The sequence below is a fragment of the Salvelinus alpinus genome, chromosome 4, assembly GCF_045679555.1.
Source record: "Salvelinus alpinus chromosome 4, SLU_Salpinus.1, whole genome shotgun sequence".
Lineage (NCBI taxonomy): Eukaryota > Metazoa > Chordata > Actinopteri > Salmoniformes > Salmonidae > Salvelinus > Salvelinus alpinus.
This window is the reverse complement of record NC_092089.1, coordinates 52,112,408-52,184,496: the sequence shown is the minus strand read 5'-3', so window position 1 is coordinate 52,184,496 and position 72,089 is coordinate 52,112,408. Positions and strand designations below refer to the sequence as shown.

Sequence of the window (72,089 nt, the reverse complement as noted above, 5' to 3'; positions counted from 1 at the left end):
GCCTACGTCATTGCGCCAAATTATTGTAATCTGTGTTTCAGAACCAATACTTTTTTTTTTTTTCAGAACCAAGAAGTTGCGTCTCTTGACTGTTGATCAAATGACCAGTCATCAGCATTGGCGCGCACATATCCAGATTAGTGACCAGAAAGCACTTGTTTAATTTTCTGCCTGGCAAAAACAGAGTAGCCTACCGACGTTATTATTAACGTCCATATAAAATTCAGTTTAGCAATCTGCTACAGACGCATATTTGCCAGAACAATAGGCTACTTGGGGATTTAATTGATCATTTTCATATTTCAGATAGGCCTAGTTTGGTTGGGTAATAATTACATACCTCAGTGGTGGTACTGGCTACATGTCTAAAGATAGCTGTAACATTGAACTACCTTCAATACTTATGGGATGAAGTTGTAACATATTCTGGCGAATTAATTACGATTTTTGCCGAACTACATTGGACACCTTTCTCTAAATATATCTGGTTAACGTCAGCTCTATTCAGTCTGGGGGTGCGTGTGATTTATCAAAAGTGTAGTGGAAAATCCTCCCTGCTTTTGTTATCCTTATTAGTCCATTAAATGAATTAATCAACAGCAGGCACAGACTGATATTTTTCCCTGCAGGATATTCATGTTATGTTTTATTTTCTTCAGATTGTGTGGTTAGTTTGCTAGCATTGTTCAGGGCGATGGTCGTGGCATTTTCCACGTGAGTTAAATTTTCCTCGTGCTTTGCTAGTCTTTCAGAAGTTATCCTTATCCAACCATTAATTAGGCAATGCAAAATTAATGATATCTGAAACACCAGGCACGGACTGATATTTTATTTAGCCTTGTAGTCAATTTTTTTAAAAATTGAGATTGTGTGGTTGGCATGAGTTGCATGGTAACGTATAGCTTGATAGCTCTTTTGGTGTGTGCATGCAATTTGGTGGCTGGGGTAGTGTCATTTTCATATTGCAGGCTGGCTGGTAGCTGGGAGTAGCTTTATTGGGAATGTACAGGTGTAAATCCTGCAATTTCTGTTTCCTAAATCCTAAAGCATTAATTACTCTGCAAAAAAACATAGAAATGTGGCGAACTACACTTTTGCTTGTGGGGTAGAGTGCCCTTGCACCAAAGCATCACTACTTGTTACACTACCCCGACCTCATCCTGCAATTTGGGCGACTCATTCGTTTGTGGACACTGAGGTTTGAGAGCAAGCACTCCTACTTGCCTGAGAGGCACCAGTTACTCCAATCTTACTTATGCAGCGGCCAATTGTTTCCACATAGCATTGAAGTTGTTGGTGTCATGAATGAATTTGAGAAGCAATTATATAACAACGCCATTCGGGGAGTTGTACAGTCAAACGGTTTCACAAAGCAAAGCATTGCAGAGGTGTTTAAAATTGTATACAAAGTAAAAGCATACACTAAAGGCCTTGTTGTAATGGGAGAAAATGATGACGATACACATTTGGAAAGATCTCACTGATTCTGGTTACAGAATCACAGGTCCATTTGATTGTTGGGGTGTATCAGTCTGTGTCACTGGTCGATCTCGGGTTCGTTTTATACCATATTCTCTGATTAATTATGTGTATGTTAATGCAGATAGTCTGAGTGATTATTACATGTTGTTTCCCTGCGTCACTCAGTGTGTTCTCCGTAAAACCAGTGTAGGCATGGAGGGTCTTCAAGATGCAATTAAACACCAATTGCCCACCTTGGAGGCCGAGACGATGAGATCTTTGTCAGAGCATCTGAGGGCAAATGTTGGAGTGAATATTAAAGACCTTGATAACATTCAGCCCGAGGCTATAAAATACAATTTGATGCCAATATAGTGCCGGGAATTGCTTCAGTCCTTCATCCAAAGAGGGGAGATCTTCATTGATAAATGTAACATATTTCTGTAATTGTTATGAATGGATATTTGGCTGTCCCCATAGGAGAACCCTTTGAATATCCATTTTTGATTCCAGGTACATGTATAACCCTTTTGGTCCCAGGTAGAACTCTTCTGGGTTCCATGTAGAACCCTTTCCACAGAGGGTTCTACATGGAACCAAAAGGGTTAACCTATGGGGACAGCCAAAGAACCCTTTCGGAACCCTTTTTTCTAAGAGTGTACACACACACAAGGTTAAAAAGGTTCTGTAAATAGTTACTTTTTTTGCCCTCATAAATAGTTTATGCTATGAGGGAGCGAGGCACATGCAATAAAAGGGACAGAAATAACAAAAATACATGAAAGTACAAAAATATACAAATGTTTCTGTAAATTGTTTGTCCTCTTGTGCTGGTATGGAGTGCAGCGCATAGCCTAGCCGTTTTTTTTCTTTGTATTTTTTTTAAAAGAAAAATGAAGAATGGATAGTTTCTGTAACAATGGATAGGACACTTGTCCTCCTCCAAGCATCAGTGACCTTCAGGAAGAGTGGCCTTTCCTTTTCACCAAGTTATGGCTCTGCGACCACTTCAATACCCTCACTGGCATCGTGATTGACATTTGCCTGACTCAAGCTTTCCTGAACAAGGGTAAGAGAATTGAATAGAAAGCCAAAAGACCAAGTTGAGGAGAGAGATCCAGTGCCTGAAGAATGAAATCGACGGTTACATCAGAGGCAATGACGATCTAACAGCCACTGCTTCCATTCTTTTGTTGATGACCCACTTCAAAGAGAAGGACGAATCTCTGTTCCTCTTGGCAGATGTAAGAAATAGTGCTTTTATACTTCTAAAGTTCATATGATTAATGGTGTTTATACTGTACTATTACACATGATTTGAATATTTTTTATATGTACAGTTGAAGTCGGAAGTTTACATACACATAGGTTGGAGTCAATAAAACTCGTTTTTCAACCACTCCACAAATTTCTTGTAAACAAACTATAGATTTGGCAAGTCGGTTAGGACATCTACTTCATGCATGACACAAGTCATTTTTCCAACAATTGTTTACAGACAGATTATTTTACTTATAATTCACTGTATCACAATTCCAGTGCCTTTGACTGTGCCTTTAAACAGCTTGGAAAATTCCAGAAAATGATGTCATGGCTTTAGAAGCTTCTGATAGGCTAATTGACATCATCTGAGTCAATTGGAGGTGTACCTGTGGATGTATTTCAAGGCCTACCTTCAAACTCAGTGCCTCTTCGCTTGACATCATGGGAAAATCAAAAGAAATCAGCCACAAATCTGGTTCATCCTTGGGAGCAATTTCCAAATGGCTGAAGGTACCACGTTCATCTGTACAAACAATAGTATGCAAGTATAAACACCATGGGACCACGCAGCCATCATACCGCTGAGGAAGGAGACGCGTTCTGTCTCCTAGAGATGAAGGCACTTTGGTGCGAAAAGTGCAAATCAATTCCAGAACAACAGCAAAGGACCCTGTGAAGATGCTGGAGGAAACAGGTACAAAAGTATCTATATCCACAGTAAAACAAGTCCTATATCGACATAACCTGAAAGGTTGCTCAGCAAAGATGAAGCCACTGCTCCAAAACTTTCATAAAAAAGCCAGACTACGGTTTGCAACTGCACATGGGGACAAAGATCATACCTTTTGGAGAAATGTCCTCTGGTCTGATGAAACAAAAATAGAACTGCTTGGCCATAATGACCATCGTTATGTTTGGGGAGGCTTGCAAGCTGAAGAACACTATCCCAATTGTGAAGTACAGGGTGGCAGCATCATGTTGTGGGGGTGCTTTGCTGCAGGAGGGACTGGTGCACTTCACAAAATAGATGGCATCATGAGGTAGGAAAATTATGTGGATATATTGAAGCAACATCTCAAGACATCAGTCAGGAAGTTAAAACTTGGTTGCAAATGGGTCTTACAAATGGACAATGACCCCAAGCATACTTCCAAAGTTGTGGCACAATGGCTTAAGGACAACAAAGTCAAGGTTTTGGAGTGGCCATCACAAAGCCCTGACCTCAATCCAATAGAAAATTTGTGGGCAGAACTGAAAAAGCATGTGCGAACAAGGAGGCCTACAAACCTCAGTTACACCAGCTCTGTCAGGAGGAATGGGCCAAAATTCACCCAACTTATTGTGGGAAGCTTGTGGAAGGCTACCCAAAACGTTTGACCCAAGTTAAACAATTTAAAGGCAATGCTATCAAATACTAATTGAGTATGTAAACTTCTGACCCACTGGGAATGTGAAAGCAATAAAAGCTGACTAAATAATTCTCTCTACTATTATTCTGACATTTCACATTCTTAAAATAAAGTGGTGATCCTGACTGACCTAAGACAGGGAATTTTTACTAGGATTAAATGTCAGGAATTGTGAAAAACTGAGTTTAAATGTATTTGGCTAAGGTGTATTTAAACTTCTGACTTCAACTGTATGTTTTGTGATTTTAGGTCACTGGAACTTAAGGCGCAAATTCCTTTGCCAGACACATCAAGGCTGATCATGCTTGGTAATACATTTATTTGATTTAAGGTGGAACAGAAATATATAGTATTGTGGTACCTATCTAGAGATGTCTAGTAAGTATACACTAACACTTACTTTTTTGTATTTCAGGAAATACTCTATTGGGTTCCTCAAAATGGATGGTGTCGATCGAGGTGTTGGGGGTTACCCTGGGGGTCGGGTGTGGGGCTACACCAATGCCATGATTACTGTATATATGTGATAACCTTTGTATGCTTTCAATGTGCAATGATGGAAAAGTACTGGGTAATGGAGATGTACTGCTTTAGTTCTCAGGCTGAGAACTCCCTGCACCTGCTGATAGTCACGCAGCCTCAAGGCCGAGATAGTAGAGTGAGAAACCACAGTCTAGACATGTTTTTCTCATCTTAGATACTTTGTATCTAATCAAATGCAACAATGTTAAGGTATGATTGACGGTAGGTTGTCCACACCAACTAAGTATAAAGAGTGTCTCATGTTTCGCTACAGAGATCTTTACTATAGACTACTGAGGTATTCTGTATGTGAATCTCTATCTACAATTGCATTTTATTACTAAATAGTTTTATACTAAGGTTCCTGTGTCTGTGTCATCTATCTGGAAGAGTGATTGTTGAGGGAAACTTGCTGTAAATGTACAGCAATGAGGCTGTAATATGTTTTACATTAAGGAAAATCATACTGTAAACTATATTACAGCATCACTGCTGTAAAGCAAAATTACAGTATTAAACTGGCAACTGTGGTGTCAGTATAATGCTGTACATTTACAGGGAAAAGTTTTACAGTGTTTTGGGGGGGAGGCACACGGGGAGGTTGGCAGAGTCAGGCGATAGACCAGTTTTACCCATTGTTAGTTTAAGATTTTGAAGAAAATAAAACAGATCCGATTATTTAAAGTGACGCTAGAAACAACCTGTAAAATACCCTGGAAAGACATGACTCCGACGCACATGCGATATCATTGTTTAGTTTCTTTGACATTGAGGCTGAGATAAAACCTATAGACTAGGAGACTGCTTGGTAAATAATCTAATTATGTCACTATGAATTGATTAAGCTATTCACTTTCTGTACAATAGATGTTTACATTGGGTTAATCCATAGAAGAAGAGTAGCCAGACTAGCCAGCAGTAGCTGACATTTTTCTGCGTTGGTAGGCCTACTCGTTCTAAGGGTGGAGAGGTAGGCCTAACTTTTTAATGCATCATGCTCAGATTCATAATGATGTCTCACATTTAATTATTTGCAAACAAGACACACTGAATTGGCATTGGAGAAATGTGATAAGATGAACACAATGGCCTATCTCTCTGTCCATTCTTAGCCTGTAATTTCGGTAGTTTGTGTGGTATTAACAAATATTGAGATTCGGACCATTTTGAGACTTGCTTGTGACTCGAACAATAGTGACTTGGTCCCACCCGGCGTCCACTCCACTCCTGTAGGTAGCGACATTGCAGAATGCGTTAAGCCGTGGTGCACTACGCACTACGCATGCTTTTGGCACAGCAGATAAATATCTATCATTGATGAACGGAGTTGTTGTCAAAGAAGAGCGTTGTCACTGATTGTTAGCCAGCTAGCACTAGCATTCTGTAAAAATGTCTAAAATACAGATGTTGAGAGTGTTTCTCAACCAGCGGTTAACTGTGGCTGCTGAGGAGATATTTGGGGCAGTTGAAAAAACGATAGCGGAGTACCAGGAAGAGGTTTCCCGTTCGAAAGAGGAGAACGACCGTCTACAGAATATTCTTGACATCGTTATTAAACCTGAGATAAAGTTACAAAGAGCAGGTTTGTGCCATTTATTATTGAACCTACATGTCATACACATTGACAACGTTAGTTGTTTCATTTTGAGAGTCAGTGTCCACAAAAGTAACATTGTGTCTAGACATTCTTGAAGAAGCAACGCGCATGCTCGCCCTCAGGATTCCTCCCGTTCCAGCTATTATTTCCCTTGTTTTTTGCCCGTTTTAGTTTTTTTTATTGATGTACTATAATTCAGTCAATATTTGATGGATTTGTATATCCAAAAGCGTCGAGTATGTTACTCCATTATGCAGCTGTTAAATTGACCAGAACTGTATTTTTGACCTTTTATCAATTTTGACGTCAGTTGTATTGTAACATTAGCAGACATCTCCCCCTCCAGACCTCCAGCAGCTCACTGTATTGGAAGAGGAGGTTCACCCTGAGCAGCAGCCCTGTGAGCAGGATTGGAGCCCTAGTCTTGGACAGGAGGACAGCGAGCCCATACGGATAAAAAAGGAGCAGGAGGAACTCAAAAAGCAACTTCAGTGGCTGGAGTCTGACACCAGAGAGTTCATATTTGATCCTTTCTGTGTAAGTGATTATGATCAGGACCCAACTCAGTCCTTGCAAATCCAAAGTGAGGAAAATAGGGAGAGAGACTCTCAACCAAACATTGTAACTGGACAGATAAAAACAGAATCTGATGGAGAGGACTACAGAATATCAGAACCAACCTGTTCTTCAGCTCAGAGTAAAAATAGTGAACTAGTCAATGGGATGGAAAGCAAAGGAGCGCAGTCTGTTTTAAAGTCACACAAACCAAAGAGCACAAGAAAACTAAAAAGAAAACAATCTTATATCAGTGCAAATGGCATGAAATGTACTCCATGTTCTTGTAAGGTTTGTGGGAGGTCTTTTCGGTACAAGCGTCCCTTTTTTAATCATGTGCAAAGTCATGCACATATAGAGGATAAAGAACATCCCTGTGGTGTGTGTGGAAAGCACCTAGATTCTAAAGAGAGTATGAAAGATCACCTCCAAACTCACGTCGTAGCTGAGCCTGAGTTTTGTCATGTTTGTGGTAAAACGTTCACCACGAAGCTTAGGCTGAAAAAGCACATGAGGGTTCACACAGGAGAGAAACCATACCGCTGCGATGATTGTGACAGGTGTTTCAGCGATGCCGCCAATTTGATCGGACACAAAAGGACTCACACCGGTGAGAAACCATATTGCTGCCAGGAATGTGGCCAAGGATTCACTCAAAGTGGACATCTGGTTTTGCACAGGAGAAGACATACTGGGGAGAAGCCATATCTCTGTTCTGTTTGTGGCAAAAGTTTCAGCACCAGATCAAATTATACAGGACACATGAGAGTTCACACAGGGGAGAAATCATACAGCTGCCATGTTTGTAGAAAATGTTTCAGCAATACTGCGAATCTGAGTGCGCACAGGAGGATTCATACAGGGGAGAAACCATATTGTTGTGATTATTGTGGCAAAGGATTTGCTCAGAATGGAAATCTTAAAATGCACATGAAGACACACAGGAAATAAATCTTATAGGTTAATTGCTGTGTTTGTGAGAAATATCTCAGCACTGACACCCACCCAACTTGAGAATCCAAACAGGAGAGAAATACATTTAAGTCATTTAGCAGACGCTCTTATCCAGAGCGACTTACAAATTGGAAAGTTCATACATATTCATCCTGGTCCCCCCATGGGGAATGAACCCACAACCCTGGCGTTGCAAGTGCCATGCTCTACCAACTGAGCCACACGGGACCAAATACATCTCTTTCGTGACTGTGGCAAAGCCTTTGCACAGTGGAAATTTGGCAAGGCATAATGAGAATGCACAAAATGTATAAAATATCAGAATTCAGCGTGCACAACCACATTTCAACAGTTTGTTTACACTGGAGAGAACGGTGATCTGGCTCATCTGACGGTGCTTATGAGGTTTCACACACAGTTGTGAGAGACTATACAAGTGTCCAAAAGAAAATGCTTTATCACAAGTGTATTAACTAAGCTTCAAACAAGTGAAATGGAGGAAAAATTGTAGGCCTACATGCAATCCCTGCTGCAAGTGCTTCAAGTAGACTCACTAGGAAGGCACATTCACAACAGGGAGAAAACATGGCAGGGCCTTCGGGGAAAGGGCATCAGACAGTGGATTGAGAGGCATATTCTCACTTCCACCAGTAAGAGGAGATGGGGTCTAGTACATACCCACAAGAACCTGGCTCTTGGATCAACAAGATATGACTGAACTAGCTTGAACTTACAGAACATTGTTAGAAGTCCACATAAACATTGCACATCAGATTGCGGAGCAGTAGGAGTCCCTGCTCATTAGTATGACACGGGACACACATTTGAGCTGCTGTCCTGTATCTTGAATTTTTTTTGTTGCATTTTTTGTCTTGAAAGAAAAATGCCTTTTTAATGATGTTGTCTTACTTTTCAAAGTATTTGTTACTTCATGCCTTTCATACCAAAACTATTGTCATACCTCTTGAGTTTGATGTCAATTTGCTCGCAAAGAAAATAAATGCTTGTCTATTTCATTGTATATCTATTGACAGGTATAAATAATTAGTATGCTATGTTCCAGGTGAACTATTAAATGTGCATGGGCTACCATCTGAAATGTGTGCTTCTTATTTCAACCAGAAACTTAAATATAATAAAACATCAAAATGTATGATCATTTTTACATCATACATTTTCCAGACATCCAGAAAGTGGCACAGAATAAATATCAGATATGCAGTAATGGGAAATTATTTGGGAAATTCTTTCCCTGTATTTGATTTACTGTTGATACGTAATAAACATAATTGTGTGGGGAGACACAGACAGATGCATTTCCTTGGGTAACCTATCTATATTTAATTAAGTCGCTTTGCGCCTGTTAGTACAAAATGATCTATTGTAACAAACTATATTGATTATACTATGTTTTACCTGGTTAACTGCCAGTATCAAATGTCTGCCAGTGTTGAATGTTATGGTTAAAGTTTGACGCAAGACTGGATTTGAGGACACACTGATAATGTATATTTGACACTGTGTGATTATGTAACAGCTGATGTGACTTCCTACAAGCCTCTGGCTGGTGTTTACAGAACATTCAGTGCTGTGTCATTAATATATAAGGACCGTTAGACATTTTATATGCTTCTGTTCTGTAGGTGTTTCCTGTAGTGCTGTATTAAACCGGATTGATTTTGATTTGACTTCATCAACGACTGCTCTCCTTTTTGTTCACCTGGACATTCCTGTTACATAATGTTCATTGATAACTCTTAATTCATAAATAGCTACTCCAGTTAATTGGATAATATTTTTCCAGTAATAAATGAATAAAAAGACATGGTCTTGATCAAGTTTACATTTAAAAGTATTCTATCCTATTTTTGACTTTTAATTTGAAATTCATTAACTTTTTTTTTTTACCGGAAGTTAGACCCAGCGTTCAATTTCGTCCCACGGCACATCCGCTGAGCAACAGCACCGCAGAAGTACATTTTTGTGTTTTTTTGTATTTCTGAGCACAGCAGTAAACATTTTCAACTACTGTGAGTATGCCTTCAAAAATATGATTTATGTAACTATTTTATATGTAGCAAAAGCTATTCGTTTTCATATGCAATGATAGAATAGTGGCTAAACGTAGCAATAATTGACATGAAGGAATGGTGATGTGGCTGTTGTTAAAGGCTTCTTCGACAGGAATCGTTATTTAGTATTAAAAAAAATGTAAAAAAGGGAGATATTCAAGGTTTCGAGTAATGACAGTAAAAAACGTGTGTGTTAGCTAGTTTCTGTGATTCGGTTATTTATATTCTAACTAACGTTAGCTAGCTAAACGATGTGGCAATTGAACTGTCTGTGGGCAAGCCCATCAATGATGACAAACATTTTCCTTTCCATAACCCCAGACTCTCCCTACAGTCTCTTGGTTTTTCACTGTGCATTATTCATTGGTTACAACAATTGAAAGCATAGTTTTGCATTGTGTGAGAGGATTTGTTATCACTTGTGAAACAGTGCCATTAACCCTTTTATGTCTATTTTCTGTCACTGCCATCTAGTATTTTAGCCTACATCTTTCCCACATCGGCATCAGTTACTCTAATGAAATCTGGTGTCCCAAAGGGTGAGAACTGCCTTGTAGACATGGACTCCAAGGCAGGGGATCTCTTCAGTGCTGAGCCAGCCGACGCTGCTGGATCCGGAGGTGTCATGGGAAAGTGTGTGCTGTTGTTTTTCCAGCTCTGTCTCTATCTGTTAGTTAATCTGTCTAGTACATGGCTTGCCAATCCTGTTCCTGGAGAGCTACCCCCCTGCATGTTTTTGCTCAAACCCCAGTTGTAACTAACCTGATTCAGCTTGTCAACCAGCTAAATATTAGAATCAGGTGAGCTAGATTAGGGTTGGAGTGAACCTACAGGACGGCTCTCCAGGAACAGGTTTGGAGAGCCCTGCTCTGGTGCCAGCGGTCTGTAAACCTCGTCCTGGAGAGCTACAGGGTGTGCAGGCTTTTGTTCCAGCCCAGCACTAACACACCTGAATCAATTTGATGAGTTGTAGCACAATGCATCTCTCTGGGATCATGGTTGGTGACGGGTTCCGGTCCAAATACATTTTATTTACTGTCCTCATGTGTAGTCATTCTTCTGTGGCTATTATTGTGTCTGTAGGACAATTGTGATCTGAATTTGTCTCATATTTTTCTTAATCTAGCCTACCACTAAAGGAACTAGATGGGTCAGTTTGTCCTTTCCTTGTATTATTCCTGGCTATGATGTGTTGTTGTTCATTCTATCCACCATCAGCCTCTTGAATTGATGCTATAAAATTATTCCATCTCCCTATACCTCCTGTTTAGTTTACCACCCTGGCTTTCTGCCTTGCCTCACAGGCTGTGGCTGCCCAAAGGCCTCTCGGCCACTGTGGCCAAGGAGTGGTTTGATCGTCGCCGCGCGTCAATCCGTCCCTGGGCTGGCTTCGTGGATCATAGGAAGTTCACCAAGCCCCGCAACTTTGGTGAACTGTGCCAGAGGGTGGTGCGCAACTTTGACACCTACAACAGCAACTACATCTTCATCTTCCTCGGCCTTATCCTCTACTGCATGTAAGAGCTGCGGGACAGGAGTTTAAGGACACTGTGGTATTCAGTGAATATAAAAACACAGTAATTACATATTGCATCTAGACAGACTGCTGCCAGCAGCCTATTTTATTTTCAAATTCAAAATCTGAGTGGTTCGAATAGGCCGAGATCTATGCAGGATTGAGTTTATTGAGAATCTGTGATTATCAAAGAATAACTCTTTCCCTTTTCCAATCTCCCCCTTGTTACCTCAGTATCAGCTCTCCCATGCTGTTGATTGCTTTGGCAGTGTTTGTTGGTGCCTTCTACATCATCCACCTCAAGTCCCTGGAGTCCAAACTGGTCGTCTTTGGTGAGTAAAGCAGTCATGATCTGTGAGATGATTGATATGGAGCAATTTCAGTGCCAACAGAGATTGTATTTGAATTCCATAATTTTGCATTTGTATTAGGATATTGAGTTTGAATGTAATATTTTTGAATATGTAATGCACAAATGTAATAATTGAATTCTTGTATTTCATGATTTGACACAGAATTGAATGAATATTGCATTGTTTTATTTAATTGAACCTTCAAATTCAATATTTATATATTCAATTTCAATGTGGCAGATATTGCATCATTGTCTATGTATCTAGTTTACAAACTATCAAGTTGATCAAAGTTTCATATATTCAACTTCTTAGATGCATTCAGATTCAGTTTTCAAATTCAGTTGTCTAAATTCAGATTCAAAACCAGAGACCAACATCCTGGTACTTTGCCAGCCAGGAAAGGTAGAGGAAAGAATCAAATGCTCTCTGTGGTAACGGAAGCTTCTGGCGGTTTCTGAAGCCAATGTGGCATGTTGAATTGATTTTCTTCCTATGAATTTGGTTCTAGCATATGAACCGTTTTAGCTGTAACCTATTATGACCCCATTCCTGAAAGGTTAGGCTCTCTGAAACATGGACGTGCCTTCTGTTTCCCTCTATGATGCCGTGTGCAGGACACGTTAGAAGGGAATGTCACAAAAATTTGACCCCCATAAGAATATAGTTGAATAGCCTGGTTAAAGCCCTTCCAAGGAAAGCTTTTCCACTCCCTATTTAATCTTGCTGTTGTGACTGACTGGGTTCGAACCAGGCCTCCTGCATGTAACACGACTGTTAGCTAAAAGCCCATAGGAAGCTATCATGTCTTCAAGTCTCCAGCAAGGTTACTCATCAAAAGAGCCTAGTTCATCGAACCACCCAGTTTACATTGAACCCCACTTTGACCTCATACTGAGAGATCACAGCACCAATATACAGTGCATTTGGAAAGTATTCAGACCCCTCGACCTTTTCCACATTTTGTTACATTACAGCCTTATTCTAAAATGGTAGAATTCCCCCCCCCCCCCAATCTACACACAATACCCCAAAATGACAAAGCGAAAACAGGTTTTTAGAAATTTTTGCTAATTTATTCAAAATAAGCCAGAGACTTTATTTACATAAGTATTCAGACACTTTGCTATGAGACTAAATTGAGCTCAGGTGCATCCTGTTTCCATTTATAATCCTTGATGTTTTTAAAATTGATTGGAGTCCACCTGTGGTGAATTCAATTGATTGGACATGATTTGGAAAGGCACACACCGGTCTCTATAAGGTCCCACAGTTGACAATGCATGTCAGAGGAGAAAAACAAGCCATGAGGTCGAAGGCACAGATCTGGGGAAGGGTACCACAAAACTTCTGCAGCATTGAAGGTCCCCAAGAACACAGTGGCCTCTCACATTCTTAAATGGAAGAAGTTTGGAGCCACCAAGACTCTTCCTAGAGCTGGCAGCCCAGCCAAACTGAGCTATCGGGGGAGAAGGGCCTTGACCAGGGAGGTGACCAAGAACCCGATGGTCACTATGACAGAGCTCCAGAGTTCAACGACCCTAAGCACACAGCCAAGAAAATGCCGGAAAGGCTTCGGGACAAGTCTCTGAATGTCCTTGAGTGACCCGGCCAGGGCCCGGACTTGAACCCGATCGAACATCTCTGGAGAGAATGTATCTGCAGATGAGAATGGGAGAAACTCCAAGCTTGTAGCAAGAAGACTCGAGACTGTAATCACTGCCAAAGGTGCTTCAACAGAGTACTGAGTAAAGGGTCTGAATTCTTATTTCAGTTTTTATTTTTTATGAAAACAGTTTTTGCTTTGTCATTTTGGGGTATTGTGTGTAGATTGATCAGGAACATAAAACAATATTTCAGAATAAGGCTATAACGTAACAAAATGTGTAAAAAGTCAAAGGGTCTGAATACTTTCTGAATGCATTGTAACTGGGTTCAAAATCAGGCCTACTGCGCAACAACAACACGTTCAGTGGCAAACAGAAGCATATAGATCTGTGCAGCCTATTTAATGAGAGTGCAACAGAGGTGGTTTGGTGATCCATGCATGTGATGCGCAACCTTGTCTGAGACCTGAAGACGTGCTTGTTTGACTGATGGGGTTCTAACCCAGGTCTCCTGTGTGCCAGACAATGCAACTCTCGACTCGTTTCGTTCATTTGAGTCACACAGGACCGGCACATTTAGTTTGTTGAGCTGTGTATGTTTTGGTTATACAAAGTCATGTCCATCATAACATTCAATTTGCGCATGTTAGAGTGCCACTATTAGCTAAAATATATGATAATCTATTTTCAGTAAAAATGTAATTAAATGTATTGTCAGCCTGTTGTCATGCAAAAGACTGCCGGTCTCAATGTAACTGACCCTTAATGGACAGAAACATGTTGAGCATCTCCAGGCCTCCATGCATACAAGCCGCTGAGGTGCGCCTTTGGAACATCTACATTTTAAAGTCAAATAAATCTATTTTAATATACACCCTCACAATAAATCCATGATTTATTTCAGTCAGGTCTTAAGAAACAATATAACAGGTTTCTTCTTCTGAACAGAATATGAGTTGGTCTACTGTATGTCATCTGGCCATGCTCCATGCCATAGAAAGAAGAATATAGTTGAACTTAGCTGAATAAAATAGACAGGCTATTTTTCCCATTCCGAAACGAGTGCGTGAACCTTTGAAAAAGGTCCTATACACGCTATGCTTAGAGTTATTTGGCAACTTTAGTTGTGACCGATACAAACCTTGGAATGTCTTAGAAATCAAAACGCATATGGGCTGCATGATGCGACTACAGGCTATTGATGTTTCGAGAAAGTCGCAAAGAAGGCTTGTGCTCTGTTCCTTGCCTCAGGCTGCACAGCTGTTCACTCATCAAGTGATCATATTTTCACCCATCAGTCTATTCTCGATTTAATCTTGTCTTTACTAATATTTAACATTTAGATTTAGAATGGCACATTTATCAAATGGGTAGGGGCAAAAAAACATGTAATATGTATGCACTCGAATAGCGAATGGAGGCTACGCGCTTTTCAGACGGTCCGTTTTTCAATGATGCCTGGTAGGCTTCTTCGGTTTTATAGCGGAGCTGTGCTTAATAGGAACTGCTGAGAAATATATATAAGAACACCATTTACGCGTCAACCACTGTTTTGAGAAGCATGCTCTCCTTGCGCGACAGATGATGTTCCTCCCGAACTCTGTGTCATGGGCTCTCCAACCTTGTTACTGCAGCTACCCAGTGCTTAATTTGGGAAACCAAGTGGAATCTGTTTGGGAACATCGGTAATAACATGTTTTCGCAATGAAACCTATATTTCACTAAACTATTGACAGCTCCTCTAAACGCTCAATAAATAAATGAGAGAGAGGAGGAGACGGAAACGCATGGTGGTGAGATATTATGTAGCTAAAGGTAATGTTTTATGAAAATATTAAATACATTCCTATTACTAGGCTATTCAAAATCCAATACAAATTCACTATAATTGCAGTCTACCTGTATGCCGCCCTGCACAGTCAATGAACCAACATCATCGCCTAGGGCTATACGTTCTCTCCCAGACTCACGGATAAAAAAATTGGAGCGTAGCATAAGGTAACCAGTCCATCCAGTATGCATACTATTACAGTCCACACTCAAAGGCTAGACCAATTATGTACCAAAGGCATCTTAAATCAGTTTTGTTTTATGTTTTTCAGCCATGTGTAATATGCGGTAGGCTATGTATTGTATAAGGCACAATCATAATTGTAATTTAAAAAAATTATTTCTTTTTTTACGGGTTTGGGCTCATAAGCCTATGCATAAGCTCTAATATGCATATGGGTGCTTTGAATTAATTATCACTTTAGAAAGCACTGTCCATTTTGTTGTGTTTGTCTTTGAAACATCCACAACGACCATCTTTTACACTCAGTTTCAACCTGCTGTTTAACTTTTTTCCCCCATAGGTCCATGTTCCAGAGTCGAAGCTTTCAGGAATAGGATCATAATAGCTTATAGCCAAAACGGTTCAAACGCTAGTGCCAAATTCATAGGAAGGAAATAAATTCAACATGCCACAATGGCTTCTGTTTACCACAGAGATATACAGACAATGAATGCAATATCTACCATATTGAAACTTAATATTTAAATATTGAATTTCAATATTCAATTAAATTGAAACATAATTTTAAAACCGAATGCAATGTTTATTCAATTCAGTTTAAAATAAACAAATTACAACTTGAAAAATCTCAAATTCAAATTCAGTATCCTAATACAAATTCAACATTTATGGAATTTAAATATCATTTCTGTTGGCACTGAAATCAATCCATCATTTGGGTGTAGGGTGACTAGTGATTTTATTTTGCCCACAGGAAAAGAGGTGACCGGACCTCACCAATTGAGTCTGGCTGGGGCGGTCTCTTTCCCTGTGTTCTGGTTGGCTGGTGCAGGAGCTGCAGTGTTTTGGGTCCTGGGTAAGTTACAACCCCATCTCACTCTTTACTGTACACATCAAACCTGGAATAACTGTAGACCTTAGTTCTAGATATGCAGTATGGAATGTATTTCAAATGAATCTTTCTTTGAAGGAGACAAATTATTAGGGATGTAACATTCACGGATTTGCATGGAAGCCCAAACCGATCCAAATGTAGCTTACACCAGTAACAAAATCAATCCACTTTACGAATTGCAGAGTCACTCACATGTTTTGCTCATATTACAAACTTTTTACCTATTGAAGGTACCTCATATTTTGTGACAAAGGACACATCCTCTCCTTCATTGTCGGACTAAGCATGTAACTGTTTTGACAGCAGTGGAGGCTGCTGAGGGGAGGACGGCTCATAATAATGGCTGCAACGGAGCAAATGGAATGGCATCAAACACATGGACACCACGTGTTTGATGTATTTGATACCATTCCGCTCCAGTCGTCACCATGAATCCGTCCTCCCCAATTAAGGTGCCACTAACCTCCTGTGGTTGACAGTCATTGATTTACAAGTAATTTTGCATGCCAACAAGCCCAATAATTATCAGTAGCCTAGTCAAACTGCGCACCGTGCCCAGCTTTGTTTGCTGACCAACGGGAGGTAGGCGGCCTGTCCCTGATCTTGCTCATCTGCGGGCATCTTCAGTATTCAAATGCTAAAATGGCTTGCACGATATTAGGCTTTATATCAGTTGAGTGACAACCTCTGTAAGTTGCTAGATTGTTATCTTTGCGCTGTTGAAAATGGTGTTTTGCCGGAATAAAAGTAAGCTACCGGAGACGCAACTCTCATCTGTCTTTACCTGCTGAACGGAGCTTACAACAGATTTGACTTTGATTGTTCACGTTCACCATCAGCAATAGTTTCGGTAGTTGTGTTTTAAACGGTCAGTGTATATGGTCATTTAAAAAAAAACATTATATAGGGTAAAGTTGATCATTTCATCACGAGGAATCACTTTTGCGAGGCACACGGCGGAGAAAAGAAGCTCACTTAATAACTTCCAAACGGTCAAAACCATTCGACTTTGAGATGGGGGTGATATCCAAAGTTGTGCGTATACACTGAGTATACAAAACATTAGGAACAGCTGCTCTCTCCATGACTTGGACTGATCAGGGGAATCCAGGTGAAGGCTATGATACCTCATTCGTTAAATCCACTTCAATCAGCGTAGATAGGTTAAAGAAGGATTTTTGAGCCTTGAGACAATTGAGGCATGGATATTACTTTTTACGACACCAATAGGATTTGCGTCCTTTAATCCCCGCCATGAAAATTGTCAAATGATAGCGATATAGTGCTAAGATTAACCGTTGTGTTTGGTTTCTCAAAATGGAGCCCTAAATGTATGACCTAGGCTTTTACTCTCCTTTTCCCCCAGCCTCTCCTATCTCTTCCATTTGATTGACTGTCTCTCATCTCACTCAGGTGCGACGATGTTTGTGATTGGCTCTCACGCTGCCTTCCGAGAGCTGGAGGGAGGATCGGAAATGGAGGAGCTCTTCATGGAGCCTGTGTGAAGGCATAGCGATAGTGGAATCTTTATATCTGTGCCATTCTAGCATCTGTGACAGCATTGGCAGCGCCATTGAGGCTACAACCCATAGGGAATCCCCACATGGGTGACTACTTTAAAATGGCAGAAGCATGTTGGAAGGCCTCAATGGTGCTGCCCATGCTAAAGCAGCCTTTTGGCCACTAGAGGCCTCTATCTTTCTCTGTGTGAACCCTCAACACTCACCTTTGACCTTTCATAATATAACACAGAATGCACCTTCTCTTGCCTCTGAAGTGATTTGCTGTTACTGACCCTCTACAACTCTTTAAAACCATAATAATACTAAATTTAGACAAATATATGGATTGACTGTCATACACATAGAGTGACTGAGATGTTCATATACCTCAGCACATACTTCATACTGTATGTCTTTTCCAAATGTGACTGATACTTCTCATTTGTGTTTAATACACCTTTCTTCCTGTGGAGTATCAGTGTCAGCCCTTTGTTTAATGCCTCTGTACCTTCTGTTTAATGTTACCTTGTGGATATCTAATAATACAAAATGTCACTCGGTCAACTCAAGACCTGACATGTTACAAAGAGCTTTAACATCGCCACAGTAATAATTCAGATTGTTTTTTTATCCTATATAGCTGATGTTGAGTAAGTCCGCAGTGAGCACATGAAAAACCGCATGAGGCAAGTGGTATCAAATCGCCAACGCTTCTCTGACTGGGGAAGAAGTGCCATTTGCAGCTTTACAATGTATTTATCCAACTAGAAGTAATGGTTCTTTTGGACATATTGCATTTACTTTAAAGCAATGCTTAGTGGATATTCCAGATACCTAATGGTGATTTAAGCATTATGTTTAAATCATACTTTTAGGTGTATGCAGGCATGTGGTGCAGTGTTGTTGGGTAACTTTTCATATTTTATTAGCTCTTCTTTATGACTTTGACATTTTAAAAGTCAATATTATTTTTTTTAAATATATTTCATACATGTCACGCTATCTTTATGCTATTTTTTTGTATTTTTAATGTCAATTGGGAAGTGCATTAAACTATCCTACCTGTAAGATATTGTGTTGCGTCCTATTGTGAGTGTGTTTGTGTGAGGACTCAAGTCCAAGCATGAATTCTAAAATATTTGGGTCCCTTTTGCACATATTTATTTGTGGTGATTTAAAACATTACATTAAAGGGTATTAAAGGTTGTGTGTATATTCTGTATATACAGTATATGTGCCAAAATTGCAATACTTTGTAGGCCCTTTTGTGTCCTGGATGTGCCGCCACACAATAGGATGTAGTTTCCCCTACTTTTCCCTTTCCGTGTCCTCCTCCCTGTCCTTCCCTCCCTTTGTGACACTTCAGATACCGCAGTGCTCACCACCTCCCCTTTTCCCCCCTTTATACATGATCCCTGTCCACTGCTCATCAAGACAACCCCATGCACAGGTTGCCATGGAGATGACCTTGGAGGTTCATCCATCCACACACACACTTCACTCACTGGCGTACTGCACACTGCGGCAAAGCCGGGCGATCGATATTCTATTATGCGGAGGGGGAGATAGAGGAGCCACACTGCAGTGAGCTCACTGCATGGACATGTGGGAATTTAGGGGGAGGGCTGTGTGAGAGAGAGCGAGTGTCGGTGATGTAGAGTATCAACACAGTTTATACACCTTTTGTGAATAGCATTTACCATTACGCATACCTCGTCATCTCGATCAATGCTAAGCGTTTACTCACATTTCTCCCACCCTACTACAATCCCTGTTGTGGAAAGCTGCATCAGAAATGGCAACTACTGTATTCCCCGTAGTGCACTATATAGGGAATAGGATGCCATTACGGACAAACACTAAATGTGTGAGGAACAGAGGGAGGAGGAAATGTGTTTAAAACGGTAGGTGCAGGTACAGGCATAGGCTCTGTCATACCCCCATGACAGGTTTATTTGACCTACATTAATATCTATAGCAGATATTTGCCACTGAACACATCTATTTAGCCCAGATTAATCTTACTCCATGATTAAACATGTTTTGGGGAGAACGAAAGTGCTTTTTTAGTCCAGGATTAAGCTTAATCTCAGTCTGGGAAACTGGCCCATACTGTATCTGTACTCCTGTTACCAGTAGGTACCGAACACAAGGCAAGACTAACAAAGCTTCAGAAATGTAAAATGCTGATGACTTGATGATATTCTTTACTCGCAGAAAATTGTATAAATCTGTTTTACTAATGCGGAATATCAGTTGTCTGGGAAGATGGACTACTGCCTTTCTTCTGTTTTTAGGTTTTAACATCAAAGCCAACATATTTACTTGATTTGGTCGTTTGGTGCATTACCCTGGGCTCTTGCCAACTCACAGTCTTCTATCAGCTGTACATTTTGCAGTGTAACCTGATGTGATTCTGATCGTTAGATGGCATCCTAGCGCTCTGCCAAAATGTACCTCAACACTACAGATACAACACGTCAAACACTAGATACAGCAGATCTCGCTGGTCTAAAGAATCCCTTGTAAATCACTTATTCTCTTACAGATATTTCATCGTGTATACACAACCCCAACTGTTGTCCAGGTGAAGACAAAATATATCAATTACTGATCAGTTTTATCCTACAACATTTCACCAATTCAGGCCTACATTTAGCATTTAAGCCATATAGTATCAGACTGACATGAGAAAAGAGGGGGAAAGGAAGCTGAGTGTCAGTGTGGCGAGTGTGTGGCGAGTCGAAGGCAGGGAGAGAGAAAGACACACAGACAGTGCTAGGTTGTAATAAATGTTCGAGATGTTTTATTGGTGTTGGTTTCGTTTTCTTTCACATACACGTTCTACTACTGTTTTTTTGTTGTCTTCTGTAGTCTCAACCCCCTACAGCCCTCTGAGTAAGACCCAGCCTGAAGTGGCTGTTCCTCTGCTGGTCTCCAATGCAGACATTCACACAGAACTCAATACCTGGACTGTGTTACCTAGACTGGACCGGACTCCAGGAACATGGACTCATCATCTCACACCAAATAATCACACCACACTGCACCGGCACGTCAGAAGTGGTAGTAGGAATATGGACGCCATAGTTTCTGTCTCACATGTTTTAATAATAAAACACAACCTTGTCGTTGTTTTTTTGGGGGGTTAAATTTTTGCATCGGCTTTCTGAAAACCTGGCGAAAAAAAGATTGGAAACCACACAACAAAAAGGAAACAGAGTGATCTTTCCTCTTTTTCCATAACACGCTCAACAATGTCGCCGATGTTCTTTTTCATTGAATGTATATCTTGAGATGTTTTATTTTCAACATGTCATTTTTATTTCTTTAAATCGGTATAGAATTATATAGTTTTCCTAGAACACACAGAAAGATTTGAGTTGTATTTTCCAACTGGGGGTGTACTGTAGTATTTAACAAGGACAATGGTTCACACAGTGCACACAAACATAGACAAACAGGGAGTAGAGGGGAGAGGAGGGTGTGAGAGACAGAAGGGGGACTGGGGACGCCATGGCGGGGTGTGCTTTGTTATGCCTAAATGAGGGAAAGCAGCTCTCACACACCCCCCTCCCTTTATATAAATAAAAAAAACAAGTAAAACCATTGAACCCCCACCCCATATTATAAAAAAAACAACAACACTGTCGAAGAAAAAGGAAAACGGTCGGAGTGAGAAAGACATCCGCTCTTCCTCCTGGAGAAAGGAGAGGGCGAGAGGGGACGGCTCGATTGGTGTCAGCTGTGGGATCTCGCTCGTGATCTGTATGTCTGTGTGTGATCGGAGGACAAGCAAAGGGTCGCAGGAGGAGGAAGAGGGGGAGGAACAGAGGTGTGGAGATAGAGGGGGGGGGAGAAAGGGAAGGGAGGAAGGAGTGGTATGGCCCTTTTCTTGCCGAGCGTCGACACTCCCTTTAGATCATAGCTCATTCAAATCTACATACACAATATGCAGCTGCCGTTTGGTAGATATATTGGTTTATGTACACAGCAGTGAGAGAACACATGCAAAGAGTATCATAGGAGATGGAGAGGAGGGGGTGGGGGGGTTGATGTAGAAAGTCGTAAAGGTGCTTTGCTGTTTTTAATCTTTGGGGCAGTTGTGATGAAAATTGCTTTGAAGCGGTTGTTGTCTTTTACGGGGTGGGGCATCTGAAGATGTGTCTTGCCAGGGATGGAATGAAGGGGGGAGAAACAAATGGAAAATGTAGGGGTATGAGTAAAGACGGTTTCCATCGCTCAATAGTATGTCTCCCTTTCCACCCAACCTGTAGGAGGAGAGGGGAGGGGAAGAGAAAGAGAGGCGTTAGAGAGTTTTCTTGTTTTTGTGTCAGTTAAAGATTTGCGTGAAGTTTCAAATGCAAATCTCATGTTAGGATTTGGGCCTAAATGTTATACGTAGAGAAAGAGACAGCCATTTACCTCCTGGGTTCCTACGGATGAGCAGTTTTCGGATCTCATCATACACAAAAATGAGGACACTGTAGGGGACCGCACAGAACCACCAGCTGGGCCTGGAGGAAGGAAGGAAGGAGAGAGAGAAAGAGAGAGAGAGCAGAGGTTAATAAACACACAGCATGGCCGATAGAAGATCAATAAGAGGACCCCACAAGTTGTCAGTGTAGGTGTGTGTACGGTATGTGTGTATGTGTATGTCTATCTGTTTGGTTTGTGTAGGTGTATGTCTATCTGTTTGTGTAGGTGTATGTCTATCTGTTTGGTTTGTGTAGGTGTATGTCTATCTGTTTGTGTAGGTGTATGTCTATGTCTATCTGTTTGGTTTGTGTAGGTGTATGTCTATCTGTTTGTGTAGGTGTATGTCTATCTGTTTGTGTAGGTGTATGTCTATGTCTATCTGTTTGTGTAGGTGTATGTCTATCTGTTTGTGTAGGTGTATGTCTATGTCTATCTGTTTGTGTAGGTGTATGTCTATCTGTTTGTGTAGGTGTATGTCTATCTGTTTGTGTAGGTGTATGTCTATCTGTTTGTGTAGGTGTATGTCTATCTGTTTGTGTAGGTGTATGTCTATGTCTATCTTTTTGTGTAGGTGTATGTCTATGTCTATCTGTTTGTGTAGATGTATGTCTATCTGTTTGTGTAGGTGTATGTCTATGTCTATCTGTTTGTGTAGGTGTATGTCTATCTGTTTGTGTAGGTGTATGTCTATGTCTATCTGTTTGTGTAGGTGTATGTCTAGATGCATGTCTATGTCTATCTGTTTGTGTAGATGTATGTCTATCTGTTTGTGTAGATGTATGTCTATCTGTTTGTGTAGGTGTATGTCTATGTCTATCTGTTTGTGTAGATGTATGTCTATCTGTTTGTGTAGGTGTATGTCTATGTCTATCTTTTTGTGTAGGTGTATGTCTATGTCTATCTGTTTGTGTAGGTGTATGTCTATCTGTTTGTGTAGGTGTATGTCTATGTCTATCTTTTTGTGTAGGTGTATGTCTATGTCTATCTGTTTGTGTAGGTGTATGTCTATCTGTTTGTGTAGGTGTATGTCTATGTCTATCTTTTTGTGTAGGTGTATGTCTATGTCTATCTGTTTGTGTAGGTGTATGTCTATCTGTTTGTGTAGGTGTATGTCTATGTCTATCTTTTTGTGTAGGTGTATGTCTATGTCTATCTGTTTGTGTAGGTGTATGTCTATCTGTTTGTGTAGGTGTATGTCTATGTCTATCTGTTTGTGTAGGTGTATGTCTATCTGTTTGTGTAGGTGTATGTCTATCTGTTTGTGTAGGTGTATGTCTATCTGTTTGTGTAGGTGTATGTCTATGTCTATCTGTTTGTGTAGGTGTATGTCTATCTGTTTGTGTAGGTGTATGTCTATGTCTATCTATTTGTGTAGGTGTATGTCTATCTGTTTGTGTATGTGTATGTCTATGTCGATCTGTTTGTGTAGGTGTATGTCTATCTGTTTGTGTAGGTGTATGTCTATCTGTTTGTGTAGATGTATGTCTATCTGTTTGTGTAGATGTATGTCTATGTCTATCTGTTTGTGTAGGTGTATGTCTATCTGTTTGTGTAGGTGTATGTCTATCTGTTTGTGTATGTGTATGTCTATGTCGATCTGTTTGTGTAGGTGTATGTCTTTCTGTTTGTGTAGGTGTATGTCTATGTCTATCTGTTTGTGTAGGTGTATGTCTATCTGTTTGTGTAGGTGTATGTCTATCTGTTTGTGTAGATGTATGTCTATCTGTTTGTGTAGGTGTATGTCTATGTCTATCTGTTTGTGTAGGTGTATGTCTATCTGTTTGTGTAGGTGTATGTCTATGTCTATCTGTTTGTGTAGGTGTATGTCTATGTCTATCTGTTTGTGTAGATGTATGTCTATCTGTTTGTGTAGGTGTATGTCTATCTGTTTGTGTAGGTGTATGTCTATGTCTATCTGTTTGTGTAGGTGTATGTCTATCTGTTTGTGTAGGTGTATGTCTATGTCTATCTGTTTGTGTAGGTGTATGTCTATCTGTTTGTGTAGATGCATGTCTATGTCTATCTGTTTGTGTAGATGTATGTCTATGTCTATCTGTTTGTGTAGATGCATGTCTATGTCTATCTGTTTGTGTAGGTGTATGTCTATGTCTATCTGTTTGTGTAGGTGTATGTCTATGTCTATCTGTTTGTGTAGATGTATGTCTATCTGTTTGTGTAGGTGTATGTCTATCTGTTTGTGTAGGTGTATGTCTATGTCTATCTGTTTGTGTAGGTGTATGTCTATCTGTTTGTGTAGGTGTATGTCTATGTCTATCTGTTTGTGTAGATGTATGTCTATCTGTTTGTGTAGGTGTATGTCTATCTGTTTGTGTAGGTGTATGTCTATGTCTATCTGTTTGTGTAGGTCTATGTCTATCTGTTTGTGTAGGTGTATGTCTATGTCTATCTGTTTGTGTAGGTGTATGTCTATCTGTTTGTGTAGGTGTATGTCTATGTCTATCTGTTTGTGTAGATGTATGTCTATCTGTTTGTGTAGGTGTATGTCTATCTGTTTGTGTAGGTGTATGTCTATGTCTATCTGTTTGTGTAGGTCTATGTCTATCTGTTTGTGTAGGTGTATGTCTATGTCTATCTGTTTGTGTAGGTGTATGTCTATCTGTTTGTGTAGGTGTATGTCTATCTGTTTGTGTAGGTGTATGTCTATCTGTTTGTGTAGGTGTATGTCTATGTCTATCTTTTTGTGTAGGTGTATGTCTATGTCTATCTGTTTGTGTAGGTGTATGTCTATCTGTTTGTGTAGGTGTATGTATACAGTATGTCTATGTGTATTTCTGTATATTTCTAGGGTTTACTCCACTCACTTTAGGGGGAACATCCTGAGTGCCACATCCATGCCTGGGGTGTAGGATAGGAAGGCAGCCAGAGCTGTCTCCTCAAACAGGCCAAAGATCAGGATCTTGTTCCTAAGAGGAGAGTAGTGCAGAGGAGAGACATGAGAATGAGAATAAATATAACAGGGTGAGAGAGACTAATATACATAGAGACCAAGCATACTGTATATTAACAAACAGACGGACAGACAGACAGACAGGAAAATAAATACAGAAACAGACAGACAGGCAGACAGACAGGAAAAGAGACACAGAAACAAGACAGGCTGACAGACAGAGACAGACAGGAAAAGAGAGACAGAAACAAGACAGGCAGACAGGAAAAGAAATACAGAAACAGACAGGCAGACAGACAGACTTACTTCATGCCCTGCTGGAAGACAGAGTTACGCCTGGTCTTGCAGACAATGACATCAGCCCACTGTACCACCACGATACTGACGAAGAAGGCTGTGTGACACGTGAACTCCACGATCTTCCTCTGTTCATATGTCTACACACAGCGAGGAGAAGGAGTGAGACACAGTATTTGAATCATAGAATGAAATAGAACGATAGAATGGACATTGGCATCCCGGCAGTGTACCTAAAAGGGCAGCCATCTTGGTCAGGGAATATTTATTTATAGAATCTGATCAAATATGGTGAAATAGTGTCAACAATGAATTTGCAGATATACTTGTAATATACTGTATTGCTATATTTTGAATACTTATTTTGGCTGGGAATTGTAGCGTGTACCTACCCATTGCTGGCCATAACTGTCTTCCAGGTCGTTGCAAGCGCGGTCGTCCCAGTTGAGCCTGATACCCACAAGAATTGAGGGTAGGAAGCCATTCTCAGCCAAGATCACAAAGTAGGAGAAGAAACCTCCCAGAGCCTGGATCATACCTTCACACACAGACACAGACACAAAGCGTTAACACATGTTCACTCTGGAAATGATGTTACCGGATCCCACAAGAAGAAGCCATTGACTTTGTCATATAGACCCGTGAACTATGATCCACTAGCCATAGATTTAGGATCTATAAGCATCGATGCACTCATCAGTCTGTCAGATTCTACCACAGGGTGGTCGAAGACTAATCAACCATACTGTCCACAGTGTAATGCTCAAGGACTTCATGGGGAAGTATTGACCATCGATCTGGCTGTGGGCTATAATAACATGTCCAGCTACATATGCACTGTCTTTATGGCCCCGACCAGGTAGAGGAGCTAATGGGGACCCACCGATTTGTCCGTAGGCGATGCTGATGAGCCTCTCGTTCACCAGCTTGTCCCTGGTGGGGTTCCTGGGCTGACGCTTCATGATGTCACTCTCGGCTGCCTCATAGGCCAGGGAGATGGCGGGCACCTGGGGGAGGGGGGGGTCACAGGTCACAGATGTGAGTTTGTATGAGACACTAATAGTTTGATTGATTGCTTCATTGTGAGATAGGGCATATCAAGTTTACGTGTGACATTTTCGTCAACGATGCACAATTTCGTATTTCCGGAGCTCTCTGCCGTATGTCTGTGTGCCGTGTGTGTGTGTGTGTGTGTGTGTGTGTGTGTGTGTGTGTGTGTGTGTGTGTGTGTGTGTGTGTGTGTGTGTGTGTGTGTGTGTGTGTGTGTGTGTGTGTGTGTGTGTGTGTGTGTGTGTGTGTGTGGGTGCCACGTGTGTGTGTTATGTGTGTGTGTGCCTTACCATGTCAGTTCCCAGGTCAATACAGAGGATGGTGATGGTTCCCAGCGGTAGGGGGATGTTGACGATGATGAAGAGGAGGAAGGGTGTGATCTCAGGGATGTTACTTGTCAGGGTGTAGGCAATGGACTTCTTCAGGTTATCAAAGATCAGACGACCTGCAGGGAGACAGGAGGACACACACAGAGGTCACACACTGAACTCTGACCTCTAACCTCTGTAGAATTGAGCAAAGGTCACTCAAGGTTGGATCAGGGTCTGCCCTTATTCATAAAGTGTCTCAGAGTAGGAGGGCTGATCGAGGATCAGGCCCCTCTTGTCCATGTGATCTTATTCACTCTGATCTAAAAAGTCTAAACTGATTCGCGATCAGCACCTACTCTGAGATGCTTTAAAAATACAGGCTCAAAATACAGACCCATCCCTCCTCTCTTCTCCTTTTCTGGCCTCTTTTACCTTTCGTCCACTTCTCCCTCTCACATGCCCTTCTACTCTTTCCATCATTTCTCCTCTCTCTCCCCATTTCTCACCCTCTTCCACTCCGGTGACGATGGAGGCAAAGTTGTCGTCCAGCAGGATCATGTCAGCGGCCTGCTTGGATACGTCAGAGCCAGAGATTCCCATGGCAACGCCGATGTCAGCCTTCTTCAGGGCAGGAGAGTCGTTTACACCGTCACCTGTCACAGCCACGATGGCACCCTGGGAGGGACAGAAGAGTTAGCTTGTGTCCCAAATAGCATCCTATTCCCTTTATAGTGCACTTTAGTAGTGCTTTTGACCATAGCCCATAGAAAGTCAATATTGTACCAAAACTAGGGGGAAGTGATGGGGTCAATTCCCTGTTCAATTCAATCAATTCATTTTCAAATGCATGAATAAAATGTCAACAATCTCCCCAAACTGAAAATGGAATGAAGCCCAACCTTGTTTCCAGACTATATTAGTGTAGTTGTGGAAAGCAAGTTCACTTTTGTTGATCGGGTGATGGATTCAGGTGGTGTGTGTCTTTCTGTTTGAATGTGTGTGTGTGTGTGTGTGTGTGTGTGTGTGTGTGTGTGTGTGTGTGTGTGTGTGTGTGTGTGTGTGTGTGTGTGTGTGTGTGTGTGTGTGTGTGTGTGTGTGTGTGTGTGTGTGTGTGTGTGTCTCACCAGTCGCTGGCAGCCCTCTACGATGATGAGTTTCTGCTGGGGGGAGGTCCTGGCAAACACAATCTCAGTGTGGTTTCTGAGGATGTCATCCATCTGATCCTGAGACAATTCCTTCAGGTCTGTACCATGGATCACACAAGCCTTGGCATCCCTGGAGACACACACACATTATAATAACTAGCTTGGATCCACAGAGACAGGGCGAAAGTGACATGAGAGTGAAAATGAATGAGAGCAATGAATTAGCAGAACAGGATCCCGTGTGGTCTCACCGTCATTGTGAAAGGATGTACTGTGCTTGTGTGTGTGTGTGTGTGTGTGTGTCTCGTGTTTCTCACCTTGGGTTGACCTGGCTGACAGGGATATTGAGGCGAGAGGCGATGTCCTCCACTGTCTCGTTGCCCTCGGAGATGATGCCCACGCCCTTAGCGATGGCCTTGGCAGTGATTGGATGATCACCTGTCACCATGATGACTTTGATGCCAGCCGAACGGCATTTGCCCACAGCGTCGGGCACAGCGGCACGGGGAGGGTCAATCATGGACATGAGGCCCACGAAGCACAGACCCTCTGTGGTGAAGTTGACGTCGTCACAGTCGAAGGCAAAGCCCTTGGGGTACTGGTCCTCTGGCATTAGCAGGTGGCAGAAACCTGGGGAGTGACAGGAGGTGCTAGCTTCATTTACCTGTTCTACTCATTCTCGACTAAATCAGTCAATCCTTCAGCTCTCACTTCTATTCATCATTGGATACGGTACATTTGACCCATTCTCCAAGAACCAAAATCTTGACCTTCCCTCCTGGCGTCTTTCTCTCTCTCCCACTCCCCTCCTTCTAACAACCCTCCCCACTCCTCTTATGCATTTTGGAAGGCCCATTTCTTTCTCTTCCTTCTTCTCATCCTTCCCTCCACATCAACTCTATCTCTCTCACCCACCCCCCTCTTTCTCACTCTCCCTGTCTCACCGAGTACTCTCTCTCCCAGTCCTCCAAGCTCCATGTAGGCGTTCTGGAAGGATTCCTTCATCTCCTCGTCCATGGGCTGCTCCTTGCCCTGGATGATGATGGTGGTGCAGCGGTCCAGGATCCTCTCTGGGGCTCCCTTCATCACCAGCAGGTAGCGGTTGTCATTGGGATCCTCTGTCTCGTGAACTGAGAGCTGTGGGTTTGGTTGAGGATGGAAGGGGGAGAGAGAGAAATAGGTGGCAAGAAGAGGGAGAGGTGAGATCGGACATGGTCACGGTGTTAGAAACCAATCCGTTTGAGTGTTGTGTTGTGTTTGTGCGTGTGTGTGTGTATATGTACACGTGTGTGTTACGTACCTGGTACTTGTTGGTGGAGTTGAATGGGATCTCGGCCACCTTCTTGTTCTTCTCCCTTATTTGTTTGACAGAGCCACAGGACAGCTCGATACACTTGAGCAGGGCAGACTCGGAGGCATCACCAGCGGTGTCCCTCTTCAGGATGGGCAGTTGGTCCTGGCCGGCTTTGAACACGGCGCGGTTGCAGAGAGCTGCGACACGAGCAAGGGCAGCCCATGAGGCTGAGGTCTTGTCGAAGGAGGCACCTGGAGAGAGAGGTGGCCGATTAGAGATGATAAAACAATATCAATTCCTGACCTGTAATTAAACTGTACTTGTCTGTGTAACTTCCATGTGAATACATAGGTTATAGAACTACTGTACTTAAAATCAAGAGGGATTCCTACACTTAAAATGGTCTCTAAACGTGACTGTAACCCAAACTTTAACCCTAACACCAACATCTAACCCAAACTCCAGCTCTAACACTAACTCCAACAGAAACGCAAACTCTAACGCTAACTCTAACATTAACTCTAACATTAACTCTAACTCTAACATTAACTCTAACACTAACTCTAACATTAACGCTAACTCTAACGCTAACTCTAACGCTAACTCTAACGCTAACTCTAACATTAACTCTAACACTAACTCTAACATTAACTCTAACACTAACTCTAACATTAACGCAAACTCTACCGCTAACTCTAACACTAACTCTAACACTAACTCTAACTCTAACATTAACTCTAACATTAACTCTAACACTAACTCTAACATTAACTCTAACATTAACTCTAACACTAACTCTAACTCTAACATTAACTCTAACACTAACTCTAACTCTAACATTAACTCTAACACTAACTCTAACTCTAACATTAACTCTAACACTAACTCTAACATTAACATTAACTCTAACACTAACTCTAACATTAACTCTAACACTAACTCTAACTCTAACATTAACTCTAACACTAACTCTAACATTAACTCTAACTCTAACATTAACTCTAACACTAACTCTAACATTAACTCTAACACTAACTCTAACATTAACTCTAACATTAACAATAACTCTAACAATAACTCTAACACTAACTCTAACTCTAACATTAACTCTAACATTAACTCTAACACTAACTCTAACATTAACGCTAACTCTAACATTAACTCTAACACTAACTCTAACATTAACTCTAACATTAACTCTAACACTAACTCTAACATTAACTCTAACATTAACTCTAACACTAACTCTAACACTAACTCTAACACTAACTCTAACATTAACTCTAACACTAACTCTAACATTAACTCTAACACTAACTCTAACATTAACTCTAACACTAACTCTAACACTAACTCTAACACTAACTCTAACATTAACTCTAACACTAACTCTAACATTAACTCTAACACTAACTCTAACATTAACTCTAACATTAACTCTAACTCTAACATTAACTCTAACACTAACTCTAACTTTAACTCTAACACTAACTCTAACATTAACTCTAACATTAACTCTAACACTAACTCTAACTCTAACATTAACTCTAACACTAACTCTAACTCTAACATTAACTCTAACACTAACTCTAACATTAACATTAACTCTAACATTAACTCTAACACTAACTCTAACATTAACTCTAACACTAACTCTAACTCTAACATTAACTCTAACACTAACTCTAACATTAACTCTAACTCTAACATTAACTCTAACACTAACTCTAACATTAACTCTAACACTAACTCTAACATTAACTCTAACATTAACAATAACTCTAACAATAACTCTAACACTAACTCTAACTAACATTAACTCTAACATTAACTCTAACACTAACTCTAACATTAACGCTAACTCTAACATTAACTCTAACACTAACTCTAACATTAACTCTAACACTAACTCTAACATTAACTCTAACATTAACATTAACTCTAACATTAACTCTAACACTAACTCTAACATTAACTCTAACACTAACTCTAACTCTAACATTAACTCTAACACTAACTCTAACATTAACTCTAACTCTAACATTAACTCTAACACTAACTCTAACATTAACTCTAACACTAACTCTAACATTAACTCTAACATTAACAATAACTCTAACAATAACTCTAACACTAACTCTAACTCTAACATTAACTCTAACATTAACTCTAACACTAACTCTAACATTAACGCTAACTCTAACATTAACTCTAACACTAACTCTAACATTAACTCTAACACTAACTCTAACATTAACTCTAACATTAACTCTAACACTAACTCTAACATTAACTCTAACATTAACTCTAACTCTAACACTAACTCTAACACTAACTCTAACACTAACTCTAACATTAACTCTAACACTAACTCTAACATTAACTCTAACACTAACTCTAACATTAACTCTAACACTAACTCTAACACTAACTCTAACACTAACTCTAACATTAACTCTAACACTAACTCTAACATTAACTCTAACACTAACTCTAACATTAACTCTAACATTAACTCTAACTCTAACATTAACTCTAACACTAACTCTAACTTTAACTCTAACACTAACTCTAACATTAACTCTAACATTAACTCTAACACTAACTCTAACTCTAACATTAACTCTAACACTAACTCTAACTCTAACATTAACTCTAACACTAACTCTAACATTAACATTAACTCTAACATTAACTCTAACACTAACTCTAACATTAACTCTAACACTAACTCTAACTCTAACATTAACTCTAACACTAACTCTAACATTAACTCTAACTCTAACATTAACTCTAACACTAACTCTAACATTAACTCTAACACTAACTCTAACATTAACTCTAACATTAACAATAACTCTAACAATAACTCTAACACTAACTCTAACTCTAACATTAACTCTAACATTAACTCTAACACTAACTCTAACATTAACGCTAACTCTAACATTAACTCTAACACTAACTCTAACATTAACTCTAACACTAACTCTAACATTAACTCTAACATTAACTCTAACACTAACTCTAACATTAACTCTAACATTAACTCTAAATCTAACACTAACTCTAACACTAACTCTAACACTAACTCTAACATTAACTCTAACACTAACTCTAACTTTAACTCTAACACTAACTCTAACATTAACTCTAACATTAACTCTAACACTAACTCTAACTCTAACATTAACTCTAACACTAACTCTAACTCTAACATTAACTCTAACACTAACTCTAACATTAACATTAACTCTAACATTAACTCTAACACTAACTCTAACATTAACTCTAACACTAACTCTAACTCTAACATTAACTCTAACACTAACTCTAACATTAACTCTAACTCTAACATTAACTCTAACACTAACTCTAACATTAACTCTAACACTAACTCTAACATTAACTCTAACATTAACAATAACTCTAACAATAACTCTAACACTAACTCTAACATTAACTCTAACACTAACTCTAACACTAACTCTAACACTAACTCTAACATTAACTCTAACACTAACTCTAACATTAACTCTAACACTAACTCTAACATTAACTCTAACATTAACTCTAACTCTAACATTAACTCTAACACTAACTCTAACTTTAACTCTAACACTAACTCTAACATTAACTCTAACATTAACTCTAACACTAACTCTAACACCAACTCCAACCCAAACTCTAAAGGCTAGCGCACATCACACTGAACGTGGATCTAGCATTCACCAGCCAATCTTTCACCCTCGGTTCTACTTGTAAAATCGGTTCGCAAATTACGTTGAGGTGCTAAGTACTCTCGGCCAGCAAACGCTACTGGTGTGTCTGAGCCCTTACATTATATCTAACACCAACTCCAACCCTAACCCCTCCTGATCTCCTCTTACCAGACTGGTCCTCTGTGGTGTCAGCCTCGTGGATCTGGTTGTCGAACCACATGTGGGCCACGGTCATCCTGTTCTGGGTCAGCGTGCCAGTCTTGTCGGAGCAGATGGTGGAGGTGGAGCCTAGGGTCTCCACAGCTTCCAGATTCTTGACCAGGCAGTTCTTCTTAGCCATACGCTTGGCAGTCAGAGTCAGACACACCTACAGCACAGAGACAGGGGAAAGACAGGGGTTATCTAGGAGCCAGAATGAAGGACGAACAAACTAGAAAGGGTACCTATTCTGGAGAAAATGAGTGCGCTTGCTTCAGCTGTCTAGTCGGTCTAGAGATCTATAATGTATTTCTGTAGAGCTATCATTGGTCTGGATCTAGTCTCAATCAACGTCTTATTATATTGATTGTGTAGTTAGCTGTCTAGTTGGTCAAAATCTACAGTCTAGTTGATCTAGAATGAATCTCATTCACAGTATGCAAATGTGACATTTCAGTCCTTTATTTTTTTATATATTTGCAAAACATTCTAAAAACCTGTTTTTGCTTTGTCATTGTGGGGTATTGTGTGTAGATTGATGAGGGGAAAAAATATTTAATCCATTTTAGAATAAGGCTGTAACGTAACAAAATGTGGAAAAAGGAAAGGGGTCTGAATACTTTCTGAATGCACTGTATGTAATAAATGATATTTAGCAGATGCTTTTATCCAAAGCGACTTACAGCCATGAGTGCATAGATTTTACGTACGGCTGTCCCCGGGAATCGAACCCACTGTCCTTGCGTTGCAAGCATCATGCTCTACCAACTAAACTGAGGAGGACCACTAGAATCTGATGTCTAGAGGTCAGGTATGAGGTTCAGTAGAGTTTCAGAGAGAAACAGCAATAGAGAGGAAGGGTCAGATGGAGAGGGGACCAGGGTCACTCACAGTGACAGTAGCCAGCAAGCCCTCGGGGACATTGGCCACAATGATGCCGATGAGGAAGATGACGGCCTCCAGCCAGGTGTACCCCAGGCAGACGGCCAGGATGAAGAAGGTGATGCCCAGGAACACGGCCACGCCTGTGATCAGGTGGATGAAGTGCTCGATCTCCTTGGCGATGGGGGTCTTGCCCGACTCCAGACCGGAGGTGAGAGTGGCGATACGGCCCATGACGGTACGGTCGCCGGTGCACACCACAATGCCACGCGCCGTACCTGACAGAGAGAGAGAGGGAGGGAGAGAGGGGGGGATATAAATATTAATTCAGGAAAAGAGAGGTTGAAATGAGAGAAGAGAAGTCAAGGTGGGAACTCTTGTATGCTTATGTGGGTAACTTCTGTGTCAACAGCAGCTCTATGGTATAATATTACGTTTGAATCAGCTTAGTTGAACCAGTCAAAAGCTTAGCAAGCCTTAGTGCTGCTGGGGTGCAGCATCCAATACTGCAGTAGGACCCTGTTGACTGAATTTGGTAGGTCGAGTCTGACACGCAGGAGTAGAGAAAAGAGGATAGGAGAATTGTCAGGGACAGAACAGGTGATGTGTCTGTCTGTTTGTCTGTGAGTTAGCAGTTTCTACGGTTACCTTCAACGCAGTTGGTAGAGAAGAAAGCGACGTTGCGGGTCTCCAGGGGGTTGTCATGGGTACAGTCAGGTGACCTGCTCTGGGGTTCTGATTCGCCAGTCAGGGAGGAGTTATCTACCTATAGGAGAAGGACAAAACCCAGAAGGACAAAAAATGTGATGTAAAATGTGTAGCCGTGTGAGTGTGTGTTATATGAACTATGTGTGTGTGTGTGTATGGTACCTTGCAGCCGTGAGCAGAGACGACTCTGAGGTCGGCGGGGATCCTGTCTCCTCCCTTCACCTCCACCAGGTCTCCTGCCACCACCTCCTCAGCGTTGATCGTCATCTTCTCGCCCTCACGGATCACCAGCGCTTGCTACAGGGAGAACACAGAGGGAGGGTTAGATAGTCCATACACGCATTCATTTATTCACACACACACACACACACACACACACACACACACACACACACACACACACACACACACACACACACACACACACACACACACACACACACACACACACACACACACACACACACACACACACACACACACACACACACACACACGTGTTTACCTGGGGCACCATGTTCTTGAAGGACTCCATGATTTTGGAGCTCTTGGCCTCCTGGAAGTAGGAGAAACAGCCGGTGACCACGACGACAACAGAGAGCACGATACCCAGGTACAACTGAGGAGAGAGAGAGAGACAGGGAATCCCATTGTTACACTGGGTACACTGCAGGTCAATGCATAGCAGGAGTATTTAGCTTCAAACTGAACACAGACCACCGTGGTAATAGTCACTAGACTAGATGATCATGCAAAAACAGAAAAAAGACAAAGTACATTAGCCATTTGGGTGTATGTTAGAATTAAGGCTTGGGGCTGGCGCTGCTGGCAGTGTGTGTGAGGTTTGGTCAACTTAGGTATGTGTGATTCAGCTGTGTGTGGCTCTAACGGTTCCTTATTCTGTGGCTGTGTTTACGTTTAGTGTTTGGGTGCATGTGTGTGTGCGTGGGTGTGCTTGTGTGTGACTCACGTTGTCTCCTGCCGGCTCGTCCTCGGTGGCGGCCTGGATGGCGTAGGCCAGGAAACAAAGGATGGCGCCGGTCCACAGCAGGATGGAGAAGCCACCGAATAGCTGGCGACAGAACTTGATCCACTCGGGGGTGGTCGGGGGAGGGGTGAGGCAATTGGGACCGTCCCTGATCAGAAACTCAGCCGCCTTGGCGTTGGTCAGACCCTGGGTGGGGAGAGAGTGGGGTGGGTTAAACCTAGAACTGAATGTGTTGAAATAAGGGGTAACACCATAAAAATCCTATTAAATCTAATATGTAATTTTAAGCCTGCAGGTATAATGCTTTATGACTACGTATAAGCATGTCTGAGTCTTTACAATATTATAATGAGGCTTAAAATGTGTTATGTCTTTTACGTAGAACGTTTTCAACTGACTCACAAAGGCTGTAACTTAGTAAGGATCATTATAAGATTAGAATTGAGACTTTATAAGGGGGCTTGAGATGTCTTAGAATGCATTAAAACGTTGCTCAAACTGATCCCCTCAAATACACCGACCCGTGTGGCATGAGTGAATGTAAAATAGTAAAATAGCACCATCTAGTGGCCTAGTAGCAGCTCTGTTAGTGACACAGCAGGACTCGGCGACGACTCTAGTATCTCTGTGGTACAACATAGATAGACCTCTATGATACAGTGCAGTAGGAGGAGTCACCTGGACAATGTCGGTGTTGAACTTCCTGCAACACTCCTCTATGGACATCTTGTGTTCCGTCTGAAAGGTAGAGAGGGGGGGGGGGGGGGGAGAGAGAGAGACAGATAAAGAGGGAGACAGGGAGAGAGAAAGCATAGGGAGAGAGAGAGAGAGAGAGAGAGAGAGAGAGAGAGAGAGAGAGAGAGAGAGAGACAGATAAAGAGGGAGACAGAGAGAGAGAAAGCATAGGGAGGAAGAGAGAGAGAGCGAGAGAGAGAGCGAGAGAGAGAGCGAGAGAGAGCGAGAGAGAGAGAGAGAGAGAGAGAGAGAGAGAGAGCGAGAGAGAGAGTGTGTATATAGGTGTATTTGTGTGGGAGAGAGACACAGAGAAACATTGAGAATATGCCACAAACATCACAACAATGAATTTAAAACAAACTAGGAGAATTTGGACTTAATTATTATCATTCACTTTAAGGTCTTTCTCCAAACTATTTAGAGAGTGTGCGTTCCAGTTACACATTGATTCTTGGGGGGTACCCTGAAATGATTAGATATTCATACTCTAACTTATGGAGAGGCATTATGTTAGTATTTCAATAATAGTTATGGGGGTGCCCAGCACACCCCTTGAGCAGGGCAGAGTGTGTGCGCCACTGTGTGCCAGTCACTTACAATCGGTACTTCTTTCTTGAGTTCATCCATATCCTTCCCCTTCTTGCTCTTCTTGCTGGGAGAAGATTTGCCATCTTTATCCTGCGTGGTAGCAACGCGGTAACTGTCCGACCGCCCATACTGGGCGGGGGGGGACAGTAAGAGAGGGGGGAAGGGATTAGGGGGGGGGGATACTTTCATTATTATTTAAATAGAAACATGGTTAAAGCACCAGACACAACAGACGGGGAGAGGGACTTCATTCTTTTTCTCTGATACCCATTTGATCTTCACAGAGATCACAGACAGAAGGATCAAACAGCCATCTGGTTTTACTGCAGTGTCTGTCTCCTCTCGGAACCCGCTATCACAGTTTGTATCCACTGGCCACCTGCTTCATTTGTCATTTATGTGAACTGTCACCAGAGACTACTGTATGTTCTCCACACACACACACACACACACACGCACGCACGCACGCACGCACGCACGCACGCACGCACGCACGCACGCACGCACGCACACACACACTAGCTGGTGGGGCACAGAGGCCCTGAAAGAGAAACAGACACAGTGCATTATCTCAGTCCTCAAAACCTCTCTAATTATTATTTTATTGAACTAGGCAAATCCGATAAGAACAAATTCTTATTTACAATGACGGCCCACACCGGCCAAACGCGGATGACGCTGGGCCAATTGTACGCCGCTCTATGGGACTCCCAATCACAGCCGGTTGTGATACAGCCTGGAATCGAACCAGAGTGTCTGTGGTGACGCCTCTAGCACTGAGATGCAGTGCCTTAGACCGCTGCGCCACTCGGGAGCCCCTAGATTAAATTCATATCAATTGAATTAGATTGGATACATCAATGTGACTGTGATGTGTTGAATATGTTTTGCAGACGCACGCACACACACGCGCACGCACGCACGCACACACACACACACACACACACACACACACACACACACACACACACACACACACACACACACACACACACACACACACACACACACACACACACACACACACACACACACACACACACACACACACACACACACACACAGATGTCTCTCTTCTAGGGAGCTCAAAGTATTGCATTAGCTCAATTTCCGATTTACACTAACTGGTGCTCAAATCAAATCAATACAGAAGCCCCTGACCAGAGTCCCTCAGTTGACAGAATGAGAGAGAGAGATAGACAAAATGGCTTCCAGGAGGGTTCTATGGGACCTAGTGGAAAAGCCGCTCATTGACACAGCAAACTCATCAAGGAAACTGACCTTGCTGCAGGATCAATAAAATCAGTGATGTAATAAAGGACCAGAAGGGTTAAAGGGACCACAGAGTCCAAAAGGTTACCTGTCTGTATCTTACCACACCCCTCACCAAGAACATGCAACTCACACTTTATCATCAATTCTGATGATATGGTCACTTTTGTTTGTTGTAGCATCATCAAGGGACTGTATGGTGTAGTGTTCAACAAAACAAAGGGAAGCCCCCTGGTGGCTAATGTCAAGATGACATGCTCTAACAAGCTTGGTCTACAGCAAAAAAATTATTTAACTAGGCAACTCAGTTAATTAAGAGCAAATTCTTATCTACAATGACGACGCACACTAACGGCCTAAGGACGACACTGGGCCAATTGTGCACCACCCTATGGGACTCCCAATCACGGCCGGAAGTGACGCAGCCTGGATTCGAACCAGGGACTGCAGTGACGCCTCATTTTTATTTATTTTTTTATTTTATTTTACCGTTATTTTACCAGGTAAGTTGACTGAGAACACGTTCTCATTTGCAGCAACGACCTGGGGAATAGTTACAGGGGAGAGGAGGGGGATGAATGAGCCAATTGTAAACTGGGGATTATTAGGTGACCGTGATGGTTGAGGGCCAGATTGGGAATTTAGCCAGGACACCAGTTCCTTAGACCACTGCAACACTTTCCACTCGCCAAACACTGCTTTGGTTTGACTGGGTTTTAACTGTGTTACTGCTTGGTTGGAACAAAAGCCTGCACCTACACTGGCCCCCTTTGGATATGATTGTCCCCACCCTGTTAATTTATTCTGAATAATAAAGGGTAAATACACATTCAAGTCAAGTTTTTATTTTTGCCCTGGTCCATCACAAACCAAATAAATAGCCTATTTTCCGAGCTAAACACATATTAGCTAGGCTCCCACACCCTGATAAACACACTTGACGGACTAAGTACAATGACATGAATGGGTGAGTAAACTTGCCACTGAAAGTCCCAGTGCTTAATGCGAGTTCAGTTGAGACATTTCAGATGTCTTGAATCTTCCACTTGTAAAAGAGACCAGTCTTAAGCGGTTCATTGTGGTCAGAAAGGTTTGAGGAGGATTTATAGTGAGCACTGCAGCTCTCCACTCTGCCCCTGATTTACAGAAGTAATACTGGAAGACACTAGAGTCTCCCTTGAACACAAACTAACCCTGAAAAGATTGGTTCAAACATTCGGCCAAACACAACTCCCCACAAAACAACACACAATTTGACTACAAAATGTACAAAATCAATCTTCCCACGTGCGCATGTGGATGTCATTATCCAAGAATGTGAGTGAACTCTCGCTGCAACAAGACCAGACAGGCCTAGCGAGCCGAATGCAGAACAAAGGAGGGACTGATAGAAGACTACTGCTACTCATGCCCTTTGAGATTGGCCTGCCTGTGTGTGTGTGTGTGTGTGTGTGTGTGTGTGTGTGTGTGTGTGTGTGTGTGTGTGTGTGTGTGTGTGTGTGTGTGTGTGTGTGTGTGTGTGTGTGTGTGTGTGTGTGTGTGTGTGTGTGTGTGTGTGTGTGTGTGTGCGGACTTCAATATAACATGCACATTAAATACTCTGGTTGGCATCGATAAGCATCTTCTGCCAAACAGTGTAGGGGTAGATGTTATAGATAAGCTACCAGGTCTGGGTTAGGCACACACAGGGGTGGAGTTTCTAGCTAGGCAGGCTTTTCAATGGCTAACACTGAGTGGGCCATAGAAACACATTTACAGTACATTGTTAGGTCCGACAGCACACCTGCTCATCACACACACACTTACACAATCTAGTGCTAATACAAACACTGGAAGAGCGGAGGCAGGTGAAACAGGCATTGCAAGAGAGGGATGGACAGAGAGAGATTAATGAAAAAAAGAGAAAGACCGTGATGGGGGGCAGATGGAAAGAGAGATAGCAATGGGAGGTGAGAGAGAGGGAGAGAAGAGCTCTTCTCTCACACCACTAATTAGATATTGACCACTATTTTTTGCCTGTTGACTCAGGCTGTGTATACCAGTGAGTGACAGCGTGACTGGGATCCCACTCTAACAGATTGTTCTATAACACTGTAAAACAAACAACCCCACCTGCAGGGTCGCGACCTTACAACCTGCGGACCCAGAGAGTGGGTGTTGGCCCCTTACCGTGTGTGTGTGTGTGGTGGGGGTGTTAACATGCGTGCAGGCACGTGTGTGTGGGCTAATGCCACTCAATCTTTCATGACACACATGGGACAACCCAAGCTGCTCCTTTTACCCACAAGATTTCTTCATTGCAGTTAAGAGGTCACAACTATCGCCTAGGTTACAAGGCAAAACATTTAGAGAGCGTGGTTTTGTTCCTCATTGTTCAATACAACATGGTATACGTCATCTGTCTGTCTATCTATTTATCTGTCTGTCTGTCTGTCTGTCTGCTTGCCTGTCTGTTTCTACCATTTGTTGTTGAGAAATGTAACGCAATGACGTTGTTGCAGAGACGAAACAGAGACCGCAGGCTGAAATTACAACCACTGGCTCTCACACAGACAGACAAAAGAAAGACAGACGGACCTACTGACAGACACAGACCGGAGGAACTGGAGTCGGTGACTTACAAACAGATCGGCACCACAGTATAGAGTACCACATCTCCTCCGCACATTCTAATCTTTTCAAGTAGAAGACTGTCTGGAACAAGGAAGACAGGCACATTCACTTTGGAGCAGAAAGCTAAAGCTACTAGCGTGCTAATCTAGCGTGCTAATCTAGCGTGCTAATCTAGCGTGCTAATCTAGCGTGCTCATAGTAGAACATCATTGGGTGTGTGTACACCGCGTTTGAAAACAAAACGAGCATGAGTTCATCAGGTTCTACTGATGTCATGCTGCTGTGGTTTGTCTGGTTCTAATGTTCTGTTCTGGTCACATTACCAGGGAAGTTGGCATGGCGACCGAGGCTTAGTGGTGGGCGGTGGCCTAGTACTGTAGGATCCCCTGATCTGATCGCTCAGTAATAATTGATGTCTAGGTAACTGGACATTCTAGGAAATAGCCAACACTTACTGTGTGTGTGTGTGTGTGTGTGTGTGTGTGTGTGGTGCGTGTGTGTACCTTTATAAGAAAGAAAGAGATACTTCTTTATATGCGCAAGCTATAAGCCTGCCAACAGCTAGGCAGTGGTGAGTCATTGTCGAGGTGGCTGCAGTCTGTCTGTGCAGCGAGAACACGCACTGCGGCAGACAGAGAGAGCGAGCGAGAGGGGAGGCGGGGGGGAGCAGAAAATAATAGGAACAGTGAAGGGAAAGGGTATGAGAAGAGGGCGAGAAGGGAAAAATAGGAGACTAGGAGAGATATTAGAACAGACAATGGCCTATATGTCATGGTTTCTCTGACTCATTCGTTCTGAAGTGAACACGGGGCATGTTTCATATGTTGAACACTTCCACCCTTTAGTGAACCCCAGTAGCCAATACCATCCCTCAGCAGCATGTCAGTGTGTCTGTCTAGGGCACACAGGATTGGGCATGCCCCCTAACGGTGATGGAACTGCGTGGGCATGAGGTGTGGCATACAAGCCTCTCCTACTGGTACGCACCAGAGGTGAGGGGTTTCACAAGAGGCGGGAAGAAGTTGCTGCGTTTGGGTTTCCGTTTTAGGGAACCTACAAAGGGGAAATGGTAACTATTGCAGGAAAACAGTTTGACTGTGTGAAAAGCTTGCATTGACTAAGATGTTAGATGGCTCCATACTACACACTTCCTGAAAGAAGTGATATCAACATCATTACCATGACTGGTTCCCAAATGACACCCTATTCCCTATATAGTTTGATTATCTCTTGTAAGCCTATCAGGCCAGCCTGTGACACTACTAGTTGATAGGCTGCTGTGAAGGGATCCTAGCCATTGGGGAAGGTTTGGGGGCGGAGGGTAGTGATGATGACAGTTAAATGTCGATTCCGTCCTGCTGTGCTCTGTGGCAAGCTTGTGTGTGGGGGTGGGGGTGCGTCAGAGAAGGCTGGTGTGAGGAGCTACAGGAGGACGGGCTCATTGTAATGGCTGGATTGGAATTAATGGAACGGAGTCAAACGTGTGATTTGTTTGATACCGTTCCATTCAATCCATTACAATGAGTCCGTCCTCCTATAGCTCCTACCACCAGCCTCCTCTGGTGTATGTGTGTCTGTGCGTGTGTTGTTCGCGTGTGCTTGCCTGTTCGTATGCGTGCCTGTGCTTATTTGCATCTTTGTCTATGCCAGTGTTCTTCAAAGTTGGGGTCGCGACCCTTAGTGGTGTCGCGGGGGAACTGTAGTGGGATCGCCAAAATTATTATTGTTATTATAATTTTTTTTATATAATTAATTGGAACAAAAAATTAAGAGTACAGTGTATTATATGGGACAATATACAAATGTTCTTGAGAAAGATCATTTGAAAAATAAAATTTAATTGAGTAAATCTATTTCTTGGTTTTGTTAAGAGATGAAAACGCACTGAATTAAATGTGATTTGTTGATGTAAAAATCGAAATTTACAGATTTTAAACGTTGTGTTATTAGATTTGCGATGGGGTGGGGTCAAAACAAATTCTTGGGAGAAAAAAATGGCACCCCCAGAAATTCTGTCGGAAAAAAATGTGATCCCTGCTGAAAGAGTTTGAATATGACTGCTTTAGGCCTTTGTGTGAACTGTAGACTATATGGGAGTGTGCACAACAACATAAACTGCATTGTTGGTTAAGAGCTTGTAAGTAAGCATTTCACTGTGAGGTCTACTACACCTGTTGTATTCGGCGCACGTGACAAATCCAATTTGATTTGATAGGGACATTTGGTTCCAACAGCCCTTGGGTATAAGGCTAGGTAGCCACAGGGGGCATGGCCTAGGGGTAGGGGGGCTGGTCTGGGTAGGTGGCTGGGCCTGGGGGCTCATGCTAGGAGGATTAGCTAGACTGATTGCTCTTATCTTGATTAGCCTACTATATTGTACACCAAATACAGTAACTGTCCCAAGCTGACTTCCAGTAGAGAGTTTCTTCTCCATATTAAAGAGTGATAATGAAATGGGGAAATCACTGCATTCAGACCTCCAGGAAAAATCAAATCAAATCTAATTGTATTGGTCACATACACATATTTAACAAATGTTATTGCGGGTGCAGAGAAATGCTTGTGCTCCTAGCTCCAACAGTGCAGTAGTATCTAACAATTCACAACAATACACACTAATCTAAAAGTAAAAGAATGGAATTAAGAAATATATACATATTAGATGGAGCAATGTCGGAGTGGCTTTGACTAGAATACAGTAGAATAGAATACAGTATGTACATATGAGACGAGTAAAGCAGTATGTAAACATTATTTAAACATGATTGAAGTAACTAGTGTTCCATTATTAAAGTGGCCAGTGATTCCAAGTCTATGTATGTAGGGCAGCAGCCTCTAAGGTGCATGTCTAAAAATGGTTTCATATCAAGACACGTCTTGGTTGTAAAATATTTGGTGTTGCTTTTTGTCACAATGACAGTTACTTTAATTTCTGGATTCTCAACTTCTTCTCAAATGGTGATTTTCTTCATTTAATAACTATATAAACAATGGTGGAAGACAACCCAATTGGAATGTCGTGAAGTAAAAGTAAAGTTGTCAAAAATAGAAATATATAAACGCAACATGTAATGTGTTGGTCCCATGTTTCACGAGCTGAAATAAAAGATCCCAGAAATGTTCCATACGCAGAAAAAGCTTATTTCTGTCAACTTTTGTGCACAAATTTGTTTACATCCCTGTTAGTGAGCATTTCTCCTTTGCCAAGATAATCCATCCACCTGACAGCTGTGGCATATCAAGAAGCTGATTAAACGGCATGATCATTACTCAGGTGCACCTTGTGACCACTCTAAAATGTGCAGTTTTGTCACACAACACAATGCCACAGATGTCTCAAGTTTTGAGGGAGTGTGCAATTGGCATGCTGACTGCAGGAATGTCCACCAGAGCTGTTGCCAGAGAATTTAATGTTCATTTCTCTACCATTAGCCAATGTTGTTTTAGAAAATGTGTGTAATCACGCCAGCCTAGGACCTCTACATCTGGCTTCTTCACCTGCGGGATCATCTGAGACCTGCCACCCGGACAGATGATGAAACTGAAGAGTATCTGTCTATAATAAAGCCCTTTTGTAATTAAAAACTCATTCTGATTGGCTGGGCCTGGCTCACTATGGGGTGGGCTGGCACCCAAGTGGGTGGGCCTATGCCCTCCCAGGCCCACCCATGGCGGCGCCCCTGCCAGTTATGTGAAATCCATAGATTAGGGCCTAATTTATTTATTTCACTTGACTGATTTCCTTATATGAACTGTCACTCATTAAAATCATTGAAATCATTCAAATTGTTGCATGTTGCGTTTATATTTTTGTTCAGTATAGTAAAATACAGATACCCCAAAAAACGACTTAAGTAGTACTTTAAAGTATTTTTACTTAAGTACTTTACACCACTGTAAATAAATGAAGTTATATTAAATTCAATTAAATTGTTTTGATGTTCAGATGTATGGAATTCCAGCCAGACCCTGAGGTCATGACCTCTGCTTATAGCAGAAATGATACACTGTGTATCTATTTGCATAGATACATCTATGCATAGATGCATCTATTTGAGCACACACATCAAACGTCCTGTATCCTAATTTAGCTCTCGTTGACAAATAATTTGTGTTCCCTTCAAAAAAAAAAAAAAAACCAAAACAAAATCCCATCTTATGGCATTACCCCTCCTGTCCTACCCTCATCCCTTCATCCTTCCCCCATGGCCATCTGTCCAGCCCCTGATCTGTTCATCCTGGCAGGCAGCTGTGCTCCAGTTTAGAGTCTGCATGTGTCCTTGTCTCTTGTCTAGCCCATTGTGAGTGCATGTCAGAGTTTTCTTTAGGAAAATGTGACGCGGGACATAGACTGTTTCCTATATGCACTTGAATGACGAATGGGAAGCGCGCTTCAATTACCAGTTGAGAAGTAAAAATAGTAGTTATTTTTAATCGTGGTCATCAAAACTGTTTTTAACACGCAATTGCATTTAGAATTGTTAAGCAATGATCGGGCTCATAAAAGCACATGTATCACTCCAGCAGCAACGAATGAGCTGTTTGAGAATCTATAGCAGCAGATAAACGACTAACGGAAATACACACGCGCCAATTTAAATTCCACAAAATTATGCAAATTAACCTATAGACCAGTAAGCATGACGGGTATCGATGAATAGGCTAAAAAGCATTATCGGCCAAAAGTCGGCTATTACCAGCTAACGGAAACCCTGGTATATATGTGTGTGGATGTGTGTGTGTGTGTGTGTGCTCCTCAGTGAGAATAGTGTTGTCTAGATTGGTATCGTAAATCTGAGTGTTTAGTGGCCCTTGTGGGGACAACGGTAGATTCTCTGTCTTTCTCCTATGAGGGGTTTCCTATGAGGATATTCTGTGTGAATGCAGATGATTTCGGTGACAGAGAATACATAGCAACTCCTGCTCTGTGTACTGTCGTGTCTTATAAAGTCTTCTGGCCTCTGAAGTACTGTGCTACCTGTGACACGGGTCTGAGAAAGGAAACGTCATTTGGGCAGAATGGAGATAAATAAATACATTTAAGCTTTTCTGTATATTTTCAACTGAGACCAATTCAATTTACTGAATTAATGAAAGGGGGAAGAAAACATACGCACGCACACGCACACGCACACACACACAAACACAAACACAAACACACACACAAACAAGCTAGGAGTACACTCTGAATTAGTAATGACTGTGTTGGCAGGGAACCCAACTCTCCTCTGTCTCTCACTCTAAAAAAACCCACTTAACATTTCCCGAACATTGCAGCAACGTTAAGCAACCATGCTGCCCTATCTTGCATTACAATCGATCAAATGTTTAATGTCATGTGACTAACTCATGACCTTAGTACGGAATCCAATCTGCTTTGAAGGGTAAGGGAGTCATCAAAACTCAAATAAAACCATAATGCAACATTTCCCAAGAAGTCCCCAAATACTTACATAATACCCTATTACCCTACCGTATTACCCTACCCTTAAAGTAGGTCATTCTAGCTAAGCTAGAAGACAGACATTCAAACCATGTCCTTCCAAATGACTCTTTAAGGACAGAACCCTGATGAATATCCCACTAGTATATTGATTATTGACTATCAGTAGGATGCCAGGGCGGCTCGGTGGACATACAGTGCACTGCGCAAACCCTCCAGACTCAGCAGCAGGACACGAATGACTGCAGATGCAGTGAGGAGGGGAGTGAGCTAGCACTCTGCACCAAACTCTGGGCTGGGCCACAGCTATATCTTAGGGAAAAAAAGGGGCTATCTAGAACCTAAAGGGGTTCTTTGGCTGTCCCCATAGGAGAATCTTTTGAAGAACCCTTTTTGGTTCCAGGTAGAACCCTTTTGGGTTCCATGTAGTACCCTTTCCACAGAGGGTTCTACACGGAACTCAAAACGGTTCTACCTGAAACCAAAAAGGGTTCTACATGGAAACAAAATGGGTTCTCCTATGGGGACTGTAGAATAACCCTTTTGGAATCTTTTTTTTCTAAGAGTGTACCTTGTCCCATCATGACCAAGCAAGCCTTACCTAAATACCTACACCCTTACCCTTTCCTATACCCGTCCTGTACACACCTGGCCAGTCTGAGGAGATCGCCAAGCGTACAGCTCTCTACCTCTGTGCCACTGCAATGATTTATCCCCACACCACCTACACCAATATGCCCTTCCTTAATACTGTATATCCCTTCCAGTTCTTCCCTTCAATGAGAGAGGTGATGGGGGATATTAAGGGGAGCAACCCTATGCTCCTCAGTCCCTGTCCAGTGAACTCTCCCTGATATCCCCCATCACCTCTCTCTGTACCCCATATGGATGAATACCTATACCTCCCCCCTGTCCTGTCATCCCATCTGCCTCCTGTCACTGTGGTAACCAATCCCCAAGAGCAGAGGCAAGCAGGGGAAACAGGAGCCATGGCAATGTGAGCTCAGGTCATTCTCCCGCAACAGGATACAGCTCTCCCCCTCTCTCTCTACACCTACAGATCAGTCACAACTCATCTAGCCCCTTTTCTTCGCCCTGCACCCACCCACCCTCCATCCTTCACCTCCTTTTCTCTCTTGCTCACATGTCTGAAGGTGAAATGTGTGCAACCATCTTCACTTGCTCTCCTGTCCTCTCCCATTTCTCTTTCTCACTCCCTCTCTCCCCCCCCCCTCTCTCTCAGCATCATTAGGTTACCCCATCCCTGACTGCACCAGAGCAACTATACACACATCTGCAACCTCAATTGCTCACAACTGGTGTGTCAAATTAAATAGGCTGTCTGTCTTCAGTGCCCCTGACACTTCGCCTCAGTGTTTGCTTGCTAAAGCATCCATTTCTGCGTAACTCGCCGAGTCTGCCAATCACCGCGTTTTAAAAGGAATTTCCACTCAACAGGCACCGCCCCCATTTTGACGCCGCAGCCCGGCGGCCTTGGGGACGGACAGTTGGCAGTGTCATGGCATAGCGCGTCAAGCGCCAGATCGACTTCGCAGAATGTCTTGTATGTTGTCAAAGAATCACAGGGGTGAGATGGGTTAAGGTAAAGGACATATGCCTTCCAATGATATAAAAATGTAATTATTATCAGAGGTCACACACATATTTTATTTGCGCGCCGGATGAGGACCCCCGCCCCCTGTCTCATTCACACATAGATCAGACAGTGGAGCCTAACTTTGCCACGGAAGTGGTTCGTGCGCAAGCACTTCTTTCTCTCCATCCCATTTGACGCAGTGCTTGCTGCTACAGATGATTCTCGCATCCTCGTGAATAGCCTATCACCAACGACTGCTTCATTTCTCGCCGCTTCACACCAGACTTCGACCGGGAGAAATGCCTCCAAGGCCCACCCAGGTCATAGATGGAGATAGCTGATATCATTCGTGCCTGCTCTGTCGGTGTCTCTTCAATAACGTTCGGTAACCGTGGGCGATCCAGCTTCATCAGCCACTGGGATTTTGTGGCATCGTGTCATCAAATTATTTCAACCCCTAGAACCGAGTCGGGGATTAAATCGTAAACTCTCATACAATCAAGATAAATGATGAGACAGAAATTGCGCAACAGTCCATACCGATAGTCGCAGCATCACCTCGAAATGTTCCTTCAGAACTATTCATAGTCAAATTATTATTGGCTTTACAAAACAGTGAAAATATTGGTGTTATTATGAACAATCAATATTTTTATTGAGACGTGATGTTTTTCAAAAATATCAGCCAGGGCCGGGCCGCATCCCCCATTTGACGCAGTGAGGGATTCAGAACTTCGTGTGCATTCTATTCACTTACAAATCCACAGCCCCAAATGTATCATCACCCAGCATGCACAGGACATCTTTTTAATCTATCGTGTGTTTTCACTGTCAACGATTATCGAGTCCCTGTTGTCACAAATTAAAGGGGAAATAAGCTGGTGAAGCGCGTATTCCTGGTAACCGCATTATGACGCATGGGTCACCGAAGCTGCAGTGCACTCAGGCATTGCATACCATACCGACATACGCAATCTCCTCAGTAGCCGGGTAGACTAGGGTAGGTTTTTCCAGGTAACTACTTCTTCATCAAATGCTGCGAAGAAGAAGTTACATGCGCTATCGAAGATTTAAAGCAGTAGACAATTGGGTCGCGATGATGCGAGGATAATTTACATGGGCAATAGGGTGAAGGGGGTACTGTAATCATGCACCCATTCGAATACACAGCCACGTATTCTAAAATCATCAAATACAGGCTAATAATAACGGAGGTGATTAACAGAACATTGTGTCTCATTTGAAATCCCTCAGTGACATGCCAAGTGAAGCCTATACGCAGTGGTCTCTCGCTAACTCAATCTCTCTCTCTCCCCCTCTCTCTATCTCTCCCTCTCTCACGAGAGCCGGCTGTCAGAATAAACCGATTACCATGGCAAGGTTATAGACAAAGTGTCACGATATGCCTAATATAGCCCATAGTCTATATTAATGCATATGGCAAAACCCTGAATTAGACAATTCAATCATATTTTATCACTAACTTGTTCGTTCCATATCGTATGAGAAACAAAAGAAACAGCAGCAAATTACAGTAAATTATTCCATCAGCAGATTCTAACCAATTCATTGTCAAATTGAAACCTTACAACTGCAGTAGAAATTACAGAGAGCTGTTTTGTGCCTGCTCTAGCCTACTCGTCACGTCAATTTGTCGCAGTCTATGAGACCGTAGACTACATAGCCTAAAAAAAATCCGCATTGGAGTCAATGTCACTCAAATATTTCCAGAGGAGAAAAAGCATGACACTGCAGTATGGTGCCCTTCCCCGTCAGCATCTGGGGTTTTAAACAGTTTTCAAGGCATTTTATAACTTTCATGCATCATAAGGCAGTTATAAAGTTGGTAGACGCCGGGCTTACCCCCATGTTGGCGCAGTCAGGCTTCTCTCCTCAGGTGATGCAAAGCTTGAGACGTGTCAGCCCCTCAGGTGGAATTATATCAAAATGGTATTGCCTTTTAAAAACGTAAGAAAGATTTGTATTCAGTTATTCAGGTAAAAAGGAAAGGAAGCGACAAAGACGTCAGTCAAGCAAATTTCTATAAAACAAATGGGTTAAATTATTAAATAAACTGATTGTCTCTAACCTCCAAAAGGTTACAGTCTTTTCCCTCTCCACCTAAACGTCTTTCAAGTGAAATGTAGCGGTCTCAAGCAGAGCATCACGCGAGGATGCGGGTCCTTCTCTTGCTCTCTGATAGTTGCGGTAAAAGACCGGTGAAACTCAGAAGCCGCACTGCTCGGTTTTTTTTAGGTTTTGATCTCCCTCCGCGGCTCTGTTGGCTGCCGCAGTACTCCCTTCTCTACACACTACCACTCCGCTTATGGAAGAAGCGCCGGTGGGTGTGAGCGATCGCAGCGCCCCATTGTAGCAAAGCTGATAAACCATGGACCTGGTAAACCCGCCCAAGGACCACTGAATTGACCAATAGGAATTACGAGCAACTATTTGATGACAGGAAATCTAGCCAATCATCACAAGTACGTAACACTGGCCAATAGAAGACCTAATCAGCCCCTCCTTCTTTACTGCAGAATTCCAAGGCCGTTAGCAATCAGCATCCTGAGAGCCCCTAGGCCGAAATTTTGTGTAAATGGACATACAAGGTTAGATACTATTGTCGTGGTTGTCTTGTATTCATGTAACTTATTTATGTTTTATAAATTTATGGTATTGTGTGCTGTATTGCATGTGATAATCACCAGTGTCTTTCTGGTCGTGTTGGTCACTGTGCACTTCAATGCCTCCCCTAGGCCTGCAATTACATAGCAGACGATGGAGAGAATAGGCTACATTGATAGAATATAATAGATCTAGGTCCAACAATTATGGTTCTTATTGGACAGTAGACTAGAATATCAATCAATCAATCAAATGTATTTACAAAGCCCTTTTTACATCAGCAAATGTCACAAAGGGCTTATACAGAAACCCAGCCTAAAACCCCGAAGAGCAAGCAATGTAGATGTAGATGCACGGTGGCTAGGAAAAACACCCTAGAAAGGCAGGAAACAAGGAAGAAACCTAGAGAGGAACCAGACCAGTCCTCTTCTCGCTGTGCCGGGTAGCATAGAATAGAATAGATTGCAGAATAATATTCCGATATCAGACAGTAAGCATGGACAGGCTATGACTGGTCTCCCACCCATTGCTCAGACAAGCAGATTCTCTCCATATGAGAGTGTATGTCTCACGCTTTAAGGAACATGGAAATAGCCTATTCACTGTATGGTGTGTGTGTGTGCGAGACGACAGAGGTGGACGAGTTCAGAACTAACAACTGTCAAAATTAGAGTGAGAGATTACCATTGGTGTCCAACTGCAACTGGGTTAAGCAAGCCATTATCTGCATGTCTGTTGCAGATGTTGTATGTCTGCTTATCAGGCAGATTACACCCTCTTTGTGTTGAAGTAAAAAAAGCATTCTCTCTCGCTCTCTCTCGGGGAAAGTGAGACAAACAGACAGAGGTGTGGCACTATGTAGTATGCAGTATGAAGTTGATAGAAATGGAGAGAGAGTGAAAGAGAGAGGCCATGGAAAAGGAGAGAGAGAGACAGAGAGGAACTGACACACAGAAAGAGACAGCTGGCCTACATGTAGAAGTAAGTGAGTTGCCATTGCAGGTCACGGATTTCCTGTGTGTTGTTTTACCCCTGAATGTATTAAGTGGAGAATGAATGCTGCAGTACACTGTCTGCACGCAGCCTCACGGCTGATTTGCAAGGGAAAGCACAGAGTCATGGTTCACCTTCCAAGGCAGATGCATAGCACTGCTGCCTCCACTGCCCCTCACAAGATGGCCGAAAGGATGACTAGAGAGAAAAATAACCATACATAAGAAATAAAGGTTGGACAAGGGTTAAATGAAGGTTATACGTCTTAACAAGGTGTTTTTCCAATTTATTCTCACCGATCTTTAGATGAGGGACACACTTGACATGACACAGGCCCTATGTCAGATTAACTACCAGTGAAATAACCTTTGTAGCTATGCCGTTTCAGAATGCAATGTCCTGTATGTCCTTGCGGTGATACTGCCTTCAGTGCCAAGACTAGCTCTGCTATTGAGGCAATAAAATATCCCCTGATTTCCACAGATCAGGCTAAAATGAGGGAAAGGGGATACCTAGTCAGTTGCACAACTGAATGTGTTCAACCAAAATGTGTCTTCCGATTTTAACCCAACCCCTCTGAATTAGGGGGAGCGGTGGTGTCACGCCCTGCCCATAGTTTGCTTTGTATGTTTCTATGTTTTGTTTGGTCAGGGTGTGATGTGAGTGGGCATTCTATGTTGTATGTCTAGTTTGTCTATTTCTATGTGTTTGGCCTGATATGGTTCTCAATCAGAGGCGAGGTGTCAGTCGTTGTCTCTGATTGGGAGCCATATTTAGGTAGCCTGTTTTGTATTGTGGGTTGTGGGTGATTGTTCCTGTTCCTGTGTCTGTGGTTTCCATACGGGACTGTTTTGTTTTCGTTCGTTCACTTTGTTGTTTTTGTTCAGTGTTCTATTTGCTTTATTAAAATATGGAAACTTACCACGCTGCGCATTGGTCCTCCGATCCTTCCTACTACTCCTCCTCAGAAGAGGAAGACGAGCGTTATAGGTGGTGCACATAGATGACATGAAATAGGCCTTATATCAGTGTAGAGCAATGTAGTCTCACATGGTTTATTATTACCTTATTACCTCTATTACTGTCTCTGTTTCAAATTATTGTAATAAATAATAATGATTATTATCAAAGTAATTGTATATCTCTCTGTCAAGCACATTTCCTCCCCAGGCAATGTAATGTAGGGATGGCAAGAGATGTACAGTGCATTACAATTCCATACAGCAATATAGCACTTTGTCATCGTATGTATGCTACTAATAAAGTTATTCAAGCCCCTTTTAAACAAAATGGCTGACAGCAGTATCCTTCTTTAACCTCTGCCATCCTGCTTCCGTGTCTCTCATTCCCCACCACTCTCTCCACCCCCCCCCCCCCCCCCCTCCCTCTCTCTCGCTGCCCTGCAGTAGAGGGAGAAGGCGGAGGGGGAAAATCCCCAAATTCTCAGTCTCCATAGCAACAGTAGTCAGGTGACCTTGTATCCGACTCATACTGCTGAGTCAGATAAATTGAAGGATTGAACAAGATGGAGAACAGAATATAGTGAGACAGAGAAAGAGAGAGAGAGAGAGAGAGAGAGAGAGAGATGAAATGGAACCCAACATCATTTCATTCTCTGATGCTCTGATGCTGGATGTTGTGCAAGCCTTTGATGTGTAAATAATGTTGTGTCATCCTATTCCTCCTCTACTCTTATAATGTCAGGCATAAGGGACATAAGCAGGTTTTTCCCCTCCTTTTTCTCTTTTAGGAACTCAGTCCGGATCTCACCTTATTGTTGAGAGTTCAAATTGTAGAATTCACAAGGTGTAAATTCGAAATGTGTTTGTGCATCAGCAGTTTCCTCTTGTTTTGTCAATCACTGACAGTCACTCAATTAGCCATGTCAGCTAACCATTTTTTGATTGTAAAATTGGTTTAGCCAGTTATCTAAACTTGTAGTAATTATGTCCGAATACCAACTGGGCTGACAGGGCACGTGCCCAGGGGCCCTGACCTCCATGGGGGCCCGTATTGATTTTGTTAGTCACTCTCACACAGATATCATAAAACATGGCATAAGTCATGGCAAAATGTGTAGAATTGCAGGAAATTAGACTTAAAACTGCTAAAATGTCTCTCTGCCCCATGTAAAAATAAGTAGAATTGCATGGAAACTGTTATAAAAGTGCAACGTTTCTCTCTGCCCCATGGCAAAATGTGTAGAATTGCACGAAATGAACGTTAAAACGTCATTTTTTCCCTCCGCTGTCAAGACGGGGGCCACTATTTATTTTCTTCCCTGCTTGGTGGGCGGGCTCCAACAACTACTCTCACTTAGGGCCCCTAAAAGGCTAGATCTGGCCCTGAATGTCAGTGTCTGATTGTTAAACTGTTACTAAAAGTAGCTCAGTCTCAGGAGTGGTCGGGATGAGTGGTCGTGATGTGTGGTCGTGATGTGCATGTGTTTGTGTCTTACGGAAAGGTTACGCAAATGTCATCCTACTGTATCTCTACATACCACCCTAATGTTAGTCTTGCATTGTTTAATGTAGTAGCTGTGTCATTGCATGTGGGAGAGAGGCTGAAGTATGTGTAGAAATATAGGTATGAATTGTAGGTTTTAAAGAAGGGTTATAGAGATGTGTTCATTTGTTCAATGGTTTAAGTCAGGCTGAATGAGATAAAGAGAGAGAGAGAGAGAGAGAGAGAGGGAGAGGGAGGGAGGGAGGGAGGGAGGGAGGGAGGGAGGGAGGGAGGGAGAGAGAGAGTGTCAGCATGCGACAGTCAGGATGGGTGGAAATGTGTGATGCAGATGCTGCCATGGAGCATTTGTGAGTGTCATGGAGCATGTGTGTGAGGGTCAATATGGGATTCAGTGTGTGTTAGGGTCAGGGACAGGGTGTGTGTTTATATTCTATGTGTGAAGTCGGCAAGGAGGATGTGTGAGTGTCATGGAGCATGTGGGAGGTAGAGTGTGAGGATGAGAGAAAGAGTGTGTGTGTGTGTGTGTGTGTGTGTGTGTGTGTGTGTGTGTGTGTGTGTGTGTGTGTGTGTGTGTGTGTGTGTGTGTGTGTGTGTGTGTGTGTGTGTGTGTGTGTGTGTGTGTGTGTGTGTGTGTGTGTGTGTTTGTTTCTGTGTGTGAAGGTGATCCTTGTTAATCTGGTTTTATAAATGTCTGACATAATCTATGTTCCACTCACAGCGTCCAGAACAGGGGGAGGGGAGGAACAGAGGAAGAGAGAGACAGAGAGAGAAGGACAAAAAGAGGAAGGGAGTGAGATCATACGGTACAAAGGACCGTGTCAAATGATGGTATGAACGAGAGAAGGGGATGACAGAGATAAAGAGAGGGGCCAATAGAAAAAATGATCTGCTTTTCTTTTTGGGATGTAAAGCGCTTGTATGAATGAACTGTTGGTGTGAAAGGATCTATACATACTTCTGAATCTTTTTATTATTATTATTATTATTATTAAGAGGAGGAGCGCCAAAGACCCCACAGCAGGGGTAGACAGAGAAGGATGGAAATGGAGGAGTGAACTAAGAATTACACGTGGGATGAAGTAACACGGAAAGTGTGACATGGGACAGTTGATTAGGGATAATGTTGCCATGGAACGAAAGTATCACAAGAGAGGGCAAAAGGCCCCAAAAGGGGATGAGGAAAGAGGAGGACTTAAGGGTAGAGATCAAAAGTGCCGATCGGATTAATAATGAGCTAAAGACTCACAGGGAGAGCATGGCTCCAAAACACATGCAACGGTCGCCTACTAGTCGATGTATTCGAAAGAAACATTTCGACAAATTCAGCTCCAAACATTAACCCCCCCCCCTCTCCCTTCTGCTACTAAATTGTACATCTGGTCCCAGACATTTTCCCCACCTGCCTCACTTCTCTCCCATCTCTTCCCCTCCCCCTCTCCCTCCTCCTCTCTCATGTAGCTGTCCTTTCAGAACCACCACTGCAGCAAAAGAAGCACAACTCGGCTGCAGTCACTCATCCCGGCTAGCCTCCACTCCCTGCCTCTCTACTCCAATCTCTGCAATACTTACACTTAACTGACTTTAGTGTGAATTGACTAGCACAGTGCATTCGGTAGGTATTCGGACCCCTTGACTTCTTCCACATTTTTGTTACGTTACAGCCTTATTCTAAAATGGATTAAATTGTTTTTTTTCCCACATCAATCTACACACAATACCTCATAATGACAAAGCAAAAACTGTTTTTATTATTTTGAAAATGTATAAAAAATACAAAACTGAAATATCACATTTACATTAGTATTCAGACCCTTTATTCAGTACTTTGTTGAAGCACGTTTGGCAGCTAATACAGCCTTGAGTCTTCTTGGGTATGACACTACAAGCTTGGCACACCTGTATTTGGGGAGTTTCTCGCATTCTTCTCTGCAGATTCTCTCAAGCTCTGTCAGGTTGGATGGGGGGCGTCACTGCACAGCTATTTTCAGGTCTCTCCAGAGATGTTCAATCAGGTTCAAGTCCGGGCTCTGGCTGAACCACTCAAGGACATTCAGAGACTTGTCCCGAAGCCACTCCTGCGTTGTGTTGGCTGTGTGCTTAGGTTCATTGTCCTGTTGGAAGGTGAACCTTCGCCCTGCTCTGGAGCAGGTTTTCTTCAAGGATCTCTCTGTACTTCGCTCCGTTCATCTTTCCCTTGATCCTGCATAGTCTCCCTGTCCCAGCTGCTGAAAAACTTCCCCACAGCATGATGCTGCCACCACCATGCTTCACCGCAGGGATGGTGCCAGGTTTCCTCCAGACGTGATGCTTGGCATTCAGGCCAAAGAGTTCAATCTTGGTATCATCAGACCAGTGAATATTGTTTGTCATGGTCAAAGAGTCCTTTAGGTGCCTTTTGGCAAACTCCAAGCAGACTATAATGTGCCTTTAACTGAGGAATGGCGTCCATCTGGCCACTCTACCATAAAGGCCTAATTGGTGGAGTGCTGCAGGGATGGTTGTCCTTCTGGAAGGTTCTCCCATCTCACAGAGGAACTCTGGAGCTCTGTCACAGTGACCATCAGGTTCTTGGTCACCTCTCTGATCAAGGCCCTTCTCCCCCGATTGCTCAGTTTGGCCGGGCGGCCAGCTCTAGGAAGAGTCTTGGTGGTTCCAAACTTTTTCCATTTAAGAATGATGGAGGCCCCTGTGTTCTTGGGTACCTTCAATGCTGCAGAAATGTTTTGGTACCCTTCCCCAGATCTGTGCCTTGACACAATCCTGTCTCGGAGCTCTACGGACAATTCCTTCAACCTCATGACTTGGTTTTTGCTCTGACACACTGTCAACTGTGTCCAATCAATTTAATTTACCACAGGTGGACTCCACTCAAGTTGTAAAAACATCTCAAGGATATTCAATGGAAACAGGATGCACCTGAGCTCAATTTAGAGTCTCATAGAAAAGGGTCTGAATACTTATGTAAATAAGGTATATGTTTTTATTTTTAATGCATTTATAAATATTTGTAAAAACCTGTATTCGCTTTGTCATTATGGGGTATTGCGTGTAGATTGATGAGGATTAGAAATAAAAAATATTTTTTTGAATAAGCCTGTAAAGTAACAAAATGTGGAAAAAGGGAAGGGGTCGGAATATTTTCTGAATGCACTGTATAGTATATTCACTGTTAAACAGTGTTTAATAATGTTAGTTTGCTTTTGGTGCAGAGTCATTCGTGTTTCAAACATGAGCTTCGAGACACTCTGAGAAACTGAAGACAAATTCATGAATTTCATAAAATTCATGAATTTGAATCTTTTTTGAATTGACAGGATTCTATAGTATCTCTGTATATTTAAAAAAAAATATATACATCTACTGCATTGTCCATGGCCATCCAGAATCTCAACACGCTGAAGCTCTCATCGCTTTCGTGACGTTGTCAGCTAATTCATCATTAAGCGGGCACAGCCAGAAGAGGACTGGCCACCCCTCAGAGCCTGGTTCCTCTCTAGGTTTCTTCCTAGGTTCTTGCCTTTCTAGGGAGTTTTTCCTAGCCACTGTGCTTCTACATCTGCATTCCTTGCTCTTTGGGGTTGTAGGCTGGGTTTTCTATATAAGCACTCTGTGACATCTGCTGATGTAAAAAGGGATTTATAAATACATTTGAGTTGATTTAATGTCAATTGGATCCGAATACAGTATGTGGTGTTAGCTAATATCTGTACCATGAATAAGGGAAAAATGGCTTTTAAGTAAGATTACTCAGCAAAGTGAACTTTTGACCTCTACTCAAGAGGAATGAGCTGGCTAAACCCATGATCCATTTCAGCCAACTCAACATTCTGGATTCCATTTGGATTTGCCATTTCTCTGTCTACAGTGTTTCACTCCCATGTTTTCCGCTAATGACTCCGCAAACGACAACAGCATTTGGGTCTGGCTATTTAGGAGCCATTTTGCGGGTGATCTGCCATAGTTTGTTAGGATCAGTTTGCTTTCTGATGCTAGGTCTGTTGAGCTGGTGATGTGTTACTGCTAGTTATTGTAAAGACAGTGTTTGGTGTCTGTTTTGAGTGTTTGTAGTGTGTCCTTAATACTATCATGCATTGAGTGTGTGTTGTATATGTGTTTAGCTGACAATTGTCCTAGGTGTGCGATGGCATGCCTTGTATGATCAGGAGCCTTAGACTTGAATGACATGGCTGTGTGTGTCTGTTCAGTGTGTGTGTCTGTTCAGAGTGTGTGTGTGTGTGTGTGTGTGTGTGTGTGTGTGTGTGTGTGTGTGTGTGTGTGTGTGTGTGTGTGTGTGTGTGTGTGTGTGTGTGTGTGTGTGTGTGTGTGTGTGTGTGTGTGTGTGTGTGTGTGTGTGTGTGTGTGTGTGTGTGTGTGTGTATTTATGGACTGTGTGTGCATTCGTGGGCTGAGCTGTGTACAATAAGCAGCCTTGGGAGTGCTGTGCCTGACCGTTAGGTGAGCTCAAGACAGGACATGTGCTCAGCTGGGAGCTGGCCCTTTAAGTCCCAGCAGCCAACCAGAGAGGAGATGCTGGGAGCAGGCTGTCCTTGGGAATGACCTTGCAGGGGGGCTGAAAAATGGAGGGAGAGAAACAAAGTGAGGGAGAGGGAGAGAGGAAGAAATGTGGGGGAATAGAGAAAGGATGAAGGGGGAAGAGAGTAGATGAACAAGAGAGGGGGTATATAGGGAGCTGGGGGGATGGAGAAAGAAAGAGGGGGGTGCAAGAAAGGGGGAGGAGAGAGTGAGAGCTGAGAGAAAGGGCATAGTGAGATTTATAAAGAAGGAGAGAGGAAGAGAGAAAGAGAGAGAATCCTTAGGCTACAGTGTCCATTGCTACTACATAGGTCACTATAATACAACAGCGTATCCAGTGAGGTAATATATGGAAGGTAATCCTTCAGTCGTGATCATATGCAAATACACACCTTGTTCAGAGAGAGAGAGAGAGAGAGAGAGAGAGATATGAAAGGTATAGACAGTTCGAGACACTAAGAGGATTGAGAGTTCAACTAGTTCTCACTCTTTCTCCCTCCCTCCTTCCTTTTCATCCTCTCTCTATCTATCTCGCTCCCTCACAGTGACAAACATGAACGTCATCTAGTACGGATTACATTTACAACACACCACTCTCCCATTGCATAAGACATTCTCTGAAAGGGATGCAGAGAGGAGGATAAGAATAGAGAGGGATTTGAGACAGGAAGCGAGGGTGAAAATCAAGGTAGAGATAGGAAATGAAAGGAGGATGAAGGGCAGGTAATAAAGATAAAAAACGTATTATTCTTATAATGGCTTTGAGTTTTGACAGTGATCAAAAAGGATGAGAGCGAAAATGATAAGTCAGAGCTCAAATCAGAATGGTGTATTATACTTCCTCAATTGCAGCGTTCCCTATGATCTTAGTATCTATATTAGAGGTTGCACTTGCGACATACCTCTCCTTCATTGCACCTGTACCTGTGTCACTAGTAGGGATGTAGTACCCTAGCCGGTTAGCCGGTTAGCCAGTTAGCCGTTCGCATACATTCAACTGGCTAAGGCTAATGCTCATAGCACATCATCATTTCACCAAGTAGGACACGTTCCTGTATAGTCTTTATTATGTTGTCCCTGGATCAACAAGTCCATCAAGCAATCAGACCATCGTCTACCTTGTGAGATCGCCAACATGCGCAATATGTGCAATTCTCCCCTTGTACCCGCCAAAAGTAAACATTCCTAGTGCAACTGACTGACCTGCTGTGCGCCGCTGCAAAATCTGAACTAGCTCTTCAACATAAGAGGTAAGCTGACGATGATAAAGATAAATACATTTCTGAATGGGTCAAAGGTCAAGTTTAACCTGCATCATTTAAAAACATGCAATTCTGCATGTCCCAAGGACAAAGCTGGGAGATACTATTTGTTCCTTTACATGTGGTCTGGTCAGACTTTCAAACGCAGTCAAAGTGTTACAGGCTGAGTGTGTGAGACGGAGTTGGGCAATGTTCTTGAGGTGATAGAATGACGCTTTACGCAGTTGTTTGACGTGGCTGTCAAAGGTCAGGGAGGAATCAAGCTTTACACCCAGATTGGAAACTGAGGGGGAGAGAGGGATGTTCTGTCCTTCAATGGTGAGGCGTGTTATTGGTGAATGCCGGACCTGGTGGGGGGAGTCAACAAGTAGGGCCTCGGTTTTGCTGCTGTTCAGTTTAAGTAAGTTTTGCTTCATCCATGCCCTTATTTTCTTAAGGCAGGTGTTCAGACGGGCACATGCATCAGAGGGACCTGGGTCAGTTTCTACATACAGCTGGGTGTCATCAGCATAGCAGTGGAATGAGATTCCACACCGGCTAATGACACGACCGAGGGGGAGCATGTACAGGACGAACAGGATGGGTCCAAGAACAGATCCTTGTGGGACACCGCAGGGGACGTGGTGGGTGCAGGACCTGGACCCATCTAGCGACATACTCAGTCCTGTCTGAGAGGTAGGAGTGAAACCAGCTCAGAGCTGCTCCAGACAGCCCAATGGTGTCCCAGAGGCGTTCCAGGAGGATCAGGAGACATCCTATATCAGCCGCCATCAGCAGGTCGTTGGTGACCCTGAGTAGGGCCATTTCAGTGCTGTGGGCCTGCCGGAAACCTGACTGTAACTTCTCAAATAAGTTGTTCTGTTTAAGATGGTCCTGGAGCTGTACAGCAACCACTTTATCCAACACCTTGGAGAGGAAGGGCAGGATGGATATTGACCTGTAAATTGGCCAGAACTTCTGGGTCCAGGGTGGGCTTCTTTAGAAGGGGGCTGATGACAGATGTCTTAAATGCAGGTGGGACACTGCCAGATTGGAGGGACTGGGTTATTAGAAGGCTGAGTGCAGAGGTGCATGATTTGAGCAGGGCGGTTGGAATAGGATCCAAGGTACAGGAGGAGGTTTTCATTATGAAGATAGTTTTCTCAATACCTCCCTGGGTGAGGGAGCAGGAAATAGGATGAGGTGATGTCGGTGAAAAATTAAGCTGTTACACTGCTCTTCCGTTGTCTCGATGGCAGACTGGGTCTGTGGTTTGAAATTATGGTTTATGGTAGAAAACAGATGCTTTGAGTTTGCAGGATTTTTATTAATGAGGTTGGAGTAGATCGTCAACCGTGTCTCTTTCAGTACTTTGGAATAGGCCGTTTGATGCTCTGGAAAGGCCAGTTTGTGGACAGTGAGGCCCGAGTTTCTGAGACGCAGCTCCAGGATGCATTCAGTGTATTTCATGTTTCTCAGTTCTGGAGTAAACCATGGAGCGTGTTTTTGTGGGGGCATGCAGGCCAAGCACACTGCTCAGGGATTGGTTGTAAAACTCCACAGTTTAATCTCATCCACTGACGAAAAAGCTGGAGGAGACAGGTTCAAGATGTCCTCTGACATGCTGGCAGGGTCGATGTTTTTCCAGTTCCGGAAACACATGCAACGCTTGGACTTGGTTAGAGGGGGAAGGAATGTCCAGTACAAGTCCAGTACGACAACCTTGTGGTCAGACACACCAAGGTCATAGACCTACATGTTGTTGATGAGGGCGGAGTCAGTGATGACCAGGTTAATTATGTGCCCACTGGTGTGCGTGGGGGCGTCAACGAGTTGCTTCAGGTCAATCAAACTCAGAAACTCAGCAGAAGAGTGACATGAGGAAGAATCACCTATTGCTAGAACCTGCTTCATGTTAATTTCATTATTTATTTCAGGTTAAATATTAATACTATTTCACCCTTTTATTCATATGAACAAATAGTACTATTTATAGTTTAATAGTGTCTTTATTAATCAGGGCCAGCTCCAGGTATAAGCAACATAATGTACGCGGTCGTTTAAGGTCCCCGGTCACTAGGGGGCCCCCAGCCCAAAAACGCAGTTGGGGTTTCGACTTACTGTTGAGAGTTATAATAGAATACACAAGATGCAGGTTCGAAATGTGGTTGTGCCTCAGCAGTTTCTCTTGTTTTGTCTGTCAAATGAGAGTCACTCAATTAGCCATGTCAACAACAAAAAAATTTACTTGTAGTATTCATGGCCGAATACCGACCCGGGCCCAGGGGCCCTGACCTCCAGGGGACCCACGTTGATTTTGTTAGTCACTCAGATATCATTAACATGGTAGAAGTCATGGCAAATGTGTAGAATTGCAGGAAATGAAGTTTAAGACTATAAAAATGCCCCATTTCAAAATGAGTAGCAGGACATTTGTTATAAATTTGAAAAAATCGATCTCCCTCACGGTAAAATGTGTATAACCGGAGAAAACATGCTTTAAAACTGCAACCAAATCTTGCTTAGTGCTCCAAAAGGCTAGCGCCGGCCCTGTTATTAATGTCGCAGCTAATATATTAAAACGCTTCATGCTTTTTAAATGCATTACTAAATGGTTTATACATGTGAACTACTGCATTAATACATGCTAGTTAATGTATCTTTATTGTAAAGTTCTACCTATTCATTTGCAAACATGCCCATAAATATTTGATTGTCCAACAAAGTTGTAACTTTACACAGAAGGCACACATGAGAACTGCCTTTTAATAGGCACTTCTGATGATAATGGCCATAACAGACATGACACTTGACCTAAAATAGGAGATGCAGATGTAAAATGTGGAATATAACATAAGTGTATATTATTGAGTAGCTGACACCTCTGCAACAATTCCTGAGAGCTATAGTGTAAAGGTACGTGAATGTTGAAGAAGTTGTTGTAAACAGCCGGCTTGCATTTTAAAATCACAGCACACCCTGTTAACAACATATACATTAGCATGGGTCGTTTGCGAACAAACGGCTCTTTTTGAGTGGCTCTTTTTGGTGAACGTCTGGAACCCGAATCGCATCTGTGAAAGAGCCGTTCATTTGGCTCCCTGATCTGCATACTGTTACTGCTGCTTTATGAGCTCCAGACATCGATTATCTGCAGATAAATGATAAAAACATTATCTGAAGATGAGTGAGTGGCTTTCCCTCACATTCTGCGGTAAAGGTAATTTGTTGCCATTTGTTCATGAAGTGCAGCTCAAGCAAACTGAAATAATAGCATGAGTCAGGACAAAAGGTTGCTGCTGATATGCCTCAAAGATATCACCATAAGTATTGCAAAGTCAATTTGAATCAAAGCTGAAAGTTCATGAATACTTAACAATGTTGAGATAGTATTGTCATTTTTTACTAACAAAGTGTACCCTCCCCAGTGTCCAGCTTTTTGTAAGGGATGTGAGATCGTATTAAATTTCCAGTCCCCGGGCATCCCCTTGACGTGGCAAATGCTCTGAAAACACAGCACATTGATACTTCTCTACATGAAATAACAGGACCCCTTCTCTTACAGGTGACTTGAACCATAATCCTCATCTGAAAAAGTGAAAAGTGCACAATATCAAAAACAGAAAATATTGTGGGCTGCAACATTTCTACCTGATTCAATTATGCCATCTAAAAATACATATAGTATTTATTTGAAAATTGTGTCATGTTTCATCATGAAGTGCTTTCAGAATCAAACGTTTTGAACTGTGCTGGAGAATAAGCTATAGTACAGAGCCAAACTTTATTTTCCATCCAGGGATGGACATTTGACATAAAACAACAGTCACAAAAAAAACATGGAATCATCATCACCATAATTCATCATACACAGAAAACTGCACGTTTACCAGGACATTTGAAAAGACAGGCTGAGTGGGTGGGTAGCTTAAATTGGACTGACAGCTCTTTGAAATGTCAAGAAACTTGGATGCATTTAGCAGTGTTGCAGTAAAATCATCTCAAGAAAATGTGTTGATACACAAACCAACTCAAACAACATTTAAATTGCATAAATTATGTCTCTTGTGATGTGGTTCACGGCAGCACTGACGGATATGTTGTCATTAACGACCTTTACCCCCCCTTTTGTTCCATCCTGGCCAAAGACCTAGCTAGCCAGTACCTAGCTAACACCAGACATAGATGAAATGGGAGACATATAAGTATTTTTTGCCATAGATGAATAGTGTAAACTTTTAATTATATTTGCTGACACCATACAGTCATATTTTGTCACCAGTAGGGTAGCTAGCTATCTAGCTATATAAACCATGCCCCTCCGCAAACACACCTTCTCCGATGTTGGTTACAAGGCGGTACTTATTTAAATTAGGTAAGAGAATCTCATGTTACCATTGGTGTATTAAAATGAGAGTTAGGTTGATGTAACCCTATACCTTTAATAATCCCACCTCCCCAATCCAAGTGTTTGACATGGGGGAGGGGACCAGTAACTTTATGATCAAACTTTATCAGTTTAGAAGCAATTGTCATTTCTCATACTTTGGTCATGGTTTAACCCAAATATCATGAAAAGTAATGAAAAACACAATTTTGACTGTTCATGTACCTTTAAACAGATTCCAGCAGCTCCAGCTCCATTGTACCTCCCTCTATCACGAGGCTGTTGAGGGGAGGACGGCACATAAAAATGGCTGGAATGGCGCTAATGGAATGACATCAAACACCATGTGTTTGATACCATTCCACTTCTTCCGCTCCATCCATAAACCCGAGCCCATCCTCCCCAATTAAGGTGCCTCCAACCTCCTGTGTTCCCTAGGTCTCTTTTATTTATCTCTCTATGATTAACTAGGTCCTACAGTATGACATACAAACTCTGAATTAAGGAATTTTAATCCCAGGTTCTCTCTAATTCGGTCTCGTTTACACCAGACTGTGTTCCTAGGGCACAAAAACCCACGTGCGTCAGCAGTAGCATCGGTAGGTAGCATCGGTAGGTAGCATCGGTAGGTAGCATCGGTGCCGTAGCCCCAGGAGATGCAACTACGCTAAGGCTGTGTATCTCCCTTACTCACTCTGTCACACTGAACAGAATGGAGCATGTGCTCCTGCTGTGAGAGGGGCTGATGGCAGAGTCAGGGAGAGGCCTGTATTTCTGCTGTTGCTGCTGTGCCCAATGAGTCAGTGTGACAGAGTGCAAGCCTAGCGCCACGCTCACGTCTCTCTTCCCTTTCCTTTCCCCTCTGCTATATCATCATTATCGCTGCACCTGGTCACCCCATCGAGCTACCGTACTCAGGGTCTCACAGTCAGTCTGCTGCTGCACCTCATTCTACTGCACCAATCCACTGCCAGACTCGACTGTCAGACACACTCCTCTGCAATATGTAACTGCCTATGTACCGTTGGGTGTCTGACTGTCTGCTACGTCCCATGAGGGTGTGTGCATGTACTCTTTTCCAAGGCAGCTGTGACAGAAAAAACACCGACACGCACACGTGTGCACACAATCACACACAAACACACACAAACACGCAAGCACACACACGTAAACACACACACACATGCAAGCACACAAACACACGCGCATACACACACACACACACACACACACACACACACACACACACACACACACACACACACTGTTCCCTCTCTGAGAATGAGTGGGTAATAATTGGCGCTGCAATGCTCCAGCATCTGATTTACCAGATGTACAAATATAGACTGGAAGCCTGTCACCTCAGTATTACAAGTACCTGTAGGATAGTTTTGATTAGTACTTGGAATTCATCAGATAATACAATATGTACCATACCTTGCTTCAGTATGAATATGCATAGAAACACCTGGAGTGGGGGGGGGAGTGTTGACGAGATAGAAACAGCACAACTTGTGCTGGACTGAAAAAATACCTATGTGGCAACTTTGCAGCACTTTTGATGCCCCCCCACTCCCTCCTGTTCCCTTCCTCTGTCTTCTCACCCTCCATCCCTCACTCTCTTCTTGTGAGTAAACTCATGGAGTCTATTTTTAGAAGAAGCGCGTCAATTGCACTCGTCTTTTATCTGCTCAGCTATATGTGTCTCTCACACAAACACACACACACACACACACACACACACACACACACACACACACACACACACACACACACACACACACACACACACACACACACACACACACACACACACACACACACACACACACACACACACACACACACACACACACACACACAGCTGTAACATATTTTCTCTCTCTCTCATATTGACTGTGTGTGTGAATGAAGATGTAATGTGATAAGGAGAGGGATGAAAGAGGGATGGGGGGGGGGGGGTTGGCAGTTTCCAAAGTGACCGATGGCTGATTGGCCAATTCCCCATCCCATAATGCTTAGAGGAAGGATACTCACTCAAGGTTACACATACCAAAAGACAGGATATCACAAACACATACACACGCGCCCACGCACGCGCCCATGCACGCACGCACGCACGCACGCACGCACGCACGCACGCACGCACGCACGCACACACACACACACACACACACACACACACACACACACACACACACACAGTATCAGCCTTACCCTTGAGTTAAGCCTTGCACCTGGGTAAAGTCAAGGGCTTTTCAAATTCCTCTGTCCCTCTCTACACATGTATTACTAATGTGCATTATGAGTGTGTGTTTGTGTGTGACATGATGGATCCACTGAGATAATGGACACTGTAGTGGGAAACAGCTCCACCTGCTAGGACAAACCTTCTCCAACAGTTCTTCCTGCAGACTGCAATCAGACTGTACAATAGCAGCAAAATTACAGCAGATACTGTATCAACAATTTGGATGTTAACACTGAACTTGATCAATTGAAATAGTTTTTAAATTGGATATATATATGCTGTTTAAGAAAAGGTTTTCCAATTCCTGTCTTAAATGTTCTTGTAATGGGGAAACAAAATTCATGTTTTTGTAGAACATGACTAAATACAAACCCTAGTACCATTAAACCGTTGATAATAGCCTACAAGTCAAGCTTAGATGTTTGCCTTTTTAAAATGTATTTATTCATGTATTTTCTGGACTATTTCTCTCTTGCGTAAAAGTCTAAATGTAATTCTTAAGTAATGCAATTCAGATGTCTGCACATTTTCTACAAATAAACTGAAAGTGAAAAACTGAAACAATATGGTATGTACAAAACATTAAGAACACCCGCTCTTTCCATGACATAGACTGATCAGGTGAATCTAGCTGAAAGCTATGATCCCTTATTGATGTCACCTGTTATATCCATTTCAATCAATGTAGATGAAAGGGAGGAAACAGGTTAAAGAAGGATTTTTAAGCCTTGAGACAACTGAGTGCCTTTGAACGGGGTACGATAGTAGATGCCAGGCGCACCGGTTTGAGTGTGTCAAGAACGGCACCTCTGCTGGGTTTTTCATGCTCAACAGTTTCCTGTGTGTATCAAGAATGGTCCACCACCCAAAGGACATTCAGCCAACTTGACACAACTTCGGGAAGCATTGGAGTCAACATGGGCCAACATCCCTGTGGAACGCTTTCGACACCTTGTAGAGTCCATGCCCCGAGGAATTGAGGCTGCTCTGAGGGCAAAATGGGGTGCAACTCAATATTAGGAAGGTGTTCCTAATGTTTTGTACACTCAGTGTGTTGTATGTGTGAATGTGTCAGAGGGAATTTGTCTCTCTAAAACAACTGCAACAAAGTGATAGATGGAGGACATGCTGTGAGTGAACTGAGGTGATGCTAAAGTGCTAAACTAAGCTAGTAGCCACACCGATACATCCAACATAAACCCAAGGTAAATTCGGATAAAAAATATGTCACATTGGTGGTCAAAGTAGAATGAAACTACAGTGGGTTTTCTACTCTCTCTGGTAAATGTAAAGTTTAGCCCAAAGCTCAAATGTGAAATTAAATCAGGTTGAAAATGAAACAGCACAGTCCTAATTACTAATGACCACATATATACATTTGTTGATGACTTTTACTGATACATGCGAACAGTAGCAGGGACCATATGTGATTATCATATATACACACATTGGATGATTCATTTCACACTGTGTGCTACAAGCATGGTCAATGGATTAGAGGTCTTGGGGAGGGTTGTGTCTGACACACAGTCCTGGTCTGATTTGAGTGAACATCTGGACGCATGCAGACACACTCACACAGCCGGTTCTCCCTGGTTCTGCTTTATGACGCAACCAAACACTGATGCATCCAGGAAGCGGCTCTTTTTCATCCTCCAATCAGAGCAGAGAGTCCAGACTAAGGTCCAATCAAACTGCTTTGGCATAGAATGGTGAATTGACAGCGGATGACATTTTTAAACGTTCTGCTCAGATTTTTGGTTGAGCAGGAGTTAAAGTATAAAACATTATGAAAATGTACATTAAAATGACACATTTTATTTGAACCTTCATCAGATGAAGGACATGTAGGCAACACTTTATAGTTCAAATGAGTGTAGTGTTTTCTAAGCCATTGCTTCAAACGTTTGAGGATAACCCTTTCATCTTCTGTCTTCTGCTTAGAGGTTTACAAAGTAACGCATTTGAATGGCCTTCTTTGCAGATGCTGCAAACTGATCACACACACACACACACGCACGCACACGCACACGCACACGCACACGCACACACACACACACACACACCTCTCCTCATTAGCCAGAGTAGCTGGAACCCATAGAAAACGTGATTAATTAACCAATGCTACAACACACTAACAAATCGTGCCAATAAATCACTGTTAATTTGCCCTGAGAGGCTATACTGAGAGGTGGTTTATCACTGGGGGCTGCAAGGAAAACATCTCAGCACTTATTGGAATAGTACAACAACAAAAAATGCTTTGGTTGCCAGAGGCTGTTTCTACTTTAGTCAAATCCTTTGTCATAGGAACAAACAGCCAAGCAAGGGGTGGTTGGGTTGGTTTGGCCAGATGTGGATTCGGTAATGACTTCTCCCTGTTGGGGGAGAGCTTATGTTGCCAGATCTGTTTCTACTTAAATCAACTACAACTACTGTTGTTGTCATACATTCATGCAATGTTTCCCAATCTTGGTCCTGGGTCCAAAGGGGTGCACATGTTCCTTTTTGCCCTAGCAGTAACACACCTATTTCAACTAAAAACTTGATGATGAGTTGATTAGTTGAATCAAGTGTGTTAGTGCTCGGGCAAAACAAAAGGTGCACCCCTTTGGACCTGGGGACAAATACTGGGAAACATTATTGTAAAGGATATTCTCCTTTGTATAGGAAAGAAGTACTAAACAGCTCAAGCAGAACCTGAATGACTGAGTCCCAGGCTAGGGTGGATGTGGGTGGATCCTATGTTTGACCATATTTGATCAGTTACTAGAATGAAACATTTTCTTGACCGATATGACAGATTTTTTTCATGTTGCTAAGATGCCAAAATCCACTCTAGTGAATTATTAGGTTTCTATGGTGGGTCCCGTACATTTTTTTAATATACTGTACTTCCTAATGAATGGTGACGTGCTTAGACCTTGTTACCCCAGGCTTGGTTTTGGTATAGAATTCAGTTCTGGGTTTGTTGTTTGATTGAGTGAGCTATTTAAATACCCTTTAGTGTATTTAAATACTAAGGCCGGGACATTTAAAGGTAATTTCCAATTGAGCCTTCATCTGCAGCGTTTACCTTGAATGCCATCTCTGAACGCGGTAACATTGCCTTTAAAAAGCTGCACTGGAGCGCTCAGATTGAATCCCTGCCTAAACATTTGTATAATAATGGCATCATCACCATTTGACAAACAAAACCACATGTCATTACCTGCCTGCCCTCCCCATCATCATGGATGACTGATATTAATAACACATGAAATATATGAATAGAATAGAGCTCTGTTCAATAAGGAATGATAACTAAGATCATGAAGATTTGACAAATAAACCCAGATGTCATCATCTCCGATAGGTGTTGTCATTCCTACCCGTTGCAAGTGCCGCCTCAGCCAACGTACGATCATGTGTAAGATCCCATCACCTTTTATCTCCCTCTATAACCATACTGTAGTAGGAGGAAAGATGTCTGACCAGACAGAACATTCTTTACCTGCCTAACAAGGTGATGAACAGAATATTGTCACCGTGTCCACACTCTGCATCTGCAGTGCAGGCCTCAGTTTGGGATTGGAAAAGAGATGGAATTCGGGCACATTTTGATTGGAGGAGAGCTGGGACTTGGCAAGACATGATTGGAGGGTGAGACCCTGCATGTTGCTGGGCTGTTGGTGTAGAAATACACTGGAATTTTTTCTTGCCAGCCAAAACAGGGCGGAAGGTGGAGAAAGGAAATTGGAAAAGAGAGAAGAAAGGGGTGGAAAGGAAGGGAAGGACATGGAATTGATGAGAGCTGAGAGAACTCAGGGTAGAGGAATATGAAAAAAGGCAAGGCACAGTAGGGAAGTGACAGAAAATGCACTATGTAGCTCTAGGTGTGCTGAGGTATACGCCTGATTATGTGTCCTTGCTTGAATCAAACTGTCTGAGATGCAATTTCGCTCAGTAGAGTTTTCCTTATTCAATCTTGTTCCGAAGGCAGCTCTGCCTTGATGGCAGAACCAATGTTCCCTCTCGGCGTATTGAGTGCGTGTCGGTGGCAGGGAAGTCAGGCGCAGGAAAACAAACTTGGTATAAACGGAGTCGTTTAATAGGTGCTCATATAACTCCAAAAAACAAAATATACAAAAAATAATAATAGTGGGTACAAAACCCGTCGCACACCGACACATGACTTGCACATACATACAATAAAACAATCTCCGACAAAACATGAGGGGAAACAGAGGGTTAAATACACATGTAATTGATGGGATTGAAACCAGGTGTGATGTAAGACAAAACCAATGGAAAATGAAAAATGTATCAGCGATGGCTAGAAGGTCGGTGACGTCGACCGCCGACAACCCCCAGAACAAGGAGAGGAACCAACTTCGGCGGAAGTCGTGACACTCAGGGGGGATGGCAAACTACGTAAGCAGCGAAGGCAGAGTTTGCCGATAGTAATCAAGTAGAGGCGACGAATGTCGTCCCTAACTAAAATACCACACACGAATCTAAGAATGAAGAAAAGTCACACTCCCATTTGTTTCTGATGTCAATGGTGCTGTAATGCCTGTTCATCAAATAAGTTCTACCCTTCACAATGTGTTTTCCACCATGTGCTTTTCACTGTTGTTTTGTTTTTTGCCGTTTACTGCCAGGCCACTGAAATAGAAATCGAGCGCTACCTACGCCTACCCAGACAAGAAACGTAACAAACAAAAGGCTTGCTAGGTAGTAGGTTGGTGGTAGATGAGGGGCGTTACATGTGGGTTGCCATAGACACGTGGGTTGACATAGACAAGTTTACTGGTTGGATTTTCTGCGTGAACTCTGCAGTGATTGGTCAAATTTGCAATCCCCTGCATTTTTTATTATGTGTTTAATTTGGTCACATAGTCACAAATTCACTGAGGGACTAAGTGAGTGAATGTCAGCAGTAGGTACAGTAACGAGAACCCCTATCATTAAATATTAACAGTAATTCTTAAAGCAGCTGGCATCTCCACAACCCAGGGGAAGCTTTAAAATGTCACACAGAGATCCTGTCCTCACTCAGTAGCTCAGTTACATTTACACTCTGGCTAGAAGTTGTTCACAGATCTAGGATCAGCTTACTCAGTGTCACGCCCTGACCTTAGAGAGCCTTTTTATTCTCTATTTTGGTTAGGTCAGGGTGTGACTAGGGTGGGCATTCTAGTTTTGTTATTTCTATGTTGGCCTGGTATGGTTCCCAATCAGAGGCAGCTGTCTATCGTTGTCTCTGATTGGGTATCATATTTAGGCAGCCTTTTCCCACCTGTTTGTTGTGGGATCTTGTTTTTGTATAGTTGCCTTGAGCACTGCAATACTGCACGTTTTGTTATATTCTTTGTTGTTTTGGTTGTAAGTTTCACTATTAAATATAATGTGGAACTCCACGCACGCTGCGCCTTGGTCCACTCATTTCAACAAGCGTGACAGAAGATCCCACCACAACTGGACCAAGCAGCGTGCCCGGGAGGAGATGGCATCCTGGTCTTTGGAGGAGGTCGAGGAGAGAATATCCTGGACTTGGGAGGAAGTCTTGGCAAGACACGAAAGCCTGCCATGGGAGCAGACAGAGGCAGCGAGGGAGGAACAACGACGACACCGGGGTTCGCGACCATGACGGAAGCCCGA

The 72,089-nt window shown here is 42.5% G+C and overlaps 3 protein-coding genes across 11 annotated transcripts; 2 read left to right on the top strand and 1 right to left on the bottom strand.

Annotated features, from left to right (window-relative positions):
• The first annotated feature begins 5,933 nt into the window (after window positions 1–5,933).
• Window positions 5,934–9,454, top strand: LOC139573913 (zinc finger protein 391-like). The gene is made up of 2 exons (XM_071397889.1): window positions 5,934–6,237; window positions 6,599–9,454. The coding sequence occupies exons 1-2, from the start codon at window positions 6,045–6,047 to the stop codon at window positions 7,756–7,758; spliced, it is 1,353 nt and encodes a 450-aa protein (XP_071253990.1). The 5' UTR covers window positions 5,934–6,044; the 3' UTR covers window positions 7,759–9,454.
• A 227-nt stretch (window positions 9,455–9,681) lies between these two features.
• LOC139573911 (prenylated Rab acceptor protein 1-like) lies at window positions 9,682–18,788 on the top strand. 8 transcript variants are annotated; one of them, XM_071397887.1, is made up of 7 exons: window positions 9,682–9,791; window positions 10,372–10,466; window positions 10,960–10,983; window positions 11,138–11,350; window positions 11,584–11,681; window positions 16,078–16,179; window positions 17,632–18,788. In XM_071397887.1, the coding sequence occupies exons 2-7, from the start codon at window positions 10,393–10,395 to the stop codon at window positions 17,721–17,723; spliced, it is 603 nt and encodes a 200-aa protein (XP_071253988.1). In that variant the 5' UTR covers window positions 9,682–9,791; window positions 10,372–10,392; the 3' UTR covers window positions 17,724–18,788. The 8 variants fall into 8 exon arrangements, with proteins under 8 accessions (XP_071253988.1, XP_071253985.1, XP_071253989.1 ...); XM_071397884.1 differs by having other exon boundaries at window positions 11,105–11,350; XM_071397883.1 differs by having other exon boundaries at window positions 9,690–9,791; window positions 10,308–10,466.
• Window positions 18,789–20,499: 1,711 nt separating this feature from the next.
• Window positions 20,500–50,307, bottom strand: LOC139573910 (sodium/potassium-transporting ATPase subunit alpha-3-like). Of its 2 annotated transcripts, none has more exons than XM_071397880.1 (22): window positions 50,040–50,307; window positions 49,814–49,907; window positions 37,035–37,115; window positions 36,381–36,440; window positions 35,685–35,888; window positions 35,220–35,333; window positions 34,877–35,011; window positions 34,655–34,772; window positions 34,016–34,284; window positions 33,095–33,293; window positions 29,211–29,455; window positions 28,855–29,047; window positions 28,228–28,540; window positions 27,890–28,040; window positions 27,272–27,440; window positions 26,745–26,899; window positions 26,288–26,411; window positions 25,797–25,942; window positions 25,414–25,544; window positions 25,022–25,123; window positions 22,146–22,237; window positions 20,500–21,991 (listed from the first exon to the last, which is right to left on the bottom strand). In XM_071397880.1, exons 2-22 carry the CDS (start codon window positions 49,817–49,819, stop codon window positions 21,963–21,965), a joined length of 3,036 nt encoding a protein of 1,011 aa, XP_071253981.1. In that variant the 5' UTR covers window positions 49,820–49,907; window positions 50,040–50,307; the 3' UTR covers window positions 20,500–21,962. The 2 variants fall into 2 exon arrangements, with proteins under 2 accessions (XP_071253981.1, XP_071253980.1); XM_071397879.1 differs by having other exon boundaries at window positions 37,035–37,154; window positions 50,040–50,276.
• Between the last annotated feature and the right edge of the window lie 21,782 nt (window positions 50,308–72,089).

Coding starts and splice junctions, on each gene's coding strand:
- LOC139573911 (XM_071397881.1), top strand. CDS start 10,351: ATGAAATCTGGTGTCCCAAAGGGTGAGAACTGCCTTGTAGACATGGAC. Junction 10,467..10,959: donor TCCGGAGGTGTCATGGGAAA/GTGTGTGCTGTT, acceptor TTCTTAATCTAG/CCTACCACTAAAGGAACTAG. Junction 10,984..11,104: donor CCACTAAAGGAACTAGATGG/GTCAGTTTGTCC, acceptor CCTCCTGTTTAG/TTTACCACCCTGGCTTTCTG.
- LOC139573913 (XM_071397889.1), top strand. CDS start 6,045: ATGTCTAAAATACAGATGTTGAGAGTGTTTCTCAACCAGCGGTTAACT. Junction 6,238..6,598: donor GATAAAGTTACAAAGAGCAG/GTTTGTGCCATT, acceptor CTCCCCCTCCAG/ACCTCCAGCAGCTCACTGTA.
- LOC139573910 (XM_071397879.1), bottom strand. Junction 26,412..26,744: donor TTGACCTGGGAACTGACATG/GTAAGGCACACA, acceptor CCCCTCCCCCAG/GTGCCCGCCATCTCCCTGGC. Junction 21,992..22,145: donor CATCCGTAGGAACCCAGGAG/GTAAATGGCTGT, acceptor CTCCTCCTACAG/GTTGGGTGGAAAGGGAGACA.